Raw genomic sequence first — 70,300 nt, forward strand, 5'->3', positions numbered from 1 at the left:
GGGTGCAGATTCGAACTGTGTGGTCTGAGAGGCCCCAGTGCACAAACAGGATGGCTCCTGGAAGCAGGTTACGGGGGTCCCCATGCCTAGACAACAGGACATGGGGGTGGGGCAGGTAGGCGCTGCCAAGGGGGACGGTCAAGGGGGTTTGGGGTGGGGGGTGGTCAGCACACTACTACCCCCACCGCCTAGGCCCTCCCTCCCTTCTCAGGGCCGCAGGAGGGGCCCAGAGCAGGGAGCTGAGCGACATGAGCTTCCATGACGAAGAGCCAGTCAGCCCAGAAGCAAAATGTCCAGGAAGGAGGGAGGGAGACCAGGAGGAGGAGGAGGAGGAGGGTCCTCCTTCACCGGAGTCCTCAGGGCCCCACGTACGCCACGTGGGTGGGAACGTGTCACACACACCCACGCGCCCACAGCCACCTTCGCCGCGCTCCCGCTCGGGCCGTGCCCATGTCCGTGCCTGTGGGCGCGGGCCCTCCGCCGGCCACATCGCCGCCACCTGCTGCTGCATCCCCAGTGAGGGCGGAGGGGCGCCTTCGTGCCTCCCCACATCCGGCCTCCGGGTCCCCCGGGACCGGGCTGAGGCCACGTCTTCCCCCGGCCCCCTCCCCAGCGCCGAGGAGGCAGAGGAGGGAGGAGCCCAGGCCGCAGCCGCCCGCGCTCCTCCCTCCGGAGCTCCCCTTCCTCTCGTCTCGCTGCCGCAGCCCCGCTCGTCGCTCGCGTCAGCGCGGGCTCCCCGGAGCGAGTCGCTAGGTAACGGGGCTGGCTCCGCAGACCCGGGGCTGGGGAAGCCCGCGCGCGGCGTCAGCAGCGGCGCCGGCTTGGGGCGGGCGCGGGGGGCGCACCAACCCTCCTCCCTCGCGGACTGCAGATCTTGGCTGGCGCTCGGCCCCCACCGTCGCTGCCCGGGTGCCCCTCCCTTGCAAGGACCCGGACGCCGCCAGCCCCCTCCTTCTTCCCCAGCGGTGCGCACTTCTCTGCGCGAGACTGGGTGGGCGCCCCACCGCCGCGATCGCCGTCGCGGCCGGTAAGCTGCGCTCTGGGGCCACGGCTGTGGCGGGGCGGGAGCGGGGGGCACTCGGTGCGCAGGGCAGCTCCCGCCACCGCGGCCGCGGGACCGGACATGTGCTAAAGTTTGTGGGGCTCCGCTCCCTCCTGGGCGCACAGCGCCGGGCACAGCGGCGCTGTGGGTGGGGCAGTGCGGTCCTGCTGGGTGCCTGGCGTCCCCGGACCCCGCGGGGCACAGCTCCGCGCGCTCTCACGATCTCTCTTTCTCTTTCCCTCCGCGCTACCTCCTGGAGGTCCTCCCTCCGAGCCCCCAAGCGGGGCATGAGGAGCCTCGGGGCGCCGCCTGGAGACCATCCGGTGTCGCTCACGGCTCGCCAGAGGCGGCCCGGGACATGAGCCGCGCGAACCGGGTCCTGCGCCCCGCGGCCAGCCCCAGCCGGCGACAGCCAGCGGGTCAGCGCTGCCCTGGAGAATGAGGCAGGAGCCGGCCGCAGCCTCTTCTTTCTCCTTCTCTTCGCCTTCCTCCGGCTCCGGCGCCCCGGGCCGGGGCCGGGCCGTGGCTCTGCTGCCTGCCCCGCGCGGCCCCCGCTCGCCTCCGGATGCGCTGCTCGGTAAGCCAGGCCCTCCGCCTCGGGAACGAAACCCTTTCCCCTGGTCCGGAGGCCGCCTCCGAGATCCCTGCCCCGCGCCCGCCCAGAGCCCGGAAGCCTGCGGAGCTTCTGATTGAGCCCCTCCGCTCCCCCCATTCCCCAGACCCTGTCTGGGGGCTGGACTGCCTGGGCGCCTTCTAGATCCAGTGCTTTTCCCTCTGCCATCCGGAGGCAGAGGCGGGCTCGGGCGCAGGCAGAAGTGTACCTGTCTGGTGTGGATGAGGATACACGCGTCCTGGGGTCAGATGCATTTGTGTGCGTGTGCTGGGGTGGGGTGGGGGCGACTCCGGCATAGTGACCACGTCAGGGGGGTGTCCAGGCCCTGCTGGGTGGTGTCCCCCTCAAAAACAACCCGAAGAAGTAGGTCTCCTTCTTCCGTGGCGGCTCAGGTTTGGAAACTGAGGCGCAGAGAGGCTGACCGAATGCCTCAATCAAGGTCACAAGGCCAGGAAGGGGGAGGCCAGGCTGGGAAGCCAGGGTGCTCTTCCCACTTCTCCATCCCCCGCTGTGTAGCAAACGCGCCTGTCCCATTTCTTTTACTGACTGCTTCCCTCTGGATTCATTGCGCGTGTGTGTGTGTGTGTGTGTTGTGTGCGTGTGAGAAAATACTTGTGCAATGAGTACCTGCTGAGGGGGAATACATTGCTGGCAACGTGCATCCTTTGTCCATCCCTCCCCCACGTGTCTGCTGAGCCCTACCTAAGGGGGACCCTAGGTGTACCTCCATCTCGATGGGAGGGCAGCTTGTTCCCCTGCGTGCTGTGTCTCCTGGGATCCTCTTTCTGCCCGGCCTCCTATAGGATGGAAAGGGCAGCGTTGGGCTCCCGCCGTGTGCTCCTCCCATGCTGTGTGTGCCCAGCACATGCTCAGCCTTAGCACCGTGTCCTAAACCTTTCCACGGGGTGCGGGCCAATCAAGGCTACCTGCCCCGGCTTGTGTAAGTCTGGGAGATAGATGGTTACCTAACAGGCGCGGGGACTGATCCCAGATGGCCACCAGGCAGGAGTCGACCCCGCTGGAGACTTCATCCTGGTTCACATCTGACAACCCTCCCCGTCAGCAGGACCTCACACAACCCAGAAAGAAAGGGGAGGCAGGCGTGTTGGTGGGAGCGGGAGCCTTCTGCTGGTCCCCAGTTCTGTCTGGTTGGCAGCTTTCGGCTGTTGGCTGAGTGCGTTCGGGTGGATCCTGAAGGGGGAAGCCACGCAGTGTCGTTGGGTCCTGGTCTGAGCGGCGCGGCGGTGGAGTCGCCGAGCGTCGGGCTGGGTTGTATGCGCAACTTGAGCAGTGCCCGTGCCGGTGAGGGCAAGTCCCTCAGCCGTAAGGGGCCTCTGTTCTCCTGTTCGTCGGAGCAGAGTTGGACCGGAGGAGCTCTCAGGGGCCTCCCGCAGAGTGGCCCTGCGGAGGGAGAAGCGTGGGTTACGGTGTGGTGCGAGCCGGGGTGTGTGAGCCGGTTGGACACCCACGTCTGAATGGATGACTCTGCACTGAATAGGGCGCTGATTTCCAGGACAGGAGGGTGTCGGGGGGAGGGAGCTGCGGGATTCAGATTCCACCCCAGGTTCTCTGGGGGTTGTTCACTGGGCTACAGCATGGTGGCTGCAAAATGCCCCAAGGTGCCAGCCCGATGGGGGTTAGGGACCAGGGCAGGCGTTTCATTTGTAGAGATGACATTGGCCCCCAAGAACCAACGAAATGCAACGCATCGGCTGCGAGTCCAGCCGGCTAGGGAGCTGCGGGCTCGTGAGCCTGCCTGGCCCTCCCAGAAAGAATCCATCCGAGTTGAACAGGGAAAGCCTCAGCCTACACAATGAGGGCCTGTCAATCATGTGCCTTTTAGCCCCTTCACACCACACCGTGCTGTTTGCTGGTCGTGCTAACGACAGGCGGAGCCTGCCAGAGCAGGGACAGAGGGACTGTGACCGGAAAGGTGGGCTGCAGGGTGTTTACACCCTGACTCAGTCTTTGCCTGTTGACAGCAGTTCAATTCATCACCTTGACCTGTGGGCCCTTAATGGGGCTGTCATAGGTCTTTTACAGATGTAGATGGATGAACTTTTTAAAGTGCTCCCGAGACCCAGGTGAAACGGACATATTTCACCTGGTCCCCGGAAACAGCTCTCAGCAGGCTTTGTGACTGCTGGAAGTCCACCCAGCCAGAGCAGGGCTTCGGTTTCTGACAAGCTCGTAGGGCCTGCGAGTGGCAAGTAATGCATCTTGTGGGGCCGTATTAATCTCCCGGCGTTGTGTGTGTCTCGGCTTCTGGTGACGAACTGGCGAGGTTTTGAATAAAAATGACTGCGGAGAAACAATCTTCATTAAGTTACTTTTGAGAAGGACAACGCAATTATGAAAGGATGGTTTTTGCGCCATTTATCATACCACGGATACCTGAGACAGGACTGCGCAGGAAAACACTCCCGTGCCCGATACTGGTTTATAATGTGTCCGTTCTGTTCCCTTTATTCTGCCCCCTGCCCGGGCACACAGGTGGGCAGTCAAGAATCAATCTTCCTCTTCCATGTTGCTTTGTCTCAAACCCACTTCTTTCCTGGAAGACCCCAAATGCTGAGCTCCTCCACACCCTACGTCGAATGGCCTCCTGTTAAAGAACATTTTAGGTGCCTTCGATTTCTCTGGAGAGGACAGGAAGGGGATATATCACAAATGAATGTCGAGATGTTACCGTGGTTGGCGTCCCATTTCTAACTTGGTGGTCTGGGTCGGAAACTCTTTTGATGGGAGCTGGTGTGCCCGGCACTGTGAGAACCCAGTTCAAGGGCGGGGACATTTGTGCAACGTTAAGGGTGTATGTATGCAGGTACTGAGAGGGGTGTCGAGGGAAATAGCATCCTCCAGAGGCCGGAAAACCAGGCATGCATTCCTGACTTGGTTGTTAATTGGCTTTGAGACCCAGGACAAGTTATTTCCATTCTGCAGGTCTCCGTTTACATACGTGCAATGCGTATGTGGGTTTATGAGTGTCACCGTGTCCACATGCATGTGCATAAATTGGTGCCCGGCAGTCCCCTCCCACCGTAAGCTCAAAGAGTCCTCGGAATTTGGATGCAGCTCATTATTAATAGCTCCAGAACGCTCTGCACTTTAAGGTTACATAACGTTTTCAATTAGACAGCCACACAAACGGTAAGGAACAGGTTACTATAAAAGACGCTCCTTATTACCCTAGGTGGAGACTCGGGAAGTGTGTGACTGGAGAACTTTTATCTCAAAGGCGATGGATCACGCCAGCGGCCCTGTCAGGGGAAGTCCCTTGCACAGCGGCGTCTCGGGCACCCGAGGGAGAGGGCTGGGAGGAGCGGCGACCCTCCAGGGTCCGGGTGGCGGGAGCCGCAGGAGCCATTACGCAATGTGGGTCAGCGGGCTGGGGGGAAGCCGATGTTCCCGCCGTGCAGTGCGAGGCCCCGGGCACTGGGAGTTGTTGCCCGGGCACTCTGTCTCGGGCTGTTCCTGGAAGGTAAGGGGGGGAGAGTGTGTAATTACTGTTTGCAGTTGTTTTGCAAATGGAAAGGACTGTAATTAGAAGCTTGAGCGAAGCTGACGCTGAAGAACGGTGGGAAGCGTGTGGCTCTGGCAGCGGCGTGTTTGCTGGGTTCCCCGTGCAGGCTGCCGGGAGCACTGAAGCAGGCTGCGAGGCTCCCTGGCGGAGCTGCAGTCCTTGTCAGATGCGGAGGGCGGAGAGGCAGCCGCGGGGGAAGGAGCCTCCAGTCCCTACACATTCTGTCCCCAGGACTCTGCCAAGAGCAGAGCACTAAGCCCCTGCTCTGCGTGAGGCACCCGGGCTCAGAGCGCGGACCTGTGTCGCTCAGGCACAGTTTCAAACGTGCTCTGCTGGGGCTGCACCCGCCCCAGGGCCCCGCGCGCCCACTGCCACCGCGACGTGCCCGGCGCCCAGGGTGTCCTTCGTCCCGGATTTCTGGAGGACACCGTGGCACCCAGGGAAACACGCAGACTTGACGCGGGTCACGAGCGGGGGTCATTTGGCTGTCGGCTTCTGAACTCAGTGGGGTCTTGGTTAAGACGCTGGATTTCTTTTAACTCTGTGTCAAGTGTACGCGATTAAGGACATGCAGAAAAGCCAACTGTCACCCCCAAGGGCTGGTGCTGGTGGTGCTTGGAGGGGAGCTGGAATCGCCCCTGTGGGCCCCGTGTCACTGCTGTGGGCAGTGATGGCCAGCTGGCACGTGGGTCGCTCTAGAACGCGTCGCCAGCCTGAACATCCCCCGAAGGGCCACGGCACCGAAGTTACATAACAGGAGCTTTTGGAACGAGCGTGACTCCTCCAGGATGTCGCACGGGTTAACTGTCCCCAGCACAACAGACTGGAGGAGGGGGTGGGAAGCACCTATTTAAGAACTTGAAGGTTCACCTACGGCTCCTAAGGATTTGGAGGACGTAGGAAATGCAGGTGTTGAAGAGAGTTTCAAGCCGCCGGATGGAGATGCCGTCCCATCGGGCGCGTCGTGGGCGCGGTGGCTGCGGACCTTTGCCGACAGGCCCGCACCCCTGGAACCCAGGACAGGCGGCTCCCAGGTCCCGTCTGCGGCACACACCTTACAGACAGGCCGGGGTGGGGGTGTCGCCCAAACCCCCATCCTTGTGTCCTGGCACTGACGCTCAAGCCTGTTCTCCTCGCCGGCAGTTTACAGTCCCTCCAGCCCTGACGCCAGCCTTGCCTGGGACACGGGAGTGATGCCCTGAGGAACACGACCCTCCTGCCGCACCCCCCCACCCCGCACCTGCCTTGGATTACGAAATTGCGTACCTGCCCAGAGCTTCAGGTTTTATGGCAGGTGATGAACGAGGAAAAGCAGACAGAATGAGTTGGAAAACTCAGTTGTGATTCATTTCTCATCTCTAAAAATACCACAAAGCATCCTGGCAGCCAGCTCAGTTGTTTTGATTCGGTGAATCAGAGGTACCTTTGCCTGTCCCCCGTGAAACCCACGGAGTCTGGATCTTTTGCCCCCAGTCTCGAGGAGCTAGGTGCCCATAGCTCTGGGCCAGATTTCTCGTGCAGGTGGCCACGGAGGGGCGGAAAACGTCCGGTAGCCACCCAGACCCCCAGGAGTTGGGGGGTGGAGGCCAGAGGGCAGTGAAATCGTGGCCTCGGATTTGTGATGTCTATGAACCATTATCTGGACACGGGAAGGAGAAATGACTTAACACGTTTCCCATATCAAGAATCACAGAACTTCAGGTGTTTCTGTGCTGTCTTCCTACGTGGTTTCTGACGCGTGTCCATGACAAGCGGACTCGGGGTTAAAAGCCTGCACCTTTGCAGGCCCTCCCAGTGGACTGAGGGTGGTGCGTCTTGGAATTCGCGGAGCTAAAGGCTTCCGAGGATGAGCCTCACTAAAGCCTGACTCACTGAAGGCCAGACGGCGGGGTGGAGGGGGTCGCTGGGCTTGTAGTCCGTTCAGGTTCGTAACAGTGTGGGGTGAGCTGTTGTGAGTGCCCCATTTAACACCCCAGAAGCAGAAGAGCAAATGGGGTGCCCCATGCCTCTCATTCCCCCGCCATTGCAGGTTTTCAGCCTCCATGTGTTTGCATGGTCCGAGGTCCCGAACAACACGCCACGCCATTCTACCGCAGGCAGACCGTTCAGATCCATCCTGGCCGTGAACGTGGCTGCCCCTAGAGATTCTTGGCCCTCTGATACAGAAAGCGGATGATCACAACAACCATCTTTTAATGCACAATATCAGCCGGTCTTATATTTTTACATAAAGTGAAGTCTCAAGAGCATCGTGTAACAGAGATTTATGACTGCAGGCCGTTCCTGTTGACTTGCCGAGAGGGGTGTACTGAATACCTCCATAAACGTAATACCTCCATAAATGTCAGGCCAGCTTTGCGGTCCTCAGACCCAGAGCTGGACCTGGAGGCCCGCATCTTGGGTTCTCCGTACGGAACGCAGGGGTGGAGAAGATGCACTTGTCTTCTTTTTTTTTTAAGATTTTATTTATTTCTTTTTAGAGAGGGAGGAAGGGAGAAAGAAACAGAGAGAAACATCAATGTGCGGTTGCTGGGGGTCGTGGCCTGCAACCCGGGCATGTGCCCTGACTGGGAATCGAACCTGCAATGCTTTGGGTTCCCAGCCCGCGCTCAATCCTCTGAGCTATGCCAGCCAGGTGCACTTGTCTTCTAAAGGGAACATGGTGACCTGCCTCAGCCGCTCTCCTGACAAGGCCCGTGTTGCCTTGGTCCGAAAGTTCCCTGTAGATGCTGATGCTGCTTCTACGCCAGGGCTGGGTGTCCTCAGCCCTCCTTCTGCAGGGCATCCCCGTGGCATTCGAGAGCTGCTCTGCCTACCTGTGCAGGTGAGGAGCCCACTCCTCCATCAGGGGTGCGCCTCCCTCCGGTCCTGCCTGATCACGGGATCCAGTCCCATCATCCTTCCGTCAACAGGGGGTGGCTGGCAGCAATGTGACAAGAACCTGTGGGCCGCCGGTTCTGTTGTGGGCACTGCTGGGCGCTGGGGCCACGGTGGTGGACAAAGGATATTGGGGGGGGACCTGGAATTTACCCACACATATTGTGTATCGATTCTGACACGTTTCAACTCAGTCACCTTCCAAACACCGTCCGTGCGAGGCAACACACCCATCGAGACTTTTTTCTGCTGCTCAGAACAGTTTTTGAACTCGTTAATTTTGATGCCTTTTAGTGCTTCTGGCACTTCTGTTTTGCCTCTTCCACTTTGGCAAGGTATTTCCCTCATGAGGACTTTTTCATCCGGGGAAACAAAAATAAGTCCCTCGGGGCGAGCTCGGGTGAATGCGCAGGGTGGGGGGTGGGGAGGGAGGGTCATGGCGGTCTTGGTCAGAAACTGCTGAACGCTCAGTGCCGTGTGCGCAGGTGCGCTCGTAAATCACCCATCGTGAAACGGGCAAACGTGTTGAAAGAGTCTTCGAACGACGCCCTGAAGCCGAATACAGCCTCTCACAACAACACCAGCTGGCGTGCTGATGCAGATGGATTCCCAGAACACTCACCCGGCCAGGGAGGCTCGCACTACCAGGGGCATGCCCCCCCCCAAAGATAATTCTGGGTTCTTGCTCCCCCACTCCTGTAGCTACAGTGTGTCCATGCACGGCTGCTGTTCCCGTAGACCTGGGACGTCGCCCCCTGCCCTTTAGGGGCCCCTTAAAAAGCTGGAGGACGTGACTGTTGCGGTGGAACAAGGAGGCTGGTGCGGGGCTGGGAGTCAGGGCCCCGTCTGTCACTGTGCCTTCTCTCTCCTGTCGCCTGGGTGCCTGAGGACACGCCGCCGCCCCAGCCTGGCCCTCACTGGTTTCCCTGGCTGTCAAGGGCGAGGACTGGGCCACTGCTGTGTTTTTTCCAAGGGCACCCTGAGGACTGCTCCTGCGAAAGCGCCCAGGGAGCGGCTTTCTGGAATACACGTGGCTGGGCCCTGCCGCAGACCCCCTGAATCAGAGCCTCTGGGGGTGGGGGCCCAGAATCTGCATGTCTAACGTCCCCCCAGGCCACTCTCATCTCGGAAGTCTGAGAACCACCGATTCTCACAGGCGGCTAAGAATGCCGCTTCCTGCTCCGGAATACGCAGAAGGCCGCCCCTTCCCATGCTGGCCATCTGCACCTCTGCCCAGAGCCAGGCCAGCTGCGCCTCCCCGCACTGTCTCTGCCTCCCCTCTGCCCCCTACAGCCTGCTTTCCGGGGGCCCCCGAGAGGGGACATTCCAAAAGATCATGACGCCCCCTCTGCTCAGAGCTCACCAGAGCTCCCTGAGCCCCCGAGAGCAACGGCCAAGGACTTTCTCAGGAGGTCCCTGGGGCCCTGCACAATCTCGCTTGGGTCTGACCACCGTTTCACCACCTGCCCCTCGCTTGTCCCCTTATAGCCACGTTGGCCCCTGTGCCGTTCCTGTAACCCATACCGCGGCCAGGATCCTGGGGCCTGGGGACTGCCCAGGCGGGGTGCTCAGAGGGGGGGGCAGCCCCAAGGAGCTGCCGTTTTCTGCCCCCCCCGCCCTTGGCTCACCCACGCAGGCAGAAGCAGACGATGCTCTGAAACTCATGGAAACAGATCTCGGCTTCCGGGCCCTGCACCGCGCAGTACGAGTCGTTTCGGGAGTAGCCTTTGAACTCTGGGTGACTCATCCCTGGACTGGGTTGTCAACGTGGGTCTGGAAATCTCTTTCAGAGGAAGTTTCTAGAAGTAGACTGAACTGCCCCGCACCCCGCCCCATGCCTTGGGCTGCACAGTTTCTCAGCCGCTGCTCATCCCAGCGGCCCTGCCATCGCCCTTTCCGCTTCCTCCACAAATGTCTGCAGAGCACCAGGCACACCCAGGCAGCGTTCCGGGCCCCTCGATACACGGGCCTGCTTGGTGTCAAGTCCGACTCCCGCTCTCGCTCTCATGCAGATGGAACGTGGGGCCTGGACCGTGGTTTTCCGTCCTTCACCGTCTCCCACCGACAATGGGGAGCCCTGGCCCGTGTATCCTGCGGCCTGGGTTGAGCACGCTGCCCTCAGAACCGTGGGTCTCACGGTGAGTCGGAGGGGGGAGAGGGACCGTCTCGTGAGACTCACCCCTGAGACCAGCCGAGTGCACCGCTGCTGGAGATATGTATGGAAGGCAGGAGGAGTCTGGCAGACAGGGTATGGGGGTAACACATCGCGCTACTTTGAGGCCGGCCTGCCCCGCAACCCGTCGGCAGGAGGAAAGCCTTGAGAACTTCACACACACCCTTCTGGCCCTGCCCACCGGCGATGCTTCTGCTGGAACCTGACGGAAGGAACGTGTTCCCTCTTGGCATCGGCCTTCCTGCAGATTCCCACGGTGGACACCGTGACCCAGCCTCAGTGGAGAGGCAGGCGGAGTGGTGTGGAGGGCGAGGGCCAGCAAGATGTTCCCCACTGTCTTGGGCGGGCCCCGGCAGGCAGAGGGATGTGTTATGTAACTACCTGTGGCTAATTAGAGTGGCGGATGTGCCCGGAGGAGGCAGAGGAGGGAAGGGTGGGTTTGGGTGGGGGAGGTTGCAGGCATCTGGCGGGAGCCCTGAGAGATGAGTAAGGGATTCGTCAGGCGAGGAAGAGCGCGAGCAAGAGTGTGGAGGCTGGACCACTGGGGAGAGGGGAGCAGGTGGCCTGGCCACCGTGGCCTCCAGCTGTGGAGATGCAGGGGCATCTGCCCTGCGGCCATAGGAGCGGGCCTCGAATGCCCGGTTAGGGAGTGTTTTGAGTCTTCCAGCAGATGGGGAGCCGCGGGCGGGGTTTGAGGGAGGCTGTGGGTTCTAAAAGAAGGCCCTGTAGCCCGGCACCCTGTGACCTCTGCACTAGAGTGAAGACCCATCAAATGCCCAGGAAGACTCGCAGGGCAGGCGTGAGCTCCATGGTCTGGGAGTGGCCTGCCGGCCCGGTTCCTCCGACCTCCCAGCTCTGCTTGCCTGTACCCACCAAGTGATCCTGCAGGCGCTGCCACCCAGGCCCCAGCTGCCCTGAGCCCGCCCTGAGCCCGCCGGGCTGGGAGGGAAAGCGAGGTAGCCGCTGGCTCTGGCACTTGTTGCCGGGCCGTCGTGGACTCTGGCCAATGGGAAATGGAGCGGGCAGTGTCCCAGCCTGATTCACCGAGCCGTGGGTCTCCCTGCGCCTCTGCAGATGCATTTGGGCTGCTCCTGGCCTAAAAACGATGCTCTCAGACCTACATCCACAGCCGAGAAAATCCAGGGCGCGAATCTGCCGGCGGCATCCCTGAGTCTCCCCCAGCGGCTGGCTTCAGGGGCGGGGAGAGGGGGTCCGTGTCGGGGGTGGGGGCCAATGTGCGTGTGCCTCTCTGGGACCAACCACTCGCTTTGAAATCAACGTGCTCCTCGGGGTGGGTGACTTCTGCAGAGCCAGCAGGGTGCGTGGGACATGGGGAAGAGCGTCCCAGGGGTTCCTAGTGGTGATGCCACCTCTGTCCTCGACTGCCAGGCTGCCTGCCAAACCGTGCCACGGGCGAAGCAGCCTGGGAGGTGTGAGGAGCTGCTGCCTGTGGGAGAGTTCACCGCCCCAGTATGTGGGCCAGAGAGGAACGCGGCTCCGGTCCCTCCCGGTCCCGTTATAGGTCAGCAAACGCAGGCCCAGCGAGGCCCAGCGACCGGCCCAAGGTCACGCGGTGGGCAAGCAGCTGAGCGGGGACATCAAATCATTCTGGAGCCGGTCGTGACCTCTGAGGCGGGCCAGTGCCATGTTGGCAGGAGTCCATGTGGAAGTGGACAGTGTGTACTCACGCCACCGAGCAGGCACGGAGGAGGATGCGGCTTTCTCCTTGCCCCGCTGCCTTTCCTCTCGGAAGCCAGCCCCAGAGCCAGGGTCCTGGGACACCAGAGTCGGAGGGGGCTGGACCTGGCCCCCTGGCGTGAGCTCTCTGGCCTTTTGTCATTTCTTTGATTGTTGAAGCTGATGCGGCTGTTTAATGCGGGGAGAGAGCAGTACCAGAGCAACTTAGAAGAGTTCTCCAGATCTAGACATGGGGATAAATGAGGCTGGGGTCTCTGTTTGGAGCCGGGGTGTTGTGAGAAGTCCCAGCAGCTGTCCCAGGAAAGCCCGCCGCCCTGGCTCTTAATGCTCCTTGTTTGTCCCCGGGGTTCAGCCCAAACTGCCCTGTCGTGTCAGTGTATGTGTCTCTGTCTTCTCTCAATTTCCCGGTCCCTGGGTCTCAGCACCATGGACAGCACTGGCCATGCTCTGGCACCCTGGGCCTGGGCAATGTGGTGGGTGACCTGGCCGGGCTTCTAGGGAGACCTGGCTGTCTGGCTGCATTTTTGCCTTTGTAAGTGGGTTCTCCCAGCTGCGGGAGAAGCTGTTGGCAGTCCTGCTGGCTGACTTCAAACAGCAGAATTTCCGAGGCTTTGTTAGGCAGATATGTAAGCATGGTTCCCAATCATAAAGTGCATCCGACAGCCCCGTGCAACGTGTAAGAATTGTTTGCAAACTTCCCGAGGCAAACATCTCCCCAGCGTGGCAGACGTCTGTATTTGATGAGTAATCTTGGGAGGCTCACATGTGATCGCAGTTTGGGCCGGAGGTGATCAACCCGCTGGCAAATTTCACAGGTCCCCCACCTCCTCGGCCCTTATTGTAATGAGCGAGGAGAGCAGAGTGTGACCAGGACCTGCATGGGGTGCGATGCTGGAGGTTTGGGCGATGTGGGGCGCCCGCAGCGGTCATTGTGAAGACATTTGGTGTGTCCGACCTTGTTCCTCTCGCTCTGCTGCTCGGGGACCTCGCACGTCCCGGACTGGAGACTCCAGGTGACTTTGGTGGCTGTCCCAGCTGCGTCCAGGGGGCGCGCGTGTTTCATTTGAAGCTGTTCTCAGGGTCACACCATGGAGCACCTAACTCACTGTGTGGTTCTTGGACGATTTGCTTTTGTGCGCAAAGGCCGTGATAATAATAATTAACACAACCGTGGCTTTCATGTACTTGGGGCTCCCTGCGGGTGGAGGCCCTGAGCCACAGCAGCACTTGCCATGGACCAGTTTGTTTAATCCAAGCAACAGCTTGATAAAGCAGGCACTGTTATTATTCCCATTTTACAGAGGAGGAAACTAAGGCACAGAGAGTGTTTATTGCTGCATGTAAAACACCTCCAAATGGTGACTTCAAATGCCAGTCATCCTTGATTTTGCTCCCAAGTCCAGGGGCTGCCTGGGCACAGCTGGGTGGTCCTTGCTAGAGGCCTTCTGTGAGGTGGCAGTGACTGTGGCTGGAATCATCTGGAAGGATTTCTCACATGCCCAGCACCTGGTTGGAAGCCTGCAGCCAGGGGAGGCTGGCACCACTGGGGCTCCTTGGGTCTCTCCCTGTGTGGTCCCTCCCCCAGGGGGCCAGGCCAGCAGACGCCCCACACCGTGGCTCAGGGCTCCTGTGTCTGTGTCCCAAGCAAGAGTGATCAGGGGAGCACGTGTGTGTCTGTATTTCCTTTTGTGAACGAGACTCAGAAATCGAGAGGGGTCACTTCTAGTGCATTCTGTTCCATAGAAGCCAGTCATTGAGGGAGCCAGTGTGGGTGGAAGGAGCATCGAAGGATTTAGGGCGAGTTCCAAGCCACTGCGGAGAGTTCGGATGACGGCACCAGAGAGATGTGAGCAGGCAGTGGAGCGGGACGTGGCTCCGGTGGTCAGGCCCTGAGCGCATCCTGTCCCCTTCTGACATGTTTAGACGCTGACCACCCTGCGCTACGGAAACCTGAGTTCCGTAAACACCTGTACCCGCTGTGCCCACCTTTCAGCCGTCCTCCCCGAGAAGCAAGCAAAGCGAGTGAGAGCTGCACCCAGCTCAGAGCACTTGGATGCAGACCTCGGTGGAGCCGCCGCTCCCCCCCCGTGTCCCCTCCTACCCCCTCGCTTCCCTTCCCTTCACCAGGGCCTCAGTCTTGCTGTCTGGGGCTCTGGGCACTGGGCCTCTATGGACCATTTCCTCCGTTTAAAAAGTGTGTCAAAAATTCTCTTCTGCCCTAGCTGGTGTGGCTCAGCTGGTTGGAACATCATCCTGTGAAACAAAAGGTTGTAGGTTCAATTCCCAGTCAGGGCACACATCTTGGTCGCAGGCTCGGTCCCCAGTCTAGGTGCTTATGAGAGGCAGCCGATTGACGTTTCTCTCTCACATCGATGTTTCTCTCCCTCTCTCTCTCTCTCTCTCTCTTGCCCTCTCTCTAAAATCAATAAGCATGTCCTCAGGTGAGGATTAAAAAAAAATTCTCTTCTAAGTAAAAGTGAGTTTATTCCCTGTTCTGATTATAACAGAAATGGAAACATCTCCGTGGGCCCTGGGCGCTGTGCCTGCGGCCCCCGATGGAGACATCAGGCCCGGCTTCACCTCTCCTCCCACAGTCCCTCCCTCCCCTCCCCCACCTCCCCTCCCCCCGCCCACACAGCTTCACGCTTCCTTCCAGCCCTGGCCCTGCAGGCTGCCCTGCTCTCCTGGACCGAACCCAGGTCTTGTCTCCATCCCCTGGGCTTGTAGGGACCCTGGAACAGCATCCCTGGGGCCTCTGGGCCTTCGAGGGCAAGGCCTGTCTTGGGGAAGGGACTTCAGCCGAGACTTCCTCCAGGGCAGTCACCCCGTCTGGCTCCTGGCTCGTCTCGCAACACGGAGCCCGGCAGGCCCTCACTTCCCCCTCCCTGCACGCTGCAGACAGGGGGCTGCTCAGAGAGCCGCTGCTCTGGAGCTGCTGCCTGCGGTGTGCACCTTGACCGGCACCGGGGTGGCGTGAACCAGACACCCCCCTCCTGGCCGGCGTCCAATTGTCCCCTTGTCCGTCTAGAAACTATTCATGGAGCCCCTGCTCTGTGCCAGCCAGACCCGCCCGGTCTCTGTGCTCGCGGGGCTTAGAGGGGCGCAGGGACAGAAAGAGTGGGGCCATGAACCAGCAGCGGGAGGGGTTGGGCGTGGAACCAGCATTCCACGAAAACCGAGGCAAAGGCCGTCTGGCTTCAGGAAGGAGAAGCGGTCACTAAGAATGACCAGCGACCAGGGTGGCTCCCTCCCCCTCCCGAGCCCTGGTCTCACCTTGTGGTGCACCCCCCCCGCCAATCTCTCAACGCCGGCCCTTTCTTCCCGCCCCTCGGAGCACACAGCCCAGTGTTGGGCACGGCAGAACGGCACCCTCAGCCCCACATCTGCGTGAACCCACAGCTCACACCGTCTCCTCGGGGACCTAGGTTCCCGGGGGCCCAGCTGAGCGGCCCGGCCTGGGTGGGGGGCCGTGCCGGGCTGTGGCTGGGCAGGTGGGGGCCCGTGGAAGTGGCTCTCATCGGCTGTGATCGGGACAGTCCCCAGGAAGGGCATGCGGGGCTGGGAGAAAAAACTAGCACCTTCCCTGCGCCCCGCCCGCAAAGGGTCTCAGGGTTCAGGGCTGCGCCGCCAGTCTCCTGACGCACACACGTAGGCGGGGAAGCTCGCTCGCTCCAGGGGTTGGCCTGAGAGCGCCCCATTTTCATCTTCCCCCTGTTACCGCCATCTTACAGCAAATGATAAGAAAACTAGGAAGACCCAAATATCAGGATTTCCAAAAGTAAATTGTTTTTAAGTAGCTCGTTTAATTAGGTTTAATTAATGAACCAGTCCACACGCATTGTTCTTGGGTTTTTCATTTTGCCGAAGACACCTAAGAGCTTGGTCTGAGGGCCCGCCCCGGGGACCGGGGTGTTGCAGAGCCGGCAGGCCCCTTAACGGCAGTCACAACCTCCAGCAGCAGGGAGAGCTGAGCCCTGAGCCAGCACCGGGCCGAGAGCCTGGTGGACACTGTTTAATCCCCAGACCCCTAGAGGCCACTCTTACAGCCCCACCTCATGCATTGGAGACGATTCATGCGCCGGGTCCGAGGTGGCACAGAGGGCGAGTGGAAGGAGTGGGATTCACTCCGGCTTGTTGACCCCTGGAAAGGGGTCCTTCCTGGGGAGGGGGTGGGTGGGTCCCATCTCTGGCAGAGGCGAGCCTGTCACACGGGTGTGCCGAAGGCTCAGTGAACAAGCCGTTCAGCCCGGGAGGGAGGGGCTCAGGGAGTTTCCCCGACAGGGGTTGCCTGAGGCCTGAAGCCCAGGAAGGAGGCATTGGCCGGACGAGGGACGGAGGCACTGCAGGCTCGGGGGGGCACACCCCGTGGCCTGGACAGAGGTCTGGGAGCGTGTGGGGAGCCAGGCAAGGCCGCAGCGCAGGGAAGCACCGTGGCCCAGTCTGTGATTTGGAAAGACAGCCCTACTTGACCATGTGAGGGTGGGGCCAGCATTCGCACGCCGGAAATCCGCGCTGGCAAACCCATGCAAACAGGGCAAATGGTCGGCAGCTGCGCTCACCCTGACTGATTTCTGAAAACATTCTGGGTGGCCAGCTGCTGGCTACACCTCGGCCCCACCCACCTTCCCCCGCCCCCTCCACGGCTGTGAGGGTGGCCCCGACTTTGGGTGCTGATTCTGTTCTTGGGGGGAACCACTGGCTTTTAAAAGGACCCCTCACCCTCAGAGACTAGCTCGTGCGTGGAGCTGTGTTTGTAAAGTCCCTTTGGGGGGCACAGAGCGGCAGCCCTGTGGGGAGGGTGCAAGGAGTCACGTGGCTGAAATAACGGGTGAAGAAGAGGCCCGGGCTACCTAGGGGCTGCACCCAGGGTCCCATGGTGGGACAGGAGTGTGCACCAGGGTCTCCACTGCCAAATTCTAACCCCAGCGATTTCATGCCAAGGTCATAGCCCTGCTATACACACCCATGCAGGGGGGTTGGGGGGTAGTTCTGGTCTCGGCCCTGTTGTCCTGTGGCCTGGCTTAGTCCCACGAGGCCACCATAACAGTATCACTGTTATAACAGTATCAGCTGGTGGCTTAAAACAACAGAAACACATTCGGAGGCCACAAGTCCAAAATCAAGGTCAGCAGGGCCCTGCTCCTTCTGAAGGTTCTAGGGTAGGGTCTTTCCTGTCCTCTTCCTGGTTCCTGGTGTCCCTCGGCTTGTGGCTGCCTTTGTCACCACATGGCCTTCTCCCTGTGTGCCTCCCCCGTGTCTCTGTCTCCACGTGTCCCTCCCCTTTCTCTTATAAGGACATCAGTCATTGGGTTTAGGGCCCACCATAATCCCGTGTGACTCCTCTTCACTGATGACATCTATAAAGACACAAAGAAAGTCACGGGTCCCAGATCTGGGACAGGAACATGCCCTTTGGGGGGACACAACTCAGCCCATTACACCACCGGGAGGAGGGGCGGCTCCCTCGTGGGCCACACCCTCAGTCAGAAGGTTCTGCAAGTCACCTGTCCCTTGCACGTGCCGCCAGTGGCCCCCTCCCCCCCGGGTCCTCCAGCCCCTCTGCCAGGACGGGCGTGGAGTTAGCTGCTGCAGCCCGGAGCTCGTGGGGACAGGCTGTGCTGCTGTGGCATCTGTTTGGGACGCTGCCAACGCCTGGATGCGGCGAGTGGGTGGCAACTTGGGCACACTGCGTGTTCTGGGGAGCAGGCTGCCCCTGGCTGGCGGTGACATCCCTTCTCTGGGCTCCAGGCAGCACCTGGCATTTTGCTCGCTCAGGGTATCATTCCGACTTCTGGGCCATCGAGGGGCAGCTGTGGTGAGGGAGGTGGCGCAGAGCTTAGACATTCAAGCTCGTCTGGTTCTTTCACCGACATCCCCGGGGCAGGGGACATCCGGCCACCTCTGTCTTCCCCCCAGCACTGTGTCAGGTGCATGGGAGCTGCCATGTGTTTGCAGATGCGGTCACCATGTGGCGGGTGCTTGGTGACTCTGAGACACTCCTGGGCGAGGCTCCTCACCTCCTAAGCATCCTGCAGGCTGCTGGGGGAGTCGATGAGGTCATGTGTGTTCATTAAAACTGTGCACTCGAGAGACGCCAGCTCTGCTTATCATCTGGGAGATGGTTCGGAAGGAGGTGGCTGGACTTGATTCCAGAACACAGCATAGTGACAGGTGGCGCCTCGCTGCCGCGTGCAGGGCTGGGTGGTTATGCGGCCACAGTGGGAGCAGCTCGTGGCAAAGGGCGGCGGGCTTGGACCAGGAAGGTGTCCCCCCATAAAAACTGTGCCCTGGAAGTGAAAGCAGGAAGAAGAGCTCTGTTCTAGATCTGTCCAGACTGCAGGACGGTGGCCCACGGGGTGGGACCAAAGAGGGGAACGGGGACCCTCTAGAGAGTTCTGTTAGGAGCCTTCTGCCCAGAGGGGACAGGAGGAGGGGCCGGAGGCAGCCAGGGAGCCAGCCTGTCCCCTTGTAACAAAGAGGGCAGCCTGGAAAGGATCGGAATTCAGGGTCTTGGGAGTCGAGGGCAAACTGGGTGACCGTGGGGGCCAGCGCACCTGAAAATATTGGCTGTCTGGCCCTTTAAGAAAAGTTTCCTGCAAAGAAAAATTCAAGGTGGCCTAGGGCCAGCCAGGAAGGGGCCATCCTCGGCTAACTCCTTACAGTTCCGAGGGTTCGATCCATCTGCACCCCCTGTGTGTGGCCCTGATTCCCAAAGCTGCTTGAGTGTTCCCCAGGGAGAGGGGCTGCTTCTAGAAGACCACGGGTTCCTTTCAGCAGCCAGCGGGGTGCCAGGAGGCAAAGTAGGCAGACCAGTTAAGACAGCAAGACAGGACCCGCTGCCCGAGGCCGTGCTGCCACTGGAGCCCTCAGCCCCGGCTGCCTGGGAGAATATTCTCCCCGGGCACCTAGAAAAAAATGCCAGAGCCGGGGGCCCCTCGCTTTGTGCTGTGACGCAGCCAGTCTGAGGTGGGGCCGGGTGCCCGCACTTTGTAATAAAGCTTCCCGCTGGAACTGCACCCTGAGAGGGGAGGCACCCCGGGGCTGCACTGGGGCTCCCCTCTGGGGCCCGGGCCCTGCCTGGCAGCCCAGGGGTTGTCACTGGTAAGTGGCCCGAGGCGCAGCCCTGCAGATGTGACGGGTGTGGTGGATCTGCCCCCGCGCCTGGCACACAGACACCCTTGCGACTCTCGGTTCAGGTGGAAAGCCAATTTGCCACGTCTGGGTGGACAGCCTTCTTAGCTCAGGGAAAGGGCAGCTTTCGGGGAGAGGGAGGAGTGGCTGGCAGCCGGGCTGGAGGTCCCGAGCTGGGTTAGTGGCTGCGATTGCTGGTTTAAAGGGCCAGCGCGACGTGGAGAGTGTTAGAGGGGAAAAGCTAACCTCCTTGCACGAAATCTCCTTTTGGTGAAACAAAAGCCGTTTGGCCGGATGTCCTCTCCTTGGGGACGAGGCAGGGCCACTCCTGCGAATGAGCTCTCACTGGACACGCGAGCTCCCAGCCACGTCTGTGCCGGGGCTTGGGGACCCCTAAAGGAGTCAGACAGAGGAGACAAAGTCACGCGTGGTTGGAGCCCAGCGTGTGCTGACCCGGGCGGCAGGAGGACTGCCAGCGAGGGAGAGAGTCTCCAGCGTCATGCGGGAGTGTCAGAGCTCGATGGGGGCGGGACAGGGTTTTCGGGGCTGCCAGCCATAGCCATGCGCTCGGAGACTTATTCTTCTTGGCATAAACCTGCGATACTCAACCTTTTACACCTCATGGCATGCAGAAACTAATTACCAAAATTCCACAGCACACCAAAAAATACAGTTTTTGCCGACGTGACCAAAAAAAGGTAGAATTTTGATTTGTTCAGGTCAAATGGCTATTGTTGTGTTGGCTGTTGTCATTTTTTTATGGGACAGCCTAAGGGCAAAGAGGTCAGTGCCCCTGACTGCAGGTCAGGTAGCACATGTTTTAAAAACGCCTGTGGCACAGCGGCTGATGATCGCCGGCGTGCACTGTCCTGGCTAACTGATGGAGCAGATCTGGAATCCAGCCCGTGACCCTCTGCGGGTGCTGAGCTGTGGGTCTGTAGATTGCTGGGAAACATGCTTGGAAAACCCCGAAAGCCTGCCCGAAGGAACAGGGCCCCCCACACGCTGGCCTGCTTGTCTTTGAGCCACGGTGGAGCTTTGGGTGGTCTTGAAAGAGGAACCCGCCGGCCCCCATCCCCCCGGCAACCTCAGGTGGGACTGGAAACGTGTGCTGTGGATGGAGGCCTGGATGCGGTTACGGTGTCGATGGCGGGAGACCCGGACCGAGGCATCCTCATTCGGAGAGGATGAGGCCGGCCCTAGCTGCCCTGGGAGTCTGATCAGACGGCAGCGTCTCGGGACTAAGGGGGTGGATGCCACCAGCCCGGCGAGTGCAGGGAGCCCAGAACCAGCACTGGAACCAAACGAGGCTCCCAGAAGCTTCCTGCGAGGGCCCCTCCCAGCTGCGTGTTAGAGGAGTTGTCCAGCCAGCCCCGTAAGAAGGACTGTTCAGCAGGGGAGAACAGACCTGCGTCTTATCCCGGGAGGAGGGCTCTGGGTAAGATGGCGGCGGGGGCGTAGCCTGGGCCAGTGGGGCGGTTGGGACACTCGGCTGGGGCCAGACACACAGACTTGCACGCAGGCTGACTTGGGGGGCAGAGTGCTGGGACCTCAGGCTCCCTCAGTGTCCAGAGGGTGTAGTTCCAGCAAAGCACGGGTGCATGCGTGTACGTGGTGAGTGTGTGTGTGTGTATGCATGCTGCGCATGCACAGGTGGTCGGTCATGCTGTGCGTGTGTGGGAGTGTGTGCATGAGGGCAGGGGAGTGGGGAGCTGTAGGATGAGGCAAATTAAAATCCAGGCAGTGGGGTGGTCAGGTCACATCGCTGTGCTTTGCAGGGTGTTTCTCTGTACGTCATAACACGGGGCCCCGGGGGTCAGGCCCCTGCCCCAGGGTCATGCTTTGCTAACCCTCACAACCTCTCTACAAAGTGAGGATTATCACCCGAATTTTCCCAATGATGGAGAATACATGATACGGTCAGGGGCTCATGGAGCCTGAAAGACTTTCTTGCTTCTGTGCCTCTTCTGCTCTTAGCTGGGATGCCATGTCCTCAGGTCACCCTGCCTCCTGAGGGGGCCCCTCCCACCACAGGCCGGGCTCCTGGAGCACCCAGTGCTTGCCCATCACGGCGTCCACTGCCTGGTGGCCTTTTATGGGCTAATTCCTTGCAAGCCTACAGCTACAGCATGCCTTGACCCTGGCCCCAGGGAGGTGCTTAGTTAAAGTACTTCTTAGGCAAATGAATGAATTCTTGAGAATACCAAACAAAGCTCCGTGAGGTTAAAGAACACCCCCAAGCTCACTCTGACAGCCAGGGGCAGAGTCTGCACCCCCACCAGTCTTCTCTCCGGCCCCGCCCCGCCCCTGCATCTCGCCACGCTGAGCAGGTAGCCGGAGGAAAGGGTCTGAGAGTCCAGTCTCCCAGGAGGAGGGCCCTGGAGAGAGCCGAGCAGGGGCAGCGTCTCGGTTCTCAGGCTCCGTGGGGAGACGGAGGTTTGTGCAGAAGTAGAGATCGGGGTGGTCCAGCTGAGGGGGCAGGGAGTGTGCGGGGCCCACCACACACTGTCTTATGCAACAAGGTTCGTTCCAGCCCCCTCCTGGGACGAGGTGCCGCCTGCCCTGTTGGGCTCCGAACAGAACTGCTGCACACGCTCCCCCGCTCTGGGGGCCGGTCTGAGCCTCTCTGTTCCTCTCTTCCTGAAAACAGGAGGAACGCCTCTCCAGCACGTTTGCCTTACTCTGCAAACAGTGTAAGCGGCGTGGTAGCCGCCGAAATCCCACTGGCAGGCAGTTTCGTGTGAAGTGCCCAGGCTCTCCAGAAGGTGCACAGACTTATTTCCTGTGTGGGAAAGCAAGGCTTTGTTCTGCTGACACACCGCAGCAGCTTGTGGACGGTTTGGGAGCACAGACAGCGGAGTCTCCGGCTTCTCTCTGCGACGCCCTCCTGGCCAAACCCCCTCCCAACGCCCTCACCCCCCCCCCCCGCCAGGTTTTCCAGACCACTCGCCGGCCCCCAGCCCGCCCCCAGTGCAGGCTGCCTTGCCCTGCTTGGCCGTCTCTAAAATAGTGCTCTACCGTTCCTGCTCTGATTGGAGGTCAAGTGTGATGCGTTCCTTCAAATAGTTCTGCTCGGCATACCTTTTTGTTTAACACCGAGAGTTCTTTTTTTAAATCAGCACGTGAACATTGTAACAAGGTGAATGTCTAGGCAGCCGTATGGTAAAATGCCTGGTGTATTCTGAGAGCTTACCCGGGACCAGGCGCTGTCCTGGGGGTGTGCCTTCTGGAAGGTCGTTCCATCCCCACCAGGACCCTTTGCACTCCCTGCGAGGGCAGGATTCGCATCCAGGCCCTGGGTTTATCACCATGAGGCCGTAGCTGCAGATGTTGTGAGAGGAGGATTTGACTCCCCCTCTGTGCACCTCACCTATTGTGATTCAAGTGCTTCTATCAGTTACTTTCTAATCTTCAAGGGCATGCCTGTCTCCATCATCCTTCCACGGTGTTTCTGTCTCCTCACTCTGCAAGGCGAGGTTGTTAGCCCTGCCTTTCCCCGGCCTTCAGCCCGCACCTTCTCCGTTAGGATTGGCGTCGCATCGGGGTTCTTTACATCCACACCCCATCCTGTACTGTCAAGCGTATGCTTTGTCCACGGCTTGACTCTGACCGTCAAAAACAGTGGGCAATGCTGATACAAGTGTTGCCTCATTGGAAGTGTCTGATGCCAGGTTGAGCCCTGTGCTGGGGTTCCGTTTCCTTGGCAGGGGGCCAGCGTCACGCCCCAGGACCGCCAAGGGCAGAACGACCTGACCCGCGAGAGAATCAAACGGATTCCCTTCCCTTGAACTCCATCCGTTGCTTAAAATCACGCCCCCTTTCTGTGTGCGTTGGGTTTGAGTCACAGCCTTCTTTTGCCGGGCTCGGTTTCCCATGGTTTTTCTTCCCTGGAATTTCTCACTGTCTCTCGTGTCTTCTTCCTGCTTCATCTGCCTCCATCATCGTCACTTCCTTTTTCCATCTCCTTCCTTCACGCCACCTGTCCTGCCGAGCCCTCCCTGGTCAGTGGGTGGGTGGGTGGGTGGGTGGGTTTTAGCTTTGGTTTGCTGTCCTCTCAGTGGCCCCTCTGTCCCTGCACGAAGCCGTGCTGTTAGCTCTGCGCCCGGAGGTCATCGTGGGCTCCGCTCCCTGCCCCCCACCTCTGGCGCAGAGCCTCCTGAGCAAACAGGCACGGAACGTGGACTGAAAGTGTCTGTGTTACACTCACACCAGAGGCAGAGTTCCAGGGTCAAAATTGTTTTCCTTCAGAACTTTGAAGACGTTAGAGCCTTTCACATTGCTGACGAGAAGTCTGACCTAGGTCGTGGGTAGATTCCCTACATTCCACGTGTCGTTCCTGGCAAATTTCAGGACATGTTCTCCATGCCTCGTGTTCGTGTTTACGGGAGGCCACTCGGCACCCACTCATTCTCCTGCACGCTGGAACGGGCCCTTCAACCTGAAGGCACACCCTGCGGCTCCGGGAGGTCCTACTGTGTTTGATTTGTTTTAGTCTCCTTCCTCCCATTCTGCATCTCTGAGACTCCCCTCTGTCGGCTCTCAAACCCCCCGGGACGGGTCTGCAGTCTTTTCTCGTGTCATTGTGTCCTTTTGCCTTCTTGCTGTTTAGTCTCGATTCTGTTGACTCCGTTTTCCAGTTCATCTTTCTGTTTCACTTTGTAAAAACACTTTAGAATTAATATTTAATTTTTCAAAGCTTTTTCTCATTATCTGATGGCTCTTCTTCCCAGATCGATCTTTTTGATAGCTAATAACACACTCAGTAGCGGATATTAGCTTTTCTGTTTGCTTGCTTTAGTCTGTATTCTCTCCCCTTTACGGTCGGTTTTTGTGTTTCTCTTGACCTTTCTCTTTCTTATTGTTGCTCATTTCATGTGTCTGCTTATCCACGGCTGAGATGAGTCTGGTGGCCACTGTGAGTTTATTCCTTAGCTAATAAGCAAACGGGCTTAGAAAACTTGAATAGTTGGCCGAGGTCACTGCGAATAGAAACGCCACACAGCTGGTAACCCGGCCCAGCCTCTGCTCTCGGTGCTGCCCCTCCCTCCCCATCCCGGGGTGGCTGTGCCCCCAGGTGGCAGCTGTGGCTTACATTTCACAGGCGGCCTGCGAACAGCTCTGTGCCCCTGGAGGGCAGACCCGCGTCTGTCCCGTCCGAATGCCCTTCCTCCTGCGCCCATCCATCCGAGAGGTTCTGGGACTGTCCAGTGTCGGTTGTCCCGCCCCGCTGTGCTTGCCTCTATGCGAACTGGACTTGCTCTCTCAGTCCATGGCTTCAGTGTGCCAGTGCAGGGCCTCCGGCCCCGCACCCCGTGCATGCCAGGCCTTCGGGACCTGCTCCCCGGCAGACTCGAGGGGTCGTGGGCTGATTAGGCCCCGGTTCGTCCACCTGGCTGTCTGTGTGACGGCTGAAAGGTTCTGCTCATAGCAGGTTGTGGAATAGTTGCGTCAGTAAAAAGGCAAAAGATTAGCCCTGGCTGGCGTAGCTCAGTGGATTGAGCGTAGGCTGCGAACTGAAACATCGCAGGTTCGATTCCCAGTCAGGGCACATGCCTGGGTTGCAGGCCATGGCCCCCAGCAACCACATATTGATGTTTCTCTCTTTCTCTCTTTCTCCCTCCCCTCTCTAAAGATAAAATCTTTAAAAAAAAAAAAAGACAAAAGACTTTGTCTTCAGAGCCTGGGGAACACCAGTTCCAAAGGAAGAATTGCAAATAACTCCTTCAGCTTTTGCTGCTTTCACGACTAAACAGCTCTGTTTGGTTTTTTTTTTTAACTTTTTTAAAGGGCAAAGATCATATATTAGTTAAGGCTAGCAAAATGACTGTAACCAATGACCCAAAAGTGTGCTGGCTCAGACACGGTAGAGGTTTATTTCTTGTTTATAAATAGTCCTGGTGGGCGCCCCTGGTTGGTGGACAGCTCTCCTCTGTGCGGTGGTTCTGGGAGCCCGGCTTCCCCATCCTGGGGCTCCGCCGCCCTCTGGGACCTGGTTGTCATCTGTAGCAGGCTGGGAGAGAGGCACCCAGAGCCCCCGGGCCACCCGCCCGCCCTCCCAGAGCCCTGGCACGCGTCACTTCGCTCCCATCCTTTGGCAAGACGTCCGTCACGTGGCCACACTAACTGCGGGGCAGATAGGAATGCAGCCCGGCTGCGTGCCAGGGAGAAGTGGAGCATGGATTCGGGGGGCCAGGGAGCTGTCTCCACCTGAGAGAGTGTGGGGAGCCACCCTGGAGACATCTGCTGGAGTCCCACCCACCACCTGGCAAGGGTGTATCACAGTGTGCACCCCACCGTGTGCCGAGTCCCATGCTGGGGGCCGGAAGCACAGAGGGGAGGAGCACACACCCCTCACCCTCCCCGGGGCAGCAGCTGAGGCCGGGGGCGGCCAGCGAGCATCACCAGGGGGCGGGAGCTCTGTGCAGCTCTGGGCGGAAGCAGCAGGCCCAACGTCCCAGCAAAGGAGAGGGAGTTATTTCCGCAGGCAGATCCTGGTGGCTTTGATAGATGCCCGGCTCTCCGGTCCCGTCCCACTCACCCGTGTTTCTCCACAGAGGCTGTTCATGAACGGGGTGTAGGAGCTGGAAGCAGCCCCAGAGACCGTCTGGTGTCTCACCCACCCCAGCCCAGGGTAAAGATGGGGGCCGTGACACCGCAGAGGGGAAGTGGCCTGTCTGAAGCCACCCAGCCGGCCGGCCGGTGGCCAGCCCCGGCATGCGGGCAGCAGGCACCTTTCCCACGACCGGGCAGGTGCAGGCCCTTGCTTTTGCTTTTTTCTTTCTTCTTCTTTCCATTCCTCTGACTTTCCTTCTGGCTGGTGTCCCATTTCCTGTCCCCTGGCCTTGGCCGCCCCAGCGGGAGGTGTGCCGGCTTCCTTCTGAGTCCTGTGGTTGTCGGGGACTGCAGACCCACCCTGGCTGGCCGCTTCTCCCTGGCCCAGTGTCCTTTGTCAGGGGCGAGGCCTGCAGAGTCCTCGCCCGGGGTCCTCGCAGTCCCCCCCCCCCACCTGGTCAAGACCAGGGCTCCTCTGTCTCTGGAGGGAGACCTTCCACCGGGGAAGTCACATGATGGGGCTGGTGGGGGTGCTGTGCACCCACCGGTGCCTGTGGAGCGGTGCCCCCTAGAAGAACTCCGGGACCCTGGGGCTTCCACCCGCATCTGGAAGAAGTGAGGAACAATTACGACCCAGCTAGGGAGCAGGATGAGGGAAATGTGGAATAAACGTTAACCACAGGTACGCGAGCTCGCTGTTCCCCCTTTTCCACCTCTGAGAACTCTCTCCTTCCAGCGTCCGTCCGACGTGCAGAGACGAAGCGGCGGCGGCACCGGAAGGACGCTGGCCACGCCCCTCCGGCTTCGGGGAGCCTTGCATCCCGCCCTTCGAGACGCGGCCCTTTATGGGGAGCTTTTATGCACTCCTGCATTTTTTTTGTGTTGATTCAGCAAATGCATACAAAGTCTTTCTGTAAGCATAAAGCTGCTAAATACCAGGGGCATGGAGAGAGCCGGGACTCGGTCTGTGCCCTCCGCTGAGCCTTGGTACCCCCCCCTGCTGTGAAACGTGACTTAGAGGTACCAGGGGGAGCCTGCGAGGAGGGCAGGCGCGGCGGGGACAGGAGGTCCGGGGCTGCGGGGGTCCAGCGGGCAGCAGAGGGGACCCCGCCCCTCGGGGTTTGGGTTCTGTCTGATGAAGACTCGGTGCCCACCTCGTCCGCAGACCTGTGCTGGGGAGTAACTGAGCCAGCAGGACAGACAGCGGCCCGGCCTGGGTAGACAGCAAGCACTTAATCCGTGTATGACAAGGTGGCGAAGGACTCCAGGCGGTAAGTAGCAGGGCAGGTGAGGGCTGCTGTGTTTCCGAGTGCTGTCAGCATTCACAAATAGTAAGTGGCAGAAAGGAGAAAGCCGTGGGGTGACCCCACCGACCAGCCCGAGTCCCCATTGGCTGGACGGGCAACCAGAGGCTCATGGAAGGAACAGGCAGCCCACTCCCGTGTGGCGAGACGAGACTGAGGATATTTGTTTTTAAGGTGCTTTTTGATTCCCGTTTCTTTTTTTTTTGGCCTTCTCTACCAATCTGTTAAGGTCATATTTTCTTTGCTTTTTATTTTCAGGCATCATTTATCGATTCTGTCCTTCATTTTTTTAACATGGTGTTTCAGAGGGGTAGGAGGAGACCCAAGAAACAGCTCCAGAAGGCGCGCACTTGGCAGAGAATTCAGTAGGTCTGCTGTCTGGCACGGTCAGGAACTTCCCGACCGGTGGCACGGACAGGAGCGATCGCTGGTGGGAGGTGGTGGCGGCTCCTGCAGCCTGAGGTGCTCCCACAGAAAACCGAGCGACCGTGCAGTGAAGTCAGTAGAGGAGGGATTGCGTGGTCCCTGAGGGATAGGCTGGACGGGAAGAGCCTTCACGTTCCGGTCCCCCACTGAGAGTCAGGGGCAGGGGATTCTGCTGGTGCATTCAGACCACCCCCCCGCACGTGTGTGCTGGGTGTCTGCTGAGCTCCGGGTCCCCTGTGGGTGGTGGCAGACACATCGGGGGAGCCAGCAGGCCGGGCCCGAGTCAGGCCCTGTCCACCATGCACACGTAGAATGGAGGAGTTAATCCGCCAGGTTTGGACTCCTGACAACTAGAGGGCTGGGCCCCCCGGCTCTTCACCATTCACGCCCAGTGAGCCACAGCTTCCCCTTCTGGAAAATGGGCGCGTGTGCATTCCCCTGAGGAAGCCTTACTGTCTCTGTGATACACTCGGCGCAGTTCTTAGCACCGGGGCTCTAGCGAGGACAAGGGTGTCACCAGGGGGTCTAGCTTCCAGGTGGGAAGGAAGAATGAGAAAAAAAAAACTTTCGAGGAGTGATCAGCTTTGAGGAAAATAAAGTAGGGCACATGGACAGGAGGGGGGACTGAGAGAGACGGGGCAGCCTGAGAGCATCTCCGGTGATGTGGTGCCTGAGCGAAGCCTGAGCTCGGGGAGAGAGCAAGTCAGCACAAAAGTTCGGGGGCAGCGAGTTCCGAGGGAGGAAGCGGGACGTGCAAAGGCCCCGGGGCGGCGTGTCCAGAAAAGGCGTCAGTGTAGTCAGTGCGGGAATGACTAAGGGGAGACGAGGGGGCGGAACTCGGGCCGGTCAGCAGGGCCTGCACCGTGTATATTTTTAAACCCATTAAAAATGTTTTCCAATTGTTTTGGACACCTACTGGATCAACACTGGAACCCTGACTTTTCTCAGCATTGTCAGTTGCAGTTTCTTTAAAAAGGCTGTCGCCCGGGCAGTGCTGTCCCCGGCCCCCGCCTCCGGCGCGCTGGGAGGGAGCCGTGTGCGGGGCTGAGAGGTTTGCGTCTCATCTCCGAGGACGGTGAAGCCCACCCAGCTGTCTGGGCGAGGTGAAAAAAAAAAGTCAAATTAAAATGCAAATGCTTCTGAGTAAGTGAAATACTGGCGGGCACAGCCCTCGAAAGAAAAATATTCGTGCAATACAGGCCGTGGGCTGGCAGCTAGCTGGCCGGGGTTGGCTCCACCAGACCCGAGCGCTGAGAAATCTCGGGGGCCCCTGCGTATGGGGCCCTCCAGAGACCCGGCACCCCCACTGGGCGCTTAGAAACGGGCACACCCAAGTGCTGGGGGGCCAGGAGATGGGCCAGGATGCCGGCTGAGGACTTTCTGGCCACCTCCCTGTCACATTTCAGTGGGACCTCTCACCACGGACCAGGGGTTTCCATGTCACCGACAGCGAGGGCCCACGGGCCTTCCCACCTGCTGCAGCCTCTGTCTCTGATCCGATCAAGGTGTTCGAGGTGGAGTTCCTTAAAAGGATTATTATCCCTTTTCCCTGTGGGCATAGAAGGAACGTCCAGGTCTCCGTAAATGTCCTTTCTGTGCATCTTTGAGCCATGAAGAGGGGCCAGGAGCGGGGGAATGGGTGTGTGCAGGGGACGTGCACTTATCGCATCTTTACGGCGTTCTCTCTCTGGGGCCTTATCTCTCCGTTGGGGAGACGAGGAAGCTGAGGCTTGGAGGTGAGGACAGGGAGGTCGGTGGCTGCTGGCCAAGGGGCAGTAGGAGTGACACTGGGGGGCGTGGGCATGGGGCTGGACCTGTGGGTCCGCCAGCTGGGGGACCTGCCGTTGATGTCCCTGCTTCTCGCTCAGCCCCCCTTCGCTCATTTATGAATGTGTGGGAGCCCCTCCCCCTGCTCGGCTGTCGGGGGAATGAAGACTGTCAGGGTGTGAGGAGCTCGGGGCTCAGCCTGGTCTCTGGAACATGCTCAGTAACCCCGGGGTCCCCGCTGACTGCTCCCCGTGTGTGTGTCCCAGGCCCCTGGGCTGCCAGGAAGGGGGGCAATGGCATAGCCCAGCGGGGTGGTCCCTGATGGGGACAACCAGACTCCACAGTCAGAGTCCCTCTAGGTCCGTGGATCTGTGAGAACTCAGAACTGAGGGACAAGGACCCTAGAAGGAACCCCTCCTCCGACACGGCCACACATCGAGCACGGGTGGCAGACGGAAGAACCGTCACCCACGGGTCCGTCGGCTCACTCTGCCTGCGACAGACACCTGTCTGAGCAGATGCCAGCCTCCCGGTGCAGCCTTTTGTCCCAGCCCCACGCCACCCGGGTGACACCCATTTTCCCGAGCCCCTTGGGCTAGCCCTGGTCTTTCCCGCCCCCTCCGTGTGGTTGTGCTGCTCGTGATGCTTTGGTGCACTTGTTACTGGCCATCTTCCACTCAGGGTGGGGTCAGCTCACGTTTTTGTGGGTGTACGAAGGTCATGGGACATGTTCGAAAGCTTCTAAGTCGGATTTGGAGCAAAAGAGGGACTCAGAGCTGGGTCCCTCCCTCCTCGTCCCTGTCCCCTGTTCCGTCCTCTCCCCACTCACCTCCCCCAGGGTCGCAGGCCCTTTCATTTCTCACTCGGTCTTCCCGCATCCTTCCTGTGGCACCGATGAGCGGACTGTGTGTTTCGAAGTCCCTTCCTCCCGTGAACTGCAGCGTCCTTTAACGCTCACGAGTGCCCTCTGCACTCAGCGCGTCTCTGCGTCATCCCGGGGTCCCGGGAGTCTCTCCAGACCAGCCCCTCACGCTCTTCCTTCCGCTCCCTCCTTTGCACTGCGTCGCACTCCCCCGTGTGTCCGCACCGGAGTCCGTGCGGCCCCTCGCCGCGGCCTGGGCATCCGGGTTGCTTCCCGTGGTTTCGCACTTACAGGTGGTGCTGCAGTGAGCAGCCGCGCACGTGTTTGCTGCAGAGCCGGGGGCTCTCTTCTCAGGACGGTCCGAGGAGGGGTGTCGTGGGGTTGGGGAGGCAGTGCTCCCACCGTGTGGTCAGTGTGGCCCGGCTTCCCTCCGGTCAGCTCCACCCTCAGCTGTGGGACAGCTTCTGTTTCTTGTTGAGAGTCGGCGGTTGGCATCCACCGTGAGTCAGTTACAGACGCGGACTGGGGAGGGGGGTGATGTATTTGAGGCGACACGACCCACTGGGGGCCAAGGCCAAACCCAAACCCAGCTCTTAGAGTGAGTCCCGGGCTCCCGCCCTCCCTCCCTCCCGCTGGTCCTGGGAATCGGGGCAGGTGTACTGGCAGGTGAGGTACACAGCCCCACAGAAGCAGCCGGCAGGTGGGGCAGGGTGCTGGTGGGGGCAGATGGCATTCCCACTGCCGGTTCCAGCCCCCGGGCAACAGGGCTGCCAGGGACATGTGTGCCTCGGGGAAGGCTGGGCTGGCATGACCAATTTTTCCCACCACCCAGAAACGTGCTCCCATCTGATCAGAGGAAAGACCGATGAATTTATTACCCTTACGTGCTGGTACAAGGAGCTATTTTTTTCTCTTTCTATCAGCGTTCAAGCTTTCCTTACTCCGCACTCAGTAAACGCCGCCTCCTTTTCGTCAGACCTCCAGGTGAGGTGGGAGACACAGTGAGCGGGTCTGCCAAGGGCCCGGCGCTTCAGCACGTGGGTCCACGCTGTCCAGGCTGAGCGCAGGGAGACTGCCCCCGGCGCTCCCCCAGGTGGGAGCGGGGCACGGGGCGGGCACCAGTCTCCCCAGGGCTGTGTGCCCAGTGCTCAGATGGGCCAGTGTGTGTGGACGGCGGCGGACCAGAGAAGGAAGACTCCAGGAGCTGCTGGAGCGGGAGGAGTAGACTCTTGGACCTGGCCTTGGGTGGATGGCCCCCTCTGTCCCCACCGCGTGTCCCTCCCCCCCAACACACACAACTCACCAGCCCAACCAGCCCACCCCGGCTGCCTCCCGCTCAGATACTCAAGAAAGACAGCTCGTGTGTCTGTCACATCCTGCCTGTCTCTGTACAGCGAGGTCCAGTGGGGTGGGGCGAGCTGAGCCGCTCCCATCACCCGCCCAGCGGCCAGCCAGGACTTCCCCTCCCCTGGCCTGGAAGGTGGGCCTCCCCTGGCCCGCTGGAGTTTCATCATTGGTTCATTCACTCACTCACTCACTCACTCACTCAGTGCCCCGAGTGCCTCCAGTGCTCCAGGCCAGGCACAGGGTCCAGGGGACACGCAGGTGAACCTGACCAGGCCTGTGCCGCCTGAGGAGCTCACAGTTCAGCGGGGAAGGGCCCAGGTGAAGGGATGGGTGCAGAGCAGGGAAGGGGATTCCCAGGTGTGGTCTGCAGCAGGCCTCTGCCCGCGAGGGGTGGTCCCTGGAGATGCTGCCAGACAGGCTCAGCCTGGAAGGATGAGCAGCAGCAGTCGCAGCCCGGAAGAAAGTGCGAGCAAAGGCACTGGGGTTAGAGAGAGCGGGGGAGGGGGTGCTTTTGTGGGGAGGCAGGAGACGGGCAGTGTCAGGGAGTGGAACCGGCCACTGGGCTCAATCCCGACTCAGTGTTTGATGAGTTCTTGGTTTTATCACGGCTGTGTCCCTGGTACCTGCAACGGTGCCTGGCACACGGTAGGCGTTCGGTAACTGTTTTGTGTTTCAATTTCTTGTCTCTGAAATGGGAGTAGCTTTTTTTTTTTTGTCTCTGCTGCTGCTGTCATATCCCAGTATTCTATACGAGGACCTGTCCTGTAGCAGGTGAGCAATAAATGTGACCCGAGTGGCCGGCTGGCTGACGCTACAGTGCTCGGCCGTCCTCATTGATCAGCTGCTGTGGTTGTCTCCGTCATGGGGAGCTGGAGAGGCGGCTGCCGGCCACGTCAGGACCGGCCTCGCGCACAGAGCCGCATCCGCACCCGTCGGTGATTGACGGGAGACCGCGCTGCACTTGTTACTAGTGATGACGACTGTGAGCCTGTGGCGGTCAGGCTAAGTGCTTTTCCAGCGTCGTCCTCTCTGTTTAGAGGCTCATGGGAACTCCCGGGAGTGTGTCCCAGTCACCAGCGGTGTCCCGGCTCCATCTCCCTTCAGTGGTCACCCAGGGACAGCCGGGCCGTTCTGTGGCCCCCGGGTTGGGCTGGACTGGGCATGGGCGTGTGTGGAGCAGCTGGTCCCTGGAGGAAGTCTCGCTCAGCCCCTGCCAAGGACCTCCCCGGGTGCAAGGTGCCTGTCCCTGCAGAGAGGACCCCTGCACCTTCCCGAGGCCTCCCTGTGGACGAACAGCAGAGCTGAGACTGCCCGGTCCACACATCCATCTCGGAGAGAAAGCTACCGACAGTTACTTACTGTGGTCTGGTGTGAGGAGCTCAGTGGGTTTTGTAAATGTATGGTGAAGTGTATGTCATGCATATCAAAGAGTAGAGACAGGATGTATGTAGGGTTGGGAAAATAAATATGAAACGAACACCGGTGTACCCATTGCATCTACTGAATAAATAGGAGTAAGTTCCAGAGCTCTTTTGCACAGTGTCTGTGAGCCTCTGCTCTGGCCGCTGCACCCCCTGCAGCCTCAGCTCCCACCACGCTCACCGCGCAGCACCGTGGCCCCGGCCTGCGGCTGTCTTCTGCACAGTCACTGCCTCTGCGCCTGCCACCCAATTAGGGCGCCCTTCTTCTGTCAGCACCAGCCGCGCTGGTCCTGCTAGCCTTTGAGGCCCCCGCTTAGATCCTCCCCTTCCCCGTCCTCCAGGGACAGCTCCGCGGGTGGCCTCCCGGGCAGGCCAGGACTCCCACAATGCCCTGGGCTCACATCGCCACAGGGACCTGTTTGTGTTTCCCCTTTACTGGGCCACGAGGTCCTTGGGGACCAACAGTCTTCTCAGTGCTGAGCGCGGGGCTCAGCTCAGCGGGCGTGCTCGGCGGTGTTCCCTGGAAGCCCAGGCTTTGAGCTCGGGGTCTCTAGGGAGTGCTGGGTTTCCGAGGACCACCGGGTGTCTTCTCCAGGGAGAAGTTGGTGCTTCCTTGATGCTCCTGCATCTTACCTCCGCCCATGTGTCTCCTGGTGTTTCTGAGTTTCCAGGCATCATCCTTACAAGTAAGGGCAGAACGAACCCTCCTCACGCACACGTAGAAGCTTTCTCGAGACGGAGAAGCCCTCGGAATCACAAGGAGCCAGAGCCACTCCCGAGAGGGCAGTCCGAGAGTCAGGGAAAGAGTTTGGGTGCCACGGTCCCCCCACCACCCCTTGTCAGGACGGTGTGGTGGCCTTCCGCCCATCGGGAGCCCAGGTTTAGTTCCAAGACTGGCGTTACTTTGAACAACAAGTTTCTACGAGAATTAAATAACACCGAAGCCAGCTTCTCGCAGGCTGAACGCCTTGTGGTGTGACAGAGTGACCGTTGAGCCTTCGCCAGGTGTCATTCCCACACACAGAGCAATGGCTCCGGTTTGCCTTGGACCCCAGCCTCCCTGCCACACAGACGCTGGCATGGAGACGCCCCCGGCACAGCTGGCGTCGGAGCCTTTGTTCTCGTCCCCTGAGTGGGGAGGTCCTCCCAGGATTTGGGGAAAACAGAAGCACCCGGAGTCTTCTTCGTTTTATTCCCATATATATATGCGCTTTGAATGTGATAAAAGTAAAATAACGTAGCCAAGGACGTTACAGAAAACCTCTGAATAGCCTCCCCAGGCATTTGGTTTCCCGGAGAAGCGAGGCTTTGAACATGTTATTTGCAATCCTCGGTGGGCCTGGATTTTAGTATGCTGCGTTCTCGCCTCTTATCGGAGTGGGGGCATCTCCCTTTACGTCACTTCGTCCCCATCATTCTTCACCGCTTGCAGTGTGATTCAGCGGGTCCTAACCCTGTGATTTTTTCATCCCCTGATTATTATTGATCGCTTGCTGAGTGGCTTGTTGGAGGAGGATTTCTGACTCTTGGTAAGTGGCTTGGAGACACTGGGCTGGAGGAGTAACGGAGAGGGCACTCGGCAAGTGATCGGGGGGCAGAGAGCGCCCCGACCCAGTGTGGGTCCCTGAGACTAGGTGTCTCTCCACCATGTCCTTCTCTGGAGAGGTCACTGTCCAGCAGACCTGGAAGTCCTAGCTGGACCCGATGGCACCTTGTGGGAAAGACAGAGATGTGGGCAGGAGGGGAAGTCGAGCAACAGAACGACGGTGTTGGGAGAGTGCTGACTAATCATGCGCTAGGGTTAGCCTGGAAAGCTGGTGGGAAATTGGTAAGTGGGTCACCTGGACAGCAGTGGGGAGCCTGTGCACGTCCAGGCTGTGCAGGCTCTCTGCAGCTGGGAGTGAGCAGAAGCCAGCAGCTGGTTTGATCCGAATACACAGTCCTGCCCTCCGGTTCGGCACAGTCCGTCCCCCTGATGAGAGGGGGGCGAGGTGGTCTGGCAGCATCTCAAACCCACAACACAGTGTGGCTGGCCAAAGCTGGTGTGGTTCTTGGCAGCTTCAGTGAGTTGAGTGCGCTGCATCAGAACCGGGGTGGGGGGCGTGCAGCCCTGGCCTGTTTGGGCTGGGGAAGACCTGCTTGGAGGAACGTTTTCCTTATGCTTCCCGTGATTTGAGGGGGGACCTTCTTCAGGAGTGGGACCATGTGTAGGAGGGGCCTAATGGACAATAAGGAAGGAGGCGCTTAGCTGGAGGAAAGTGGGCTCACGGGGCCTTGACAATGAACCTTAGTTGTTATCATCATCATCATCGTCATCTAATCACAGGGGCTGCAAGTCATCGAGGTAGATAATGTACAACCACTACTTTTAATCCTACAAGCTCAGTGTTACCCCCACTTTACAGTGAGGAAACTGAGTCTCAGAGAGAGGATGCCGCTTGCCCAGGTCCCACAGCCGGTAAACCACGGAGCCACAGTCGGACCCCAAGGGCGTTAGAGGCCAGCGCTGCCCATTTCTTCTCACTGAACACCAGATTTTCAACAACTGAGGCATCGCCTCGCAGAAGATGAAGAGGGCTCATTCCGTTCCCAGTTACAGAAGCGGTGGCAGTGGGTGCAAGCCACAGCGAGGACACTGTTTTAAAGCAGAGAAGACCTTTCCTGCCTCAGCTGTCAGCAGGTGGAATAAAGCTGTCCTGACAGGTGGCAAGTGGCAGAGTGACAGGAGGCGTTCACGAGGCTTGCGGAAGGGGGGGCACTTAGTGGAGCTCGTCTGGGGGGATTCAGAGGTCAAATGAGGAAGCAAACAAAAGTCTTGAATACCCCTTCGGTTCGAGTAAAGGTTCTTTGCTTGCAAGGAGCAGATATTGATAAGAAATAGGTTCTGACCGCCTCATGCAAAACGCCCTGTTTTTTCAGGGACGTGGGGTGGTCTGTGGGGTTGAAGGAAATGGTGCCTTGAGCTTTAAAAAGGGAAGAAATCTGGATGGCGGCCGCTGACCTCACTTCAGCACCCTGGCCAGCGTGCACCAGCGGTTACTGCCCATCACCCCCTCCCTCCCAAGACAGCGCCAGAGACAGCATCTGATGGGCTTAGCGTGATCCAGGCCCAGCCCCCTGATGTCTTGATTGACAGCGTCCGTGGGGCCGGCTAATTTTCGGAGGAAATCAAGACACTGATACCAAGAGAAGGGCACGGGCCCTGGGACAGCGAAAGCTCCTGCACAGCCGAGGAAACCACCAGTCGTAATAATGGTTAACTCATTAATTGATTAGTTAGTTATTGGATAGATAACAGAAGCCTGTTTAGGAACTGTAACGTCTAGAGAACCAGCACCCAAGTACCCACGACCCAGCCTGAACCAGTATCTCAGGGCTTCCCCGAGCACCCCCCTCCAACCTGCTCCCTTCTTCCTCTGCCCTCAGCAGCCATCGCTCCCCTGCCTTTCAGGTTTATTCTTCTCTTGCTTCTCTTCATCACTTTATCACGTCTATATGTCTGAACAGCATAGGTGTTTTGCGTGTCTGAACTTCCTGTAAGTGGAAACATCCTTCACACGTTCTTCTGCCGGATGCTTTTTCCCCCGCAGTGCTGTACTAAGGATGTCTGCCTGCCTGCCCGTTGTGGATTTCAGTCTTGTCACCACCGCCTGCAATTCCGGTGTCTGGATACAGGATGGGAGATCCAGGCCACCGCGGGTGGACCGTGGAGTCGTTTCCGGCCTGTCGGCTGATGCTGAGCCTGCGGCCCGTGAGCGTTCTGGGCTGTGTGCCCTGGGTCATCCGTGCAGGTGTGTTCAGTGCCTGTAGCTAGCGGTGGTGGTGGGTCGCCAGGGTCTGAGTGTGCTCAGCTTGCCAAGATGATGTCATCCTGTTTTCCAATGTGACAGTAACCAAGTTGTGGTCCTTCAGCTGCTGTCTGAGGGCCCGTGGCTTCACAGGCTTTGCTGGCGTTGGGTGGTTTTGTAGAGTTGTTGAGGCCTCGCCGATCTGACAGATGCTGTGTTTTTCTCTGATTACTGAGCTTTCCTTTCTTCGTGGTTTTTTACTCTTCCGAGAGGTTCACGGGCATAGTTTTTGCCCAGTTTTCTACCAGAAGTTTATTTTCTTATGGACTTGGATACTGACATGATTGCATGATTAATTAATGAATGTGTATATATAATCTCCCAGTTTCTGGCCAAACTCTTCACTTTTTAGAATAGTTTTTATAAAAAGAGGTGTGATTTCATGCTATTGACACTATTAATATTTTCCCTTAGAGCTTGAGCTTTTATGTCTTATTAAGATATCTTCTACCCCAACATTTTAAAAATATTCCCTTACATTGTCTTCTAAAAGTCCTTACATTTTCCTTTTCACAGTCGTGTACAGTCCATCCAGAATTGACGAAGCGCCAGTTGGGTTTTATTCCGTTTTCACACGGACCCAGTTCTTACGGCACTGTGCCCCCAAAGGCCACCCCCCATCGACGCCCATGTCCCTGCGTGGGGGGCTCTGCTTCTGTTCTCTTGGCCGAGTGATCTAAGGTTTTATTTCTAAAGCTGGATGATAGCTCTCGGTGTCTTATCAGGCAAGTCCCTGCCTTGTTCTTCTTTAGTAAATATCTTGGCTGTTACCATTCCTCTGCACTTTTGTGTACATTTTAATTTTACCTTTATTTGCATTTTTATTCAGTGTAATGGGGGTAACCTTGGTTAGTGACAGCACATACGTTTCAGGTGCGTGGCTTTATAACACATCATCTGTATTTCGCAGCGTACGCTCAGCACCCAAAGGCTAGTCCCCACCGCAACCATATCTTTGACCCCCTGAAACCCATTTTAGAGTCAGCTGTAGAAATCGTGACGGGGACGGCAGTGAACCCATAGATCACCGTGGGCAGGGCTGATGCTCTTCAGGTGTTGAAGCCTGCACTCCATGGAGATGGTATTTCTCCCCTTCCACAGAGGTCTCCCTTTTATGTCTGTTAGTAAAGTTTTCTGAGCTTCTTTATAAAACTATTGCTCACATTCCTTCGATTTATTTCACTTTACATTTCAGAAAATATTACAAAGGCTATCTTTTTTTAAAAGATTTTATTTATTTATTTTTAGAGAGGGAAAGGAGGGAGAAAGAGAGAGAGAGAGAGAAACATCAATGTGCAGTTGCTGGGGGTCATGGCCTGCAACCCAGGCATGTGCCCTGACTGGGAATCCAACCTGCGACACTTTGGTTCGCAGCCCATGCTCAATCCACTGAGCTATGCCAGCCAGGGCCACAAAGGCTGTCTTTTTAAAGTAAATGTCCTTATTGGGATGCCATCCACAAGCCACAAAATTTACTTCTTTAAAGTTTTTGTATATTCGAGGAGTTGTGCAACCATTACCGAAATCTAAGTTTAGAACGTTTTTATGACCCTCGGAGGAACACCTTCACCAACCAGACGTCACTGCCCACGCTCTTCTCCGGCCAGCCCCTCCCAGGCAGGAAGGGGCAAGCGAGTGAGTGCATGCGTGCAGCACACACGTGCAGCAGCTTCCCGTCTGCCATCACCTGCCCAGCCTCTGCTGTTCTGTTTTATTTTGGGTCTGTCTTCCCCTCCTGCGTCTGTTACTGCGCTGGTTTCCACGCTGATCTCCCAGCCTCTTTTCCTCTCCTCTCCACTCTTCATCCTCCGCACCCTGGCCACAACCACTTTTTTCGAAGACAACTGTATTATTCCACGTCTGTCTTTGGAAGCCCTCGGCGGCTCCTTTGCAATTCAGCCGCCACCCTAGATGCTAGGGAGAAGTTCAAGTTGACTCGAGAACCTTAGAAACAAACTCTGGGAAGGCAGCTGGTTCATGAGTCCTGGGAGGCCTGCATTCCCCCTGCACTTCCTCCTGAGTCAGAGTTCTCTGGGGTTAGCGGAAACGAGAGGCTAATTAAGCCTTGAAACCAAGCTGCCTCCACGCCAGGCGCTTTGTTTTGCTTGAGTGACCGTGATGACGGGCTTGGGTGTTGTAAGGGCAGCACTAATTGCGTCTCTTTAGACCCACCTTGGTGACCTATTCCCGGCCCTGCGGGGGCGGGGAGATGCCAGATCCCTCCGCGGTCCGTTGCTTCTGCGCACCTTCCCCAAGCGCCCGGTCAGCTGCAGATGCTGCGCTTGGATTGGAAGCGAGATTGAAAAGCTGCCCTCTCAGGGCTCCGAGTCTGGAAACCAGAGACCCATTAAAGAGATAGCATCTGCCCAGAGCAGAGGAGGGAGTGGATTTCTAAAGCACTTGCTCTTTTTTGTGCCTTTCTGCGAACACTGGGCTGTGCGGTCGCCAAAATAAAAGAGGGAGACGACCTGGCGCTCACGAACGTGGAGGCAGATACAACCCCGTGGAAACCCACTTAGCGGTATCCACGGAAGCCGAGCACGTGGGTACTCCACACCCCGGGGGCTCCTCCCCTGGGGGTAGGTAGCCTGCAGGAAATGGCACCCATAGAAATTGTCCTTCAAAAGAAAAAAAAAACTGCAAACCAGCACAGAACCCTCGTGAAGACGCGCATGCCGCAGTATTTAAGAAGTAGCAACATTTGCAGTTTACTTTGAAATGCACCCAAGACAGAAATGGACAGAGATCTGATTTTTTTTAAAAAGTACATAGTTAGCGTGTTCGTTGTGGAATTTAGATGGTGAGTGTGTGGGTGCTCACTGTGAAAGATTTTCAACTTTACCGTATGTTAAAAAAAAAAAAACGCCTGTGAAACTTGGGGGCGGGCAGTGCATGCGCACGTTTGCTGGCGGACGTGCACAGGAAGGGTCCCGGCAGGGTGATGGCCGCAAGCCGGAAGCACAGCAACTGCTCCGCGGCAGTAGAATAGTCCATGCACCTCACCGCGGGGTTGTAGTCCATCGTTGGGCGTGTTCGTTGTGTGCACCACCACGTGTCTGTCTGCCCTCCTCCCGGGGCACGTCGGGCAGCCTCCAGTCCTCTGCCGTCACAAACAGAGCTTGTGGAAGCATTCCTGCCCGCGTCTCCAGGTGCACGCGTGCAGGGTCTCTCTGGGATGTATGCTTAGGAGAGCAGGAGCCCAGCCCAGCTGTAAAACACGTGCTTCAGTTTCCTAGGCCAAACCAAGGGGCTCTCCAGAATGACTGGAGCGATGCAGGCCAGTCTGCGGTGCCCTCCTCCACCCTCCTGGTGCTGTCTGGTCTCAGGAAATGGCCTCGTGGGGGTCCTGTCCAGCCCTGCCCATGTCAGAGCCAACACCCACAGAACGGGTGCCACTGTGATACCCTCTTACATGCTTCGTGCACATGCGGGGCGGCATGTTGCTTGCATGTGAGCCAGTCCATGCCCTGTGTAAAACCCCTGCTGCCGTGGGAGAGCACACGTGTTTTAGCCTGACTGCCACGCAGCTGTCTCCGTTTCCGCTTCAAGGAAAAGGGATAAACAAGCTCAACAGAGTGGGTGGCGCCCCGGCTAGACTCCTGGGCTCATCTCCTTACGCCCCTGTCAGGACCGTTCATCCTTGAAATTGATAAGCCATGCTCCGCGGTTTCTCCACAACCGAGAGCAGTGTGTCCCGAGATTGGATCCATGGGTGGTTTTCCCTCCCCCACGTGACCTAGTCCCTGGGCATGAAAACACCACCCCCCTAGAGCTGCCCAGCTATGGAGTGGTTGCTTATACAGGGTGATCTTTATGCTGCCTCTTTCTAATTACAGGTTAGCCTGGGGAGGAAGATAAAGACCTTTGCAAGCAAGATGGTAATCACGAGCGGAAATGACGAAGACAGAGGAGGCCAAGAGAAAGAGAGCAAAGAGGAGAGTGTCTTGGCGATGCTGGGCATCATCGGGACCATCCTGAACCTGATCGTTATCATCTTCGTGTACATATACACCACTCTGTGAACGGCTCGGAGGCTCCTGGGGCGCCTGGGCGGGGCCAAAAGACAGCAGTCCCGTGCGCCGACCAATCGGTGACCAAATATTGCGCGACTCAGCAGGCTCGACCTCCACACGCTGCTCCATCCGATGCACCTTCGAACTTTATAAAAGATCGCAAAACTAAACCGATCCTGCCGCCAGGAGCAGACACTAAAGCACAATGAATCCAACGAAACTCGTTCACACACCAAGGAACTCAGCGTCTTTGGCAGGGGGCCCGGAGGAGCGCTCGGAAGACCGGCCTTGGACAACGCCGGTGAGCAGATGGGCACAGAAATCCATCACCCCGGCTCGCTGACAGACAATCACGTGCTCGAAAGGAGGAGCAGGGCGGGCGGACGCAGCTCCTCGGCATGTCTCCCGGGACGCGCGTTTCTTCTTCGCCAGACCAGCTGCTGAGTACCAGAGGCCACAGGGACCGCGGGCAGGTGTCCCATCCATCCAAAGTGTCTATTTGATACAGGGGAGATGACTTATTTTTCTTTTTTTTCCATTGGCTTGACGTGTGTGTCTGTTCATACCAAGGTTTATAAATATATATATTTTAATAAATGTGCTCTATTTTTTAGCATGAACCAAATACTTGGAGAGGCGCCCCCGGAGCCCTCGGGCTTTCCTCTGGTTTTATCTGCTTCGCCCCCCTGGAGTGTAGATGTTCCGTTGTGTCGTCTTTCTAGTCCCGTTTCTCTGGCCTGGAACCTCTCACCTTCTCTCTCTCTCCCTCTGTTTGGTCTGGAGGACATTTCCCCATAATACCAGCCCCGGTGTCTCGGTTGGTGCATGTCGTAAGAGTGTCTGTGGAGCTGCCTCTCATTGTTCTCTCGGAGACGGGACGTGATCGTGGACATGTGGACTGTGGGTGCACTGTGTCCTCCCTGAGAATCTCGCACGGACAAAGGCTGAGTGACGGGTCGGCATGAACAGTCGCGGAGGACCGCCGTGGAGGAGGAGCGCGGCCCCACCTGCGGGCCGGCATACTAACGACAGTCTCATTCCATTCTTGTGACCACGTATAAACCAGACTTTGATTGCAATGGCCACGTACCGTGAGAGATGGACAGGACGAGGGGAAAAGCTCAGCCTCAGGTGCACAGTCCCTTCCTTGGCCAGCCACCTGGGACCCTTTTCAGAGCAGGCGGGGTGTCAGTGACATGTGGACTTCCCACTGGGAGAGCTCCCTTCGGCTGCGAGGACCCCCCTGGGACGGGTGACTTTTCAAGGGCGTGGGAAGGGACGTAAGGATCGCCCTAAAGGATTGCTGCGCTTCTTAAAGCCCCTGGTCTTCTTAAAGACCCACGGGCAGTCGCTTTCTCTTTGGCAGGCACGGTTAAATGAATACGAATGACCCTGTTCTCCTGGCTCCTGCCCGGCGGCAGCGGCGTGGCCTTAAAGAGAGGGTCAGGACTCCTTCTGCCAGCGCCAGACGTGCCCATGGGCCAAAGCGGCAGCAACCTGCCTAGTCGGATTCGAGGGCTACCCAGAGGTCTCTGCCCCCAGGCCCAGCCCGACCCGCGTGTGGCACCTGAAACTCCACCATTAGAGAGTTGCTTCTTCGGCTCCGTTAAGGGACCAGGCTGTTTTGTAAAGCGGACACCCCCGAGCACCTGGCTCTGCCAGCCATTCATCGGGTGTCTCCCCCCCCCCAGGAGGAAGGGAGCTGAGGTGTAATTTAGGGCGTGCTGTGTGCCAGGCACTTTGTATTCCTTAAGTCATGGAATTCCCACAGTGACCCGTGAGAGGGAGTCACGGCCCAGATTGTAGGAGAAGAAGGGGGTGTCGGAGAGGTTAGGGAACTTCTCGGGGATCACGTGGCTCCTCCTAGCGAGTCAGGACTCCAACCTCAGTCGGCCTGATTCCTCGGCCCGTGGGGGCCTCCTGGAGGCTGCCGGGAAGAGAGGGCGTGGGGACCTGGGGCCATCACAGGAAAGGGCCCGGCGGGGGGAGGGGGGGGCAGGACGCACGCCCGATGGCTCTGCTGAAGGCCAGCTCTGCACGCCCCTCTTCCCCTCCCCCACCCATAAAAACAAAGAACCCCTGGGAACCCCTTAGACACTGGCAGAACAGCCTATGTATGAGTAAGGACGAGGGACGAGAGGAGGCTGGTCGGAAATAAAACGGAGTGTCGGGGGAGGGGCTATCTAACAGGTCCTGTGTGATCCTGGAACGGCTGTGTGAGAATTCCAAACAGTGAACCGCGTGAACAATAAAGGTGCAATGGAAAAGAAGCGTCAGTGTCCTTTTTTCATTAACCGAGTGGTATTTTAAAACTTCAGTCTCATGCCTTTGTCTACGTATTTTCAAAACTTTTTTTTAAAAAGAATGTGACTCTGTTAAACTGAGGCTGTTTTATTTAGACTGTAGCAGCCCCAGTGATTTTTCAAATACACTAATTTGAAATTTATTGAGGGGAAAAAACTGCTTTTGCCTCGCTCTGAACGGCTCCCCGGGGGTTCTCCGGGATTGTCTGCATCCACGTGCTGGAGGTAAAGCTGCCCGCTCGGCGGCTGCCATCCAAAGCGGCGGCCCTCTGTCCCTCTGTCCCTCTGTCCCTCTGTCCCTCGGCTCCTGCACGCCTCCCACTCCGTGCTCACTCAGCAGAGCCCAAGAGCGCACTCTGGGCACACTCAGGGTGCAGGGGCGTCTTGGGGGAAGGGAGAGGCTTCGGAAGGGGGACCTGGGTCCCGGGAGTCTAAGTGCGCTGAGCCCACTTTGGCAACAGCAGCGGGAACCAGAGCGACAGCAGGCGTATATACGGTACCAGCATTTCCCACGCAGCCTGTGGGGAAGCCTCACAACAACCTCGTGAGACCTGTAGCCCTCTCCCCACTTTACAAGATGAGGGAAAAGGCTCCAGAAGGCTAACGGACTTTCCCAAGTCCTCAGAGCTGGGCAATAGCTGAGTCTGGCCTCTGGCTGCATGTCCACGTGCCGTCAGCACCTCAAGTGGCCCGGGCTGTGGGTGGGAGCCCCGCTGCAGCCGTGTGGCGAGCTCGGCCACACAGCACACACGGCACACAGCTTCCCACCGCCCCTGCCCCTCCTTGGTCACAGCAGGCTGGCCCAGGGGCAGGGCCATGTGGGCGCGTCTCACCTCTGCCCTGGGAAACCAGCTCAGCACGCCGGGCCTGGCAGCGGGGGGCAGGCGTGCCAGGGCAGGGCGGTCACCTGGTTTGGGGCTGCAGGGTGCTGGCCAATGACCAGAACACGCCTGGGCCCAAGTCCAGTTTCCGTCTCTCACGGTCTGGGTGACCAACCACGAGGAGAGTCACACCAACTCCATGAACCTGGCCTTCCTTCACCTGTAATAGCAGACCACCTGTACATGCTCTTAAGCCCCATCAGGTGGGTAGTTTACCTCACTTTCCTGAGGCAGGAAGTAAATTAGCAAAGGCCCCACAGCTGTGAAGTCTCGCGGTGGAATGTCGGGCCCGGGTTCCAGGTGCTGCCACCCTCACCTTGGCGGCCGGAGAATGACATACAGGCCCTCCAGGAGAGAGCTCCAGGGGGTCTGAGGTTCGGTGGAGGGGACAGGGTGCTTCCAAGACTGTCAAGTGCAGTGGGAGGGACGCAGGCCCTGCAAACGCAACGGGGAGGTTGGGGTTCCACTGGTGCTACAGGGTAGGGTAGGGACAGCTCAGAGACCCTTTTCCTAATATTTTCGTTTCATTTTTCAACCAGTCAGCTGACGGAGCGGCCCAGATCCAGCCCCCGAGTCTCACCGAGTGTAGAGGCCTCCAGGGAGGCCTGGGAAAAGGATGCGTGGAGATTTCTTCAAGGGCTGGCGGTCACCGGGGCTGGGCCCCCAGACCCCTCCCACTGCATGTTTCTGTGCTTTCCACGCACAGCAAACGGCTTCTCAAAGCACCCTGCTCAGCCCCTGCCTTACCCTCAGGAGTGTGGGGCCCGAATCCCACAGAACACGGCTTTGGGGAGCCCTTTGTCACAGGGAGGGCCAGGCAGAGGTTTTGGGGGGGGGTTGCCAATAACAGAAGGGGCCCCACTGACCCACAACCGAGTCCTGCCTTCTCATTCTGTCTTTTCATAAATCGCATGCACATAGTCACAGTGGAAAAAGAGTTACAATCTTCTAAAACTTTTTTAAAGAGTTTTAAAAAAAGATTTTATTTACTTATTCTTTAGAGAGGGAAGGGAGAGAGGAAGAGAGAGAGACAGACAGAGACATCAATGCGTGGTTGCTGGGGGCCATGGCCTGCAACCCAGGCATGTGCCTTGACTGGGAATCGAACCTGCGACACTTTGGTTCGCAGCCTGAGCTCAATCCACTGAGCTACGCCAGCCAGGGCTTTCAATCTTCTAAAACTTTTATAAACTTTTTAATTTTTGATTTAATCTTTATTGTATTTCCCCCATTACCATGTGATCCCCTTACACCACCCCTAGCCCTCACCACACTGTGTACAACGTACATTAAAGTAAACGGTCCCCAACACCTCCCGGAAGCCACCGCCGTCAATTTTTGGTGGGAAGCGGATACATCAGGTGGCCCATCCGTCTGTCTGTCTGGTGGGACCATTTTCCTTGAAATTATAAACTTCTGTTGCCTTCAGGCAGGGCACGCTCTGTAGGTCACTGTCCCCACATTCTTGATGGCCACCCTCCCTCGACGGGACGTCCAGTCGTTTTCCCTGGACTGCGGGATAAATCATATAATTCACACATGACGGAGTCCATCATAATATCCACACTGTGAACGGGTATTTTTTCATTAGCAATCATGAATGTGCTTCCATATCAACGAACCTGTGTTGGCAAAACACTGGTGACGGCTGCTGGATACTCTGTGCTCGGTGCTGTGTATCACCCCGTGTTGCCCGACCTCGTACTGCTGGACCTTTAGGTTATTGTCAGCATTCGCTGTGGACGGCTGGGCCTCGCTCTTAAAGCACCCCAGGCATCGTCCTTTGCTGCCCCCTGACCCCTCAGAGTGCTCTCAGGTGGTGTCCTTTACAACAAGTTTGAGGACAGTCTCTAGTCAGCCCACTGCCCACCCCCACCCACACTGACAGTGGGAATCCCCTGGAGGCTTATTTAAAACACACATTCCCAGGCCTCTCCCCGTATCCCTGGGTGGTAGCTCCGAGGGGAGGGAGGGGAGGGCAGATTTGGGAAGGCTGATCCAGCTGGAGCCTGATCCCGAGACCCCAGGACTCTGGTGGCCGCAGTGGTCTTAGACAGACCACTCACTTCTTTCACCTGGGTTTCCTCATCTGTAAAGACCTGACAGTAACACCTGGGGCCAGGTCATCACGAGCATCACCTAGGACATGCAGGCGCGGTCCCCAGCAGAATGCCTGGGGGGACGGGGGGCAGGGCTGTCTGTGAGGGGCAAGATCAGAGCACCCCCCTCCCATTCCCCCCGCCACCTCCCTCCTTTCTTCCCTTCTCTCTTCTATAAGCGCCAGGCCTCAGCTCACTCTTTTTTTTTAAAGATTTATTTATTTATTTTTAGAGAGGGAAAGGAGGGAGAAAGAGAGAGGGAAACATCAATGTGCGGTTGCTGGGGAACCTGACCTGCAACCCAAGCATGGGCCCTGACTTGGAATCGAACCTGCGATGCTTTGGTTCACAGCCCACGCTCAGTCCACTGAGCTACGCCAGCCAGGGCTAAGCTCACTCTTTTTTGAATGTCTCCATCACCCACGCTTAGTTGCAGGGCGCCCTTGTCCCATCAGCTGCCTGCATGACATCAGGAAGCTGACCCGCCCTGATGTCATTATTCTTACACAGAAACCATTCCATTGTCCACTCAAGTGCCTCCCTAAAAGCTACGTCAGGAGGCCAGGCTGGCTGTGATAATACTGCATGTTGGGGAGAGAAAGTTCCAGAAGACAAATTCCCGACTCCTGTCCTGAGAGAGCTCTCCCAGAAGACCCTATGGTCACCACCTTCCTAAAGGCAGGACTTCTATTGTGGGACATGCCAGGAAGATCCCCCCGGGGGGCTGGAAGACCCTCTGACATCACTGTGTGAGGACCCTCCCTCTCATGGGAAGCAGATGGAAGGGACAGACTGTGGCTCTCTTCTGTGGTGTGTACACAAGTCACTGAGAACTCTGTGTACTTTGTGCAGAAGGAAGGCCACATACAGCCGTGACAAATAAGATCATATAACATGTGTAAGTTTTCTCCGACAAGACTCTGTAACAGGCATGCTTGTGTGCTCTCTCTATTTCTGGAAGAGGATAATGGGAAAACGTTTATAGAAAAAGGTAAGAATCCTGATTGGGTGTCTCCATGGTGAGGTACAAAGGGTCAGCCCACCTCACCTCCTGACCTGGGACAGCGGCCAGGTCCATGGAGACTCATCTGCAAACCCTGGGCACCCGTGCCAGGCACCATGGAAATATAACAGGGAGCGCATATCAGGGACCCTCCTCCTCCCCAGCCCCATCCATGGACAAGGATGTGGAAAATTATATTGTAAAATACCCAGAAATGCAAAGATGAAGAAAGTCAAGGGTGACATGGGGCTCCAGGGAGCACTGACCCCAGATCCAGGGACTGTCTGACTTCTGACCTGAAGAAGGGGTAGGATCGTCCAGGCAGAGGGTGTAGGGGGTGGAGGGAAAAGCACTCCCTTCGAGGGAACAGGCTATGAGAAAGCCACGGAACGAGAGAGGCTGGCGCAGACAGGGGAGCAGAAGCAGTTGAGTGTGGCTGGGGCACCTGCTTGGTGCCCGGGTCAGGCTCCGGTACACAGCAGGCGCTCTGCCATCGGTGAAGGGACAAAAGTTACAGCCTCACCTCTAACACACGTGCCCCGGGGGGGACAGTACCCTCCACCTGGAGCGCTCTGTCCCCCCACAGGTGTAGTGGATCCTGGTGTTCACTGTGGACAAACAGCTCCCTGTGCCCCTCGGGCCCCATCTCCCTTCCCGTCCACTCACCCACCCTGTCTTTACCAGGACGTCAGAAGCAAAGAGCAAGATCCATAAACCGCAGGGAGCCGTGGAAAGAGGGTGGCAAGAGGATGGAGGCCTTTGGGAAAAAGCATTTGAAAGCAAGTCATTCATTCATTCATTCATTCATCTACTCACTCATTCGTTCCTTCAACAAATACTGGCTGAGTGCTTGCTGTATGCTGAAACCTGGCCAGAGCTACAGCAGGAACCAGAATAGATACGGGCCCACTCTCATACAGGGCCCTGTCCGTGAGGATAAGCCCTGGTGAGTGCCCAGACATGGGCGGCAGAACAGTGCGAACCCCTATGTGCCCGGACAGCTAAGGGGTCCCTGTGGAAGTGGCCCTTGATCGGGAGTGAGGGTAAAACCTACAACTGGCTTCCCAGGGAAATTGGAAGCATCGTGACCTAGTGTAAGAAGGAGGGGATTTGAAGCTAAGAGACCCCGTTTAGCCCTGGCTGCCTTACTCACTAGCTGTGTGACAAAGAATAGGTGGTGTCACCTCTGAAATTCAGTCTTTCTTATGTGAAAAAAGGGAATAATGCTCACTGTGCTGGGTAGCTGCAAGAATTAAAAAAAAATCAGCTATGCAAAGTGTGTGGCACATAGAAGTCACCCTGTAAATTGGAGTTTTTGCCATGATAGAACTACAGTTTTAATTCACTTGCATCTTTTAAAATTGTTTGTTGTTATTCTGTTACAACTGTCCCATTCCCCCCTTGCTGTCCTCTGCCCAGCCCACGCCCCCACCATCATTCTCCGCTCTGCTGCCCATGGCCATGGGTCATTAAGCGTGTTCTTTGCCTAGTCCCTCCCCCTGCTCTCCACCCTCATCCCCTCCCCCCCTCCTTGGTTGCTGTCAGTCTGTTCCCTGTGTCCACGCCTCGGTTCTGCTTTGCTCACTAGTTTATGTTTGCATCTCTTACAGGTGAGATCACATGGTCTTTGTCCCTCACCGACTGGCTCATTTCACTCAGCATAATGCTCTCCAGGTCCACCCACGCTGTCACAAAAGGCAGGAGTTTCTCCTTTCTTCCTGCTGTGTAGCATTCTATCATGTAAATGTACCACCACCTTTTGATGCCCGCATTTACTGATGAGCACTTAGACCGTCTCCAGCCCTTGGCTGTTGTAAACGGTGCTACTATGAACACAGGGGTGTGTAAGTTCTTTCGAATTGGCATTTTTGAGATTCTTAGGGCATATTCCCAGCACGGGAATCGCTGGTTCGAAAGAAAGGCAGTTTCGTTTTTAGTTTTTTTGAGGCAATTACTTGCATTCACCACAAGCCCGTTTTTTTTTCTATTTTGGCGACTGGAAGGAGCTCTCCGTGGTGCTGATTTGTTTTCTGGCAGTCGGGGCCTCGGTTCCCTGTCAAGAAGATACATCTTTGCAGCAAAGGTCTACAGCCGCACGAAGCAGGCGTGGGTCCCCAGCGAGGCGATCCATCACGGATTCCCCCATTACTCACTGCTCACATGGTGGTCGGACACCCAGACGGAAAAGGAAGAAAACTGGGAAATACCGGTCACGAGAAGACGATTCTTGAAAACCCCACCACCGCCGGTCTCACATTCACTGATGTGAAACATCACAGGAAGGACAATGATGGAAAATATAATGACAACCATGCCACAACAGTATAACTAATATTCAACAGCAAGGTGCAGACGAGTGTGGAGGTTAAAAAGGCAGTTTCAGAGGAAGGACATCGATTTTATGCCCTAGCTGTGTGGACCTCGGGTGAGTTACTCAAATTACTGGACATCCTGATCCACAAAACAGAGTCAATGTGATGGTTAAATTAATTAATATACTACAGGCCTTTGGAGTGGTGCCTGGCACAGAGGGGCAACTCCATAAACATCAGCTTGTAGCAAAGTAGTGAGCCCCTTTAGCACGACCCATGAGCAGCCCGAGTGAGACCTGTTACATGCATCGCTGCCAGCAGCATCCTAACTTCCTGTAGTGACCCATTACTAACATAAACCACATCGACCACGTGCCAGGCACAGTCGCACAGCCTTTTCCCAAGCCGTCTCAATGAATAGTATAGAAAAGGTTCTCCTTTGTCCTCAGAGGAGGACCAGTGAGAAGAAATACCTGACCTTGGGCCCAAGCCTCCTTATTCCTAAGACTCTGCGGGAATGTCGTGGGGGAAGCTGCCACCATCCAAGAAAGGGCGGGTGTTTCCCGATCCCTTCCTGTTCCACGTCCTATTTGCTTCAGGTTTAGGGGCCGCGGGCTTCTGGAGCCAGCCTGCCTGAGCTCTCGCCTCGCCTCTGCCATGGACCAACCTGACCGGGTTGCTCAGCATCTCTGCTTGTTCGTTCATTTGTCAAGTGGCAGTAATAACTGCCTGCCACACTGGGCTGCTATAAGGATGAAATAAGTTGGTAGAAGTGAAACACTTAGGGTGGAGTGTGAAACATAGTGAAATGGTGTGTCTGTTCTCTCTACCATCGCACAGCGTATGCACGGAGCGACGGGGGCAACACTACTTCAGGCTTCTGTGATTTGGCCCACGAAATACCCTTCCCTACCTTTGCTCTGGTGCTAAACATCACCTCTTCCAGGAAGCCTTCCTCTCATGTCCCTGGACCTCCTGGAGTAGGAGTAGTGATCTCTGAGGACACCCACAGCCCCACACCCATCCTGCCCCGGGAACCCCCACGTCTAGGTCACCAGCATCTTCTCCTAGCTAGCAGCGGAGCCCTTGGGTCAGACAGAACTGGCCCAAGTCAGAGAGCACCTGGCCCAGGATGCTTTCGGTGCATGGAAGTTAAACTGAATTGATCCGAATTGGAAACAAACCTGCCTTAAAATCCAAAGCAATTTCCCAGCACAGCCCGTGGCCTAGCGGGGACACTGTTGCCAGCTACATAGAAATAAAATTAGCAAGATCCACTCCCTCCAGACTAGCCAGCCGAGATTCTGTCCTCTAAACAGAAATTAATTCTGCCCAGAAATAAATCCCCAATGAGCCTCCCACGGAGCCCATTAGTAAACCGCAGTTACCACTGACAGGAGCTGTGCCCCATGGGAGTCCCATGGAGTCGCTGCTGAATTCTGCCCCCTGCACAGCAGTTGGCCTGCGCCTGAGGGATGGCCAGCAATTACACGAGAGTAAACACGTTGGTGGCACGGAGCTGGGCTTCTCCACAGCCAACGGGAAGCCCTTTCTCTCTCCTTTAAACTCTTTATTGGAATACAAGGTGCACGCCAACAAGGGAATACATTTCCCTGCCTCTCCCTCCAATTAGCTACTTTTCTTGCTTTAGCCACACCTCTGCGTAAACGAAAAGTAGAGTGCTTTCCCTTCCGGGGACGAGGGTGGAATCAGATCCAAGTCCGGGCTCTCCCAGGCACCAGCCATGTGACTTTAGGCAAAGAATTTTCCACTTCCTGGGCTTCAAGTTCAAGAGAATCGGGGGAGGCTCACGTGGCTGAAAGAATACGGAAACGGCCGGCTCAGTGGCTGCCGCGCGGCAAGCCTCTGCCGGCACACTCCACGGCGGCCTGAAGTCATACCTCGCTTCTCCTCTGCAGCGAAGCCCCCATTTTGCTCAGGCGTGGGTGGCTACGGACCAAAGAAGGTGAGACCTTCCCAGCCCAGGACGTGACTCCTGTTTTATACATGCCGTCATGGAAATTCTAGTGCCTTCCCATCGTGCTTTTTAGGCTACTGTGATTCATTGATGCAGCACAGCTGGTTTAAGAAGGGATATAGGACACAACGCACTGGCCAATGAGATGTGAGGGGAAACGGGTTGGGGCGGGGGGGGGGGTGCTTCCGGGAAAGATGCCCTCTTCTCCAAAAGGGACGCCTCAAGGAGTGACGTCAGCCCGATGGTGTGAGAGGCAGCCGGTCCCCTGCTAGTATCCCGGCTCGGCAGCAATGCTTTGGCAGCCACCCATGACACACGTGCCTCTGTGGGGGCGCTGGGATCCAGGCAGGAGGCTGTGGAGGCTTGGTGGCGCCCAGGACCAAGGAGAGCCATATGGCAGAGGCAGGTTCTTGCCCAGGTGGCAGGCTTGCTGACCGCGGTCGTGACCACAGACCCAGAAACAGCCTCAGCCCCTTGCGGGCTCCACTACTGGCCCTGGTTCTGCCATTAACATCATCCAACGAATGGCCCGACAGGAGTCACACCTACCTGCGCCCCGTGGACCAGGCCTGCTGGCCTCAGTTCCCACTGTGGACCCCGCAGCAGCTCCATGCCCAGTCGCCCACCAGTCCTGTCCACTCAGTGACCAGGCAGGAGACATGCCCATCCGTGCATGCCCCCGAGGCAGGCCCCCCAACCAAGGTCTGACTGCAGATGCTGACATGGGGCTGTGGCTAGGTTCCAGCCTCACTCACCTGCAGTCCGGGGGACAATGCCATCAGCCTGGGGGTCTGACAGGAGTGGTCTCTGCCAGCTAACGTCAGTCTGCAAGGACTGGAAGAGGTATTTGATCCTCAAGCACACGGGCACCCACATAAGGACATTTTTTTCTCAAGTCATTGTATACCCAAGACACAAATCACAACACGGTGATGATGACATTCGAGCTGATGAGGATTCTCCGTTGCAGACCGTAAGGTCCACTCTGTCTCGTTTCAATGAATGAGGAACTGACAAAGATGGCCAGGAGCTCACAGACTCTCTCAAGAGAGCCAGAGGCTGGGTCTGGAGGCCACGTGTCCAGGAAGAGAGTCCAACCCCCCCCCCCCACTCAGATCCCAGGGCCTCTGGGCACAGGCCCCACAGATGCTGCGCAGGACGCAGCTGCTGTGTCCATGGGGTCAGCTGGCTCTGAGACCTGGACGTTCCATCTGCCCTGTCATTCGCCATCCTCGCCAGGAGAGGATTCTGCGTGGGGTCTGCTTCCTACGCTCCCTCCTTCCAAACCGGAGCCTTGCCTGGGTGCCTCTGATGGCCCAGTCTAGGCAACACTCCTAGCTTCAAGCATAGCTGCGAAATGGACTTCTGGCTCCTGCTTGGGAACCAGGCACTCAAAATGTGCCAACTGCCTCGAATCCAGGAGAAGTGTTTGAACATGTTGAGTTACAGGATAGGGGTTCATTATACCGTCTACCCAGAACTTCGATTTAGCTGGAAAACTCCCATTGGATGAGACAGCGGTTTGGGGGGGCTTATATGCCACCTTCAGGGGTAGTAAGTGGTTGGGTCCCCTGGCTAGAAATCTGAAGACCCAGGTCCAGGTCTTGGCTCCATCCCTAACCAGCTGAGACCAGGTAGCTCCTGGACTGTTAGCGGTGACCTGGTGAGCTCCCCAGAGACTCACAGGAGTGAGCCGCCTGCATCTGGACCCCAGGCCCTCCGGCTTCCTGTCCAGGGCTCAGAGGCAGGGGAGCTGGGTTGCAGTCCTGGCTTGGCCACTGATTGTCTGGATGACCTTGAGAATGTCACAGAACCTTCTCGGGCCTCTGTGCTCCCATCTTTTACATGGAGGAGTTGACCAGCTGGTGACTGGGGTCCTTTCTGCTTCATCCCTCAGCCTAAAAAACATGTTGTCACATCCAACCACTTCCCAGAGCCACTTTGGCTTATGTCACAATAGTTCCCTCTTAGTGTTGTTCCCTTTTACGAGAATGCCCCAAAAGCAGTTTCCCCAAGCAAATCTGATGCTCACACCTTAATGAACTTGCACTAAATATGCCCCAAATTAAAAGGGACCGAAAAGCGTTTTGTGAACAGAGTGCCACATCACCAACGTCTTCAGATACAACGGTCTCTCCCCAGAGACGCACCCCCGACCTGTGCAAGGCGGCTGACCAGCTGACCCATCTGCCATCTTCCCAGGGTGCCCTGGTGCCGGCCTCTGCCGGCTCATGTGCAGCACCACACTCTAGACACCTCCCACAGGTCCAGGGAAGGCTGTCCACGCTGGCTGCCCTGTCCTTACACATGGGGATAAAAAAAGAATCCGTCACAAAGAATTAGCCAATGGAAGCGTGCGGAAGATCCTGGCCCGGGCCGGGCACTTTGCAGGCACTCGGGGAGTGTAACTGCCCTGTCTTCTTTCAGCAAAGCCCTCTGCCGCCTGGATCTTCCTCACTCTGCGGGGGGCCCCCAAGCGCCCCCACCCCTCATCTGCAGCCCCCACCTCTGACCTGCCCCGGAGCCTCTGGGGCTCCTTCTAGCACGAACATTCCAGGAATCCAGCCCCACGAAGCTGCCAGCAGTGACTGCAATTGTTGAAATTTATGGCTGCCCTCAAATCATAAAACGGGCTCAGATGGCTTGCTTTAAAAGGGATAATTTTTTTTTTACAGTCTCGAAGGTGAGTTTCGCCCTCACCCCGAGGTCCCCCTGCTTGGCCTCTCTTCCCCAGTACCTCCGCCTCCTCTCTCTCTCCTTTGCAGAAAGCTGGTCATTTAAAACAACGAGAAAAAAAAGCTGCTCTCTCGGCCTCCTCTGGCTGCCTTTCCCAGCAGCCGCTGTTGCCATGGTAACCCACAGGCATCTGCCTGCCTTTCAGTTGAGCCTCCCGCGGGTGCACTGCCGCTGTGGCAGGCGCTGTGCTTGTGTGTGCGTGTGCGAGCGGTTGGTCTTTCCCCTGCCCTAGGAGGCCCCAGAAAGACACATTTAGGGTTCCCTTGTCTGCCCTTAAGTTTCCCAACCAGCCCTCCATCCTTCCTGCTTTCTCCGTTCTGTCTCTTACACGCAGGAGGTAGAAGGGACCATCCCAAACAGCTGCCCCCAAAGGGGGTGACAGCCTTCATTCATTTGCTCCACAGATGTCTGTGGCTGGCCCGCTGTGCCTGGGCACTGGGCCAGATAGAAGTCTGACAGCGTCCCAATGGATGAAGAAGACCCCTCACTTTACAGATGGGGAAACTGAGGTCCAGAAAGGGGAGGAGCCTGCTCAGGTCCCAAAGAGGCAGCAGGACCCGTCTCAGAACTTGGTATCCCGGGGTCTAGGTGGGTCCCATGCCTTTGCTCTCATGAGCCTTTGCCAACCACCAGCCACCTGCAAGCCCAAGCTGTCTGCCTGCAAATACAGCGGGAACTTGGAGCCACAGAAACGGCCGGAGCTGGCTCAGATCCGCCCCCCGCCCCCCACCCTTGGCTCTGGCTGCAGCTGCTGAAGCTGGAGACCTCCTTAGGGGCATCCTCTTAGCATGGCCAAGGCAGGACTTCCCTGCGGGGTCCCACCCAATGCAGCAGACTCCCAGGTATGCAAGGATTCTCCCCTGCTCCCCCCACCCCAGCTGGCTCCTCAGCACGGGCACAGCTGGCGTGGTTGTGGCAGCAGCCAGCTCTGCTCCACTTACCTGCCAGCCCCAGCTGCGGGCTGACGTCACCTGAGCTGGCCGCTATTCCCCCCGGGTATTTCCTGCTTATTAAAACACACATGCCATCCTCCTCTCCCACACCGTTAAGAGGTTTGCTCCGCAGCACAGATCCAACGTGCTCGGGAAAGGGAGGGGAGGAGGACGAGCGCCTGCACACGGCAAAAACTAACGTAGAATGCGGCATCAGCTCCGGCTCCCCGGAAGGTGGTCCGGTTTGAGAGGCGGATGGATACTAAAAGGCTCTGATCGCTTCATAAGGTATCCTTAAAACGAGCACCCGTTGTTATTCCCCACCCCCCCCCCCCTTTCAGGGAGGGAATGAGGCAGAGGCTAGGTGAAGAACCACTGTGGGCCAGGCACTGGGTGCACGGGAACCACCGTCATTGTCAACATCGTGACTACCACTCACTGAGCATTTACTATGTGCCGGGTGCTGCAGCCGGCTTCCTAATTCTAGTTTTCACGTATGCATACTCCTGCCACCTCCCTGCTCAGTGTCTCCCTGCCCTCCTGGTCCTGCTGCTCAGGGACAGAGCTTTCCTGTCTTTGTGCTGATTCTTTTCCGATTCACGTGCACACACGTGCAGGCAACGAAGGGTGCTGCTTGACTTGGGGAATCACCTTATTCGTGGACCATGATGGAACGCAGGCCTCTTTGATCACCTCCTGCACCCGCCGCATACACACGTCCTGCCTCCATCCTCCCAACATCGTTCTTTTCTCATTTAATTTAGATCAGCAGCCAGGTTCTGTACGTGAATGCAAACCGAGCCAAGCCTGGCAGCTCCTGTTCTGTTTTCCTTGGTGTGGTGGCCACGAAAAGGCACCGCGCAGGTCTCCTGCTGCAGGAACGGGACCGACCGACAGCCCCAGCTGCTGCTGGCACGTGGGCCCAGCTCCGCATTCGCTCGCTCCAAGGCCACGCACGCTCCTGCAGCCCCATGACTGAGCACAGGCTCGTTCCTGCTCAAATCAAACTCCCGGTGGGTTCCTCTGGCAGGAGAGCTCCCCGGCATCCTGGACGCTCCTTTCTGGGCACGGCGCTGCAGCCTAGACTCCAACTCGCCCAGCCCTCCCTCCCCTCTCTGCCTCACCCGGCATGTGGTCTGAGGGCTCCCCAGATCCTCCGCCCCCCTCTGTCTGCACAGCGTGTCTCCCCATTCAATCTCTGGAACATCTGATTCCATCTTAGTCTCCTGCTCATCCAACTCAAACTCGGTAATTGTTTCTCCCCACACTCTTTGTTTAGTTTTTTTTTTTTATGTCCGCATCTCTAATTCAACCTGGGTCTTTCCTGGTACGTAAATCTTCCTCCCACTAGTCCAAACACACCAGGTGATCTATCACCTTAAAGAACCTTCCCCTGGAGCATTCAGACCCACCCCGATCTGGACTGACCTCTCTCCCCCTGCCGCATCCCTGCCCTCTAGAATCTTCCCTAACCGGCCTCCTGGAAGATTTCACTCACGCTTCCCCCTGCTGCCCCCGCTTCCTGGCTTACCCACCTCGCTCACACACCCCTCCCCCCTGCTCACTGGGCACAAAGCTCTGTTCTCCCTCTTTTCCTTTTTTGCAGCCGCCTGTGTTTAGAGTTGCTTTAGGGCCTCCACAATGGGCCCTCAACTCTGCTTACCACTTAACTCAGATGTTCTTACTTCTTTGCCTTTCGTTCTACTTTTCAGGAGGTTTTTCAACTTTAACTCGCTACCCCTTGATTGAATATTTCCCTTCTGCTCTCATATCATATCTATTTCCCAGAGTCTTCTTCCAGTCTGGGAACGATCCCTTTTACAGCATTCCCCTGGTCTTAGACTGAATGTTCCTTTCAAGCGCATTTCCCTCTTTTTGAAGCATTCTTTACGATAAAAGAAGACGTTAGTGGTACCAATGGTTAAGACCAGCAAGGCTAATTTATTTGAAGATTACTCTGAGTGGCTTTCTTTCCTCTCAAGTGGCCTGTCCTTGTTTCATTTGGATGGCTTTCACGTTGAGTGGGTCCTCGACATTTCTGGGATGATTGGTAGTATTCACGCCTACTCATTCAAGGGCTGATGGGAAGTCTTAGAGAGTGGGGGGGGGGGGGGGGAGCTTGTTACTGCTGCTCCCCTCCGGCCATTTCCCAGGGAAGTACCAGATCTCAGTATCTTAGTTCTATTCTCCTGGGCTGATTAAGATTCCTAATTTCTTTCTGGAAGCCTTTGGAGGAAGATACTTAGGGTGCTCAGCTCCCCAAGCCACACCCAGCCAATTTCTAGAACAGATCCTATTGACAACCCCTATCCCTACGTGAGGAAATTATTTCCAGCTATAATCATGTACAGATCAGTATGAATCATGTCAAATTTCTTCTTTAACATTAAAACAAACTGTTAATGGTTAAACAGAGGAATACATTTCGATTTTAATGATATGTAAATTCAGTAAAATATTTCATGTAAACTAAAATCTGCACTTGCCAAGCAAATCTGCATTCAATTCATCTTCTGATTTACTGACATAAAAGTTAATCATCAGTAAAACTGCAGGGGCTCAGACAGACTGACGAGGGTGAAGGAACCCAAGTTGTTTCCTTATCTGGACGACCTCTGTGCTCTCGGGTTGGTTTTGAGTCACCTTTTCGAGTGCAAGGGAGACCCGCCTCACACCCCAAGAGGCTTGACCAGATCTGAAATGTGAGCAACTTGCTCTCCAACGCGAGCACATGCTGAGTCCGCATGTGATGGGCGTTCTTCTAATTACCTCCCAGGGAGAGTAAAATAGAAAGGAGGAGCAACTAACCAAGTGCTGGATTGAAGCTTGTATCTATACTATTAAAACTCAATGGACACTGCAGTTATTTAGGACAGAGGTCAAAAATAACAATAGACCTTTGGTTTCAAAAATAATAGTTGTTCTCATACGGGTGAAGTAGCATGCCGCCTTCTCATCAGATCTTGTGAGATTTTTGTGAAGTTCTGGACAGACGTGTTCACTTGTCTCCTGCCCGCATGGCAGACCCTCCTGCCGCCTGCCCGGGGGCTTGGCGGACTTCCAGCAAGCGGCACTCGCAGCATTCCCCTCTTCCAGCGTGATCCTCGGTGTCCCAAGTCCAGAACTCCCCGCTCTGGACTTGCTCTCCTTGCCTTCCCCGGAGAACAAGGTTCCCACCCTCCCCTGGAGCAGGAAGGGAACATGCCCAGGGCTGTGAAGTGGCAGAAGGAAGCTAAAGATCTGCTTCTTGAACTTTTAACCGATCCTCCTGTTTCCAGCCCCAAATCACTCTGACTGCAACAGCACAGAGAGCACTTCCAGAGTCTTCGGGTGTCTGCAGTGCTCACCCCTAGTTTCTCAGGCTGTTTGTTGAGGATGCAGAGCCTCCAGTCTGCTTCATCATGTACATCTTGACCATCTGCTTTCCGGTTTCCAACTCCAGATTCCAAACTTACTGGGATTTCAGAAGGGAGCAAAGCTGCACATGTGTTCAATTTGCCGTCTTTAACAAGTCTTCGACGTGCATTGTTTAACTCAGACTTTGCTGTGAAAGATGAGGAAACTGAGGCTCAAGCTTACACAGCAGTAAGTGGCGAGAGTGGGATTCAGAACCCATGCAGGTGAATGAGACAGCCCCTGTGGCCCCAGGAGCTGACAGGCTTGGGGAGACAGGCAGGTAAACAGACGGTCTCTGCGCGGTGTGGTTTGAGCAGGGACAGAGGTGACAGGGCCATGTGAAGGTTCAGGGGGAGCCTGCAGTGCAGGCAACGGGGTCATCAAAGGCTCCCCTAGGAGGTGACATCTGAACTGAACGGTGAAGGAGGAGCAAGACTTTTTGGTTCTTAGACCTGCTCTGTGCTGAGGACTGAGGCATCAAGATTTGGTTCATTTACTCACCCATCCCCCCAAACTAACATTCAGGAGTTGCCGTCATGTGTGTGCTGGACAGTCCCCAGCACATCACGTCCCCTTGGGCTCTCAGCTCTTCCAAATGGCCCCAATTAAAACCATCCGCTTTTGGAGGCCAGCCCGCAACCTTGATGGAGCAGCTCTGGCATCAGCTCCTTCTGCTTCCATACACTTGTGAATCTCCCAGACCAGACTCACCTGATTCCTGGACTCCCAAATGGCCCATGTGGGACAGGAGCACCACAACCAGATTGCCATCCAGTCGCTAGAAAGCCCCTCCCTCCTCCTCTGAGCATGGAAGGTTACACAAGGGCACGTGGAAGACACTCTGACAAAATGGCGAGATGGTGTGGAATTCATTGTCTGTGACAGCTGAGCCCAGGACAGATAATCCTGGAGGAAGCGTCAGAACTGACTTGAATCCCTGCCCACAGAGAGGGGACCCAGAATTCAGAGCGTGACCTTGAACGCAACTTCAGTCCGCTCCCGGATGGAGCACTCCCGCTGCATAATGAACTGGGAACACCGTCTTCGTGACTGACAGACTGGCAGCAATTAATTATCTTAGTGTTTGCTCCAGGTCCTGAGGATGTACAAAGTGATTAAAGAGGGGTTTTGGGAACAGGGACTTATTTGTTCTCTGCCCTCTAATTGTTTGCTAAATGATTCACCGTAATGACGTGTAACATCTTCACATTCCCCTAGGCAACACTTGCATAATGCACAAGTAAAACTGAACTTCCTCATGTGTAATCATGATGGCGGTTGGAGGCAGCTGAGAAATTCCACGAGGCACGACATCGGTGACCTGCCAGTCCCAGGCTCCCATCTTGCAGCATTTCTTGGGCAGTAGCTCGCATGGAGCTTCGAAGCAGGGCGGTGAGGGTGCATGCGTGTGATGTGAGGTAGTGAGTTAGCTCCAGTGCCATCAGGGGGCCTGGGTTCTAAACCTGGTACAGCCACACTGTCCCCGAATGTAGGGAAAGAATTTGAGACACAGAGCCCAACTGAGCCATGATGGGTCCTTCTGAGCCATGTGTCCTGATTCATCCCCAAGTTTATCAGCGGCTGGGCCCCACGTTTCCTTGCAAAAAGAGGAGAACCAAATCCTGGGCTTTTTCTCTTCTTCTGCTGGGTGAGGGCAGTCAGTCCGCCGCTCCCCCTTCCCAGCCACTGCTGGGCTCAGGTGATTGAGGTGAGAAGTAATGAAGGACCCCTGGAACAAATGTGGAGGCTCCCAAATGCCCAGAAACCCCCACGGGGATTCCCGGCTTCTCTACCAGTCAGCACCATGGACAGCGATGGTTCTATTTCTCCCCGCCCCCCCACACCCACGACTTGGAGATACATCCAGGAGGGCATGAAACCCGCCAAGGAGTCCATTCTGTCCTTTGACAGATGAAGGCTTTGAGGCCCAGGGGTGGAGGGGATTGTCTAGCATCAAACGAAGCCCACTTCCCCAGAAAAAGCAGGATCCGGCCTCCCTGCTCTGTGCCAACCTGGGACACTTCCCCTCTGCCCGGACTCCAGGTTCCTTGAAGGCAGGGCCGCCCCCAACTCCTGTGTCTCTCCGGGACCCAGCACATGCCAGGAGCAGAGGACGTGCTCAGTGGACACAGCTGTGACTTCTCTGCCGATCCAAATGCTGCCAGGAGCATCCCCACAGCCAGGCCCGGGCGCCCGCCCCCGGGAAGACAGCCGGGCTACAGTGGGAAAGGTGCCATGTTGAGAGCTGGCATCACCGTCTCACACACACAAACCTGTGTGTCACTGTGGCTTGTTCCAGCTGTGTAAATTGTCTCTGCAGTAGGACTGGGGACTATGAATTCATGTTCTCTGACTCCTTAATCATGCCTGGCACGTATATTTGTAGGGAATCTACATGCAGTGCTGTCTTTGCGCAGGTAGGGCTCCCTGGTCAGAATTAAGGCTGCACCTTGTTTAGTCTGGTCAAAAGGAGAAAGTGAACATCTTGATTCACAGGTGGTTTAAAATCAGGCCCCCCACCCCCAAACCCAGGGCACAGGACACATTGTGATCCTATTAACCTTCCCTCTGCTGTAGGTTCTGGGCAGCACCTTTGCATCCACACGGAAGCCACTGGCTGCCACTTGTCTTCAGCAGAGGAACACGCTACTCAGTCAAGTTCCATAGCAGGAGGCTTTACACCACATTTGCAGAGCGGCCCCCGGGAGTCACAGCCAGGCGCACAGGCCTCTCCTGCAGACAAACTCCTGGGTGCACAGGTGCAAGAGCGAACTGGCTGAAGGACAGTAAAGTCAGGAGAGACAGGTGTTCCCCCACCTTTAGGATACTCCCACCTGTAGTCAAATAAAGGTCTTCTGGCTCCAAAGAGGAAGTGTGGTTTTGTAACAACACTGATCTATTGTAGTTGGTTACTATTGGAGACCACCATGCTCTGCTTGGCTCACCAAATCAAGTCCAGGCTGCCTAACCAGAATAGCAGGGCACCCGGGTCTGGACCACCCCACCTTGGGCTTGCCTTTTACACCACCTCAACCTATGGCTTTTGCTCCAGCCCCCCACCAAGCCACTCAGGTGCACGTAGCAGGCCATTCAAGCCACTTACCTTTGCCCCTGCTCTTCCCTCCTGGGAATGCTTTTCTACCCTGCCCTGCCCTCCTCTGGCCCCCCAGTCAGCTGGTGAGTCCTAGGCCTGATTCAGGACCCCAGACTGAGTCATCCATGTCTCCCCTGTCCCCTGGAGAGGAGCCCCGTGTGTCCCTTCACCAGCTCCTGTATTAGAGCGATTTACTTATTCCCACCATTGAGTTGTGGATCTTGAGGACACAGAGCCTGTGGGACGGACACTGTCACTGACTGGCCAACAGCCCCTCCGTTGCCCATCCCCACCCTGTGCAGCAGGGTGAAGTCCGAGCAACTGATTGCAGCTCTAGGGATGGGCTCGTGTTAACCCAAGCTATTGAAGTAAGCTCGTCCTCACTACTAGGGATCAGTCATGACCCATGGCTAAGCCAATCGGTGCATGGCGTTGCCCTGGGAATGGTAGTTGGTTGGGGAGCAGGCATGGAGGTGGCCCAATCAGGAGGAAGACGGGGGAGTTGTCTATAGAGTCAGCAAGGAAAATCTACATCTATGCATGTATCTATGTTTGTATCGTCTATCCACCTCCATCTGCACTGGCTGTGAATGGAGAAGCACACTGGCCCATGGCCCCTGAACCACCAGAGCCGGACCCGGTGAGTCTGCAGCACGCGGGTGCCAGGAGAGAGAGACGGGAGAGCCACGTCCCTGATGACAACTGGAACCTCCAGAGCCTCCCGTCACAGGCTTCTGATGCCACAAGCCATGCCTTGACTGGTCCTGTGCACCCATCTCCGCTGGGCTGTCTGTCACTCACAGTTAAAGCCCCTTGACTGACACACTGGATCCTGGTCACCTTTGTGTCCCAGCGCCCAACTCCTGGCAGGAAGCTGCTCAGACACAAAAGTGTCAGCATTGGGAGTGTCGGCATTGGGTGCTCAAGTTCTGGAGCTAGTTAGGAGGGAAAATAATGAATGGGGAAGAGGAGAGAAATCAGCTGAGGGAGTGAGTCCGTCCACCACCCCAGATGGGGACAGATCAAGGGCAGTTGACAACAACCACCTCACCCAGGTTCCACAACAGAGCCAGCACACAGCCTGGGCCCCCCCCCCCCCCCTGCCCTGGCTCCAAGGGCCTGGCTTCTCTCCACCCTCAGTCCTGCCGGGGGGCCCAGACCCCACGGAGGGCACTCTGAGGATGCCCTGCGTACTCTACATCCAAGGCGCTTAATCGGGAAACGCTTTAAAGGTGTACTTTAAAACTGGCCCAAACGCTAGTTTTTCATATTCTTCTTCACGCATCAGCATTACATAAAAATATGAAACCCCATTATCTTCTCAGAACAACCAGGCATCTCTCCCCAGGGCCTCTGCTGATCATTATCACCGTGTCAACATTGTTTTTATGTCTTTGCAATCAGTATCTCTTCCTGCTTCCCGGGGTGTTTCACTTCACCCTTCCTTCCGCAGGCAGGTCTCGCCTCCTCTGCATAATCGTCATGTCTGTCACCCTAAAAGTCTGTGTCCCGTTCCACCATGACGATCACTTGACTTTGCAGCCTCTGGTGGTTGGGCATGAGGACTGTGTGCGGCTTTTCACTGGACGAATCCAATCACACGGGAAGAGCTGCCACTGCCCTCAAGAGGCTGCCTGGCCAGTGCTGTTCTTTCAGTGACCCCGGAGGGCAGAATGAGAAGAGGGGACCCTAGGTACCCTCCAGCCATTGCTTTCAATCAGGGTGCACTTGTTTCCGAGGACCGAAACTCAACTCAGGCCATCAGAGGTGAAGGAAGGGGAGTTTACCGTAGGGACGGAGCAGGACAATGGGGAACCAAGACAGAGTCCACCCAGGGGAGCTGGTAGGGACCTTCTAGACATTATTTCTGCTCTCCCCCCACAGCAAGTCTCTATGACCACTAGGCACCAAGTCCACACTGTCCTTATGGTCCACACTGTCCATCGTCACTTGACCCTGGACTGAAATTCCCAGGGCATTGGGCTCACTGGTGGCCAGATGTAGACTGGGCGGTGTCACGTGTTATAAACCTACCCACCCACTTCTGCCTCTTCACCCAGGACGAAAGGTAGGACAGTTTTCTTCCAAAGCAGCCCTCCCAGGTTTGCACCCCAGTCCTCCCTCCGTTGCTCTCTGGCCTCAGGAAAGTCATGCCTCGGTGGTGAGCTCCCTGTCCCTGGATGTATTACACTCAAGCTTAAGAACACTTACTGAGTGTGCCTAGCTGGCATCAGTCGAGCCTTTAACGAATGCGGGACGCGGTGTAAGCACTTTACACAGACCAGACAGCTAGTGTTCAGTAGCCGGAGTAACACCCACTGAAATGAGATATCTCTTCACATTTATCAAGTTGTGAGGTGAGAAACTCGGGGGCCGTAAGGAGGCGTGGGTGTGAGCAGAGGGGAGTGCTCGCACAGGCCGTGTGAGTGCGTGTATCAGCCTTTCTGGAGAGCAGCGGCCTGGGTGTGTCTCTCCTTGGTGACCCAGCAACACCGCTTTCCCATTCAAACCCCGGAGAAACCCCCCCCCCCACACACACACACAGCATCTCAGGACCACCAGAGATGCCCTCGGCACCGCCGCTGCCTGCGCCTAACCTAGGCTTCCGTCACCGCCGGGGACAGGGACGAGGACGGGGCGATGGGAAATAAAATGCCATGTCCTGACAGCCGTTTGGTTTCAAAGCCAGCATGTGGAGTGAAAAATGTGAGGACAACCGAATCTAATTTATTATCCATTTGATAAATGGCACGCGTAGACTCTCAAAACATTGTTATGTCTTCTCTCGGTGACATGTGCGTAAATAAACGTTTGGAAAAACATCCAGCGCGTGAGAATGGATGCGCAGAAAAGGGCAGGACAATTGGCCCGGGAATAGAGGGTGAAGGGGAAGAAAAATTGAAAAGGAATGATATAGCAAATGAAATAGGCCAGGAATCAACCCCGGAAATCTTCACTGCCCAGGGCTTCTGAGAGGGGCTGCAGACCCCAGATCAGCCTGAAGGGGGCGATAAGGGGCCGTCCAAGGCCCGGCGTCTCCGCCCTGCGCTGCCATGCCCCTGAGCAGGCAGGCCTCTCCAAACCCGTCTGCCATGCCGGCCTGCCGCATCCTCTTTTATTTCTGCTCTTTTGCCCATGTTTGGCATATTTAACAAACTCTCAAAAACCGACCTGGCATTTAGGAAAGGATGGAAGCAGCCCACTTTTCACGTTTTACTTCTCCCCCAAGTCTCCTGGCGGTAGAAGACTAAGGGGAAGTGAGTCACCCAGGGGGACCCTAACACGACCCACCTGATGGGTGTTTTCAGGGCGCGGTTCCCTCTCTCTCCCCTGGAGGCAGAGCTCAGCGCTGCTCCCGGCACTGTCGCATCACACAGCAGGGCGGGCTCCTGCTCCAGCCCCCACCTGGTGGAAGCCGAGGCCCTAAGAGGGGGTGAGGGTTGTGGCGGGGCAAATGGTGGCCCCTTCTTCAGAAGATACATCCGCCTGGAGTCTGTGAACCGGACCTTGTGGAGCCCATTCCTCCTCTGCGCCTCTCCTGTGAAGACCGCCTTGGGCAGCGGAGAAGAAAACACCGGGGCAAAGGGTCTCCCCGAGCCCAGTCCCTCTCATCACAGGGTCGTCAGGGCCCTGCTGCAGTCAGGGCCCACCCCTCAGCCAGGGGTGCAAGGTCCTGCTGACCCGAGACCCCAAGTCCACGCCCACCGCCCTGCCGCTTCTCCAGAGAGGGATGGCAGGCCTCGCTCGGGCCCAGGGGCAGCTCCGTTTTGCCCCGGTCCGGCGCCCTGTTCCGAGGGCACGTGCGCGCGGAGGCGTCTGCGCAGTGCCTGCCGGTTTGGGCCCACGCGGGTGCTGCTGCCGCAGACGGCTCTGTCCTCCCACGCGAGCAGCGGCGCGGGCTGGGGCTCCTGTTCTCAGGACGGACTGTACCCCCAGGCACCAGATGGCTAGGTTAAGGTTCACGTGCACTTTTCATTGAACAGATGCTGGCAATTTGCTTTCCTGAAAGGCTGTGACAACCCGCCCTCCCACTCGCAGTGCGCGGGAGAGCCTTCCCTCCTCCTGCCCTCCGGCAGCAAGGGGGCCTCTTCAATCGTGCCGGGCTTCGGAGGGAAGAGCGACAGTCGCTGTAACTTTAATTTGCATGCCCTTGACTGTGGTGAATTTCCGTATAATCTCTGGCCATTGGGACTTGCTTTTCTACACAGCGCTTCTTCATTGAACCCTTTTCCTATTGAGTTTGTTGGCGTCCAGTTTCAAAGCACTGTGTCTGTATTGTATGTATGTTAGGGGTCGCCTGTGCTACGAATATTTTTGCCAAATCTACCATTGATATGTTTACTTTTTTCATGAGGACTTTGGCCCCGTGTGCTTTAAAATTTTATGTGCCCACCTATGGCCACCTTGTCTTTGGTGGTATGCAGGCTTCTGGTCCAGGTGCCAGCCCATTTCTCCCGCCCTCTGCATCACACGGAGAGTTTATCTTGCAACTTTTTATCCTTTTCAAACAAAGCCTGTCATCCATCTACATTTTTCATACGAACTACAACCGAGATCCCATTTCGTTTCCTTACAAAGGGATGGCCAGTTTTGTCCGCGTCATCTGTTCAACAGTCCCTTTCCCCGCCGTGCCGAGCCACCGTCGTGTTGCATGTCAAAATCTTTTTTTTTTAGATTTTATTTATTTATTTTTAGAGAGGGAAGGGAGGGAGAAAGAGAGAGAAACATCAATGTGCAGTTGCTGGGGGTTGTGGCCTGCAACCCAGGCATGTGCCTTTACTGGGAATCGAACCTGCGACACTTTGGTTCGCAGCCCACGCTCAATTTACTGAGTTATGCCAGCCAGGGCAGAAATCTCTTACTGAAGGTGTTTCTGTCCCCTGTCTGTTTATCATTCCTGCCCCAACCCAGATGAGTTTGGCGGCAAAGTCTTCATTAGGAGAGTCCGAGGTCTGGGGAAGCGAATCATCACGCGCTTCACCTACACCTTGGATGTGTCTGGCAGGCGGTCTCTTTGTAGGCTCACGCCCGTCCGGTGTGCATGTGGGGGCAATCACCAGGCCCTTAGTTTTCCATGTGCATTTGCATATTACATTGTTCACTAACAAACCCCAGAAAGAACACGCACTTTGACATTTTGTTCCACTTACACGCTCGTTGTGGACAGACTCGAGTTTTTACGGTGACACATCTTTTTCGACCTCGCTGCATTCTTTCATTTGTTCAGATCTCGTCTTCTGCCCCTCAGTGAGATTGTCTGATGTTCTTCATATAGACCCTGTCCTCTCTTATTATATTTATTTCTGAACATTTTAGAGTTCTTATCACCACTGTAAATGAAATTTTCCTCCCTATTTCCATATTATTGGAAGAGACAAAGCGTATTGATCCTTGTATTTTATCTTGTAGCCACTCCGTCATTGCCGTTCTCTTTATTTTGGAACATTTATTGCTGTCTTAGGCATAGCTTTCCGAACACAGCCTATGGTTGGACATTTTTTTTTAACCCAATATGAAGGCCTCTGCCTCTTTGGCGGCGGGGGGGTGGGGGGGGGTGTGAAATCCAGCCATTCGTGTTTAGAGACCGTACTCTATTCCTTAAGTTTATGTTATGTTTATTATTTGTTTCTCCCTGTTCCATTTTTCTGCTTTCTAATTTTAAGTCACATGATCAAGAAACTACGCTGTGTTTTACTTCTTCCCGTTGTTTGTGCGGAAGCCCTCTGGTCCTCTTCCTGCCCATCTGTGCCGACTTTCCCGTCCCCCACTCTCTCCACCGGGTAAAAACTTGGTGACAAACAGTCGGAACTAAGACGCTAACTGTTCTGAGTCCCCACCAAGATGCTCTATGTCGCTCCTACATGCTCCTCACCCAGTACGATTGGTCTTGAAGATATCTTCACCTTCCTCTTCCTCTTTGCCCTCCCCTGCCCACCCCAGAGAAGACTGTGGGGGTGCTCTGGATTTCCCCCCTCCCCCACCACTCCCAACTCGTAGGTTCTGCTGAGATGGTTCAGTATGCTTTCAGTCGAGAACTGTGTGGGGTGAGCGGTCCTTTCTGTTCAAGGGTCTTGTGAACGAGCGTCTTACACTACCCCGGACAGCCTGACCTTGTTCTTTTATATTTCATCACACGCACATGTGTACATGTTCGTTACATGTCCCTGCTCACCATCACTCCCCTCCTCTTCATCTCCCCCATTTCCAAGTCTCTCTCTCAGTTTACTTATTATTTAATGAGCATCATTAGCAAGTCATTTTTTCAGATGGACCACATGGTATATGCTTCTGGGTGTCTGGGTGTCTGTGGTGGGATCTAGGGTTTGGTGTCTCAGTCCGTTCCGCTCAGCTGTCTGGAGATGCTGCTCTGCTGTCTTCGCTCTCAGTTGGTGCAGAGGAGGAGTCTGATGTCAGTCAAATTCTCTCTTCTTTGTAGGTAAGTTGTTCCTCCCACCAAGAAGCTTGTAAGAACTTCTCTTTATCCTTAGCTGTGGGGGGGGGGCTCCGCCCGCAGGGCCCCCCCCCAGCTGCCACCGATGAGAATAAGTCTACCAAGACATGATCTGCTTGGGGAGGAAAGGTGGGCGATCTCTCACAGGAGAAGGGCCAGGAGCCTGTTCCTCAATGGCTTTTATTGGGTTTGTTTACACAGGAATTCAGGTAAAGCTCATTACTCATTGCCAGGAAGTAAGGATCAAATAACAAGGAACTCTGAGGCCTATTTTGAATTAGGGTGAGATAGCTAAAGAGCTGCAAAACTTTGAGGAACAAACTTACTTCTTGCTTGGACCCTTATCAGTTAATTGAGAGCATTCTAAACAAAGCAGGTTTCACAGGATTTTACATATTCTTTCTTAGGCCTGATTGCCCAAGGAACCCGCCCTTTCCAGCACAGAGCTGCACCACCCTGTCATTGTTTCAGGCTTAGGTGGAGCACAGGAACTAAGGCAGCCAAGAGATTAGGAGATTTTCTCCAGACGATGAGGACTCAGGCTTTGTCAAAACTGAGGAGTGAGGGTCCATCTTCCCCTTTTGCTGTAGCCCCAAAAGTCCTCCTTTGGGGGCCTCCCACATGATCATGCCTGTCTTAGATTGTTCCCCCCTTGAGGAATCTTACCTGTCATTGGCTAACCGACCAAGCATTGGGGGCCAGGCAGGGTGAAGTAAAAGGAGTAGAAGCGGTGTTCCTACCAGGGAGATAAGCTTTTGTCTCCTTGGTGGCTTCCGGTCCAAGGTCATTCCCTCAGCCTTAGCCTTGGCGGGGGTTACAGCTTCTAAGGTCATTCCCTCAGCCTTAGCCTTGGCGGGGGTTACAGCTTCTGATACCAGGCAGGGCGGTTCCCAACACTTAACATTTGAGGGTGTTGGCAAGGTACCCCCAAGTCTGTGTCCTCTCTCATCAGCCCATTCTGAAACTTGGTGGGGTGAACCTAAGGGAGGCGGGAGGGGAGGACCCAGTCAGGTCACAGGTTTCCAGAGTCCCCTCTTTACTGTAACTTATACTAAATATTAGCCAGCACAGGGAGACGAGCAAAAGGGAGAAGCATTTTGCAGTTCATCAGGATGTGGAGAAACTTGGGACTAGTATTTCTTGAGCCTCTGCGATGTGCCTACAGGCAGGCACTGATGCTTTGGGGCACTCTCTCATTTCGCCCTCCCACCAAGCTGAGAATTAGATCCATTTATACGCAGTTGTCTTAGTCAACACAGGCTGCCATAACAAAACGCCACGGGCTGAGTGGCTTAAACAGCAAACCCTTTTTTCTCACCGTTCTGGATGCTGGAAAGTCCAAGATCGAGGTGCCAGCTGATTTGGCTCCTGGGGAAGGCTCCCTTCCTGGCTTGTAGGCGGTCACCTTCCTGCCACATCCTCACACAGTGCAGGGAGGAAGTGCTGGGGTCTCTTCTCCTTCCACCCCACCCTCACGGCTTCATCGAAATCTAATCAGCCCCCCAAAGCCCTGCTTCCAAGAGTCATGGCATTCGGGGTTAGTGTTTGAGGGCAACACAAACATTCAGTCCACAACTCCAATTACAGATGAGAAAACAAGGATACACAGGAGACTCAAGGAGGTTAAACACGCTGCTCGAAGTCCAACAGCCAGAACAGCAGAGATGGGATTGAAGCTGGGGTCTCCCACGTTCCTGAGGCCATGGTCATTATGCTACACCAGGCTGAACACAGACATTCTTCTTAGAACTTTTCTCTAAAGAAAAAAAAAACATGCTCTCCAGGAGTGCCTGGTTATTTCACACGGCGTCACAGCGTTTGCTTCTCCCCGCGGTGACGCGGCCTGGACCGCGCTTGCTGCTCCTGAGCCGGCATGGTAGCCACTTTCTTCCCCAGAACCTGCCAGGACCGAGAGGAAGCTGGGGTCGTCCCTGCATCTGCTTGAGTTCTCTGTACGCCGGGAGTGCCCGCCTGGGGAAGCATCCCCTCGTGCAACAGGATGGGACTGGAGAAGGGGGGCAGAGAGGCCGGTGGCTGGGGGTCAGCCGGACTCTCCCCTCAGCAATGTTGACCTGGCACGCACACATATTTGCACACGTGTGCACCTGCACGCACAGGCACCCACAGTCACACGTGCACACGTACCCAGTGCATGATGTAATCCCTTCTCCAACTTGAAAATATGCCTGACTATTTTGTAAAGTAGCTTTAACGTGAGAATAAAGAAGACAAACTTCCCAGCTAATGCCTTTGTATTAAAAAAACCTGGTCTCTCTTTTAACTCCTGACGTCTTCTATCGCACAAGCAGCTGCATGTGAACAATAAGAAATGGACACAGGGGGCGCAGTCGGCCAGACCCCTCTCGTCCACCCTGCCAGTGTGTCTTAATTCGCCCCCTTCCTCTGCATCCCTTATGCAGATGAGGAAACATGGTCACAAAGCCCCAATCCTGTTTCACTTAGTTTCTTTCCTGTGTGGCATATTATTTCCAGAGTTATTGTTCTGTTCTCAGCCAGT

At 56.6% G+C, this 70,300-nt stretch overlaps 1 long non-coding RNA gene across 1 annotated transcript; it reads left to right on the forward strand.

Annotated features, from left to right (window-relative positions):
- The first annotated feature begins 452 nt into the window (after positions 1–452).
- On the forward strand, positions 453–42,864 carry LOC118497850. Its single transcript, XR_004900359.1, has 3 exons — positions 453–1,027; positions 1,302–1,619; positions 40,421–42,864. It is a non-coding gene; the product is annotated as an uncharacterized LOC118497850 (long non-coding RNA).
- The last annotated feature ends 27,436 nt before the right edge of the window (positions 42,865–70,300 follow it).

This window comes from Phyllostomus discolor, chromosome 1 (genome assembly GCF_004126475.2).
Source record: "Phyllostomus discolor isolate MPI-MPIP mPhyDis1 chromosome 1, mPhyDis1.pri.v3, whole genome shotgun sequence".
NCBI classification, from domain to species: Eukaryota; Metazoa; Chordata; class Mammalia; order Chiroptera; family Phyllostomidae; genus Phyllostomus; species Phyllostomus discolor.